This window comes from Brassica napus, chromosome C6 (genome assembly GCF_020379485.1).
Source record: "Brassica napus cultivar Da-Ae chromosome C6, Da-Ae, whole genome shotgun sequence".
Taxonomy (NCBI): Eukaryota; Viridiplantae; Streptophyta; class Magnoliopsida; order Brassicales; family Brassicaceae; genus Brassica; species Brassica napus.
In genome coordinates this window covers 20,770,894-20,842,982 of record NC_063449.1, presented here as the reverse complement: position 1 = coordinate 20,842,982, position 72,089 = coordinate 20,770,894, and the positions used below count along the sequence as shown (strand labels likewise).

Below are 72,089 nucleotides of genomic sequence, written 5' to 3'. Positions count from 1 at the left end.
AATTATTTACAAAAATTATAAATACATTTATAAAATTGTTTATCTTGGCTTATTATATGTTTTAAATTATGATAAGAGGTTTAAATTATTTATACAAGCTCATAAATTAATTTATAAAATCTATTTTTAAATTTCATTTTATATTAAATGATAAATCACTTAATTGATTTTTTCGTAGGTGTCGATCATATATAGAATTTGAGAAAAAATATTATAATTTGATTTGTTAATGGATTTTTAATTTTTATTTATTTTATGAGTACGAAAATTAGTTCTAGAAATAGTTTTATCAGAGTATCGAAATGGCCTAAATATATTGCAAAAAATAATTTATGGTAACTAAATATGTGATTTAATATATATAATGCTTCATAAAATCATTTTTAGCAATCAAGTATTTCTAAACTATATAAAATATTCCAAAAGTTTCAGTATTATATACCTTCAAAAATTATGTAATTTTATTAAAAACTGAATCATGAATATTATACATAACTAATTTTAGTACAATTATCAATACAAAATATTTTTTAAAAAAATTAAAATAGTCATATTTTTTTTTTAAACAATTATTCTCAGAAAAATATTTAACAAAAACACATAATGATAAAAATGTATTTTAGTTTGAAAACTTATAAAAAATATATTGTTACAAAACATTCAAACCCGCGAAACCGCGGGCATCCACCTAGTAATTTGTTAAAAAGTGTTATCGAAAATATTCATACACTTTACAATAACTCTCAAATAAATACAAATAAAACACATAAATGGATTCTTTGCATTAAATTTGATAATATTGGTAAGGAAAAAGAGAAATTTTTTTTTTCAAAAGAAGAAGAAGAAGAAGAGTAACGTGAGGAGGAGGCACCAAAGAGAAAAATGTAACTTATTCGCATCTAAAATATTTTGTGTATATTACTAATATGCATTAATGTTTATAATATTAATATGCAATAGGTAAGTTAAAGATTTATACTGAATGTGTTGTGAAATTAATTTAAGAAATGCTTATTAATTTGGAAAATACATGGAAAGCATAATGTTTGGAGTAGTTATTACTTCAGTGGCATTCTGATGTAAATAAACCGTAATTTTTAGGGTGAATTTATATTTGTACTTCTATTTTAATAATATAGATTGTCATTATATCATGCAATACTTTTTTCTAGGAACATGGTGATCTTTATTGTAAAATATATATTCTTGTACTTTAATTTTTAATTTGTAATATATTGTTCAATATTATATAATTGTTGTGTAAAATAAATTTTTTATTTTAAATAATATTAATTTATATTATTTTTATTTTCATTTTAAGATATTTATATATTTTCGTATTAGTAATAGAGTAATTCTCTCAAATATACATTTTTAAGTTTTTGTCACAAAATAGATCTCAAAAACTAAAATGACCAAACTAGCAATTTTTATTTTGAAAATTTTAAATTTTTTGTACTTTTTAAAATTTGAAATCCTATCCCCAAAACCCTACTCCTCAACTCTAAACCATAAATCCTAAACTATAAACCCGAAACCCTAAGCCTTATATCCTAAACCCCACTTCTCGACTCTAAACCCTAATGTCTAGATTAATTAACCCTAAAAGTATACGTGTATATTTACTTTTTTTGATAAAACATTTAAATATATTTTGATCACTTTTATTTTTAAAATCTATATTTGTTACAAAAATTTTTTAGGTCTATTCTAAAGAATTTATCTCAGTAATATATATAAAATATAGGGCAATTGCACTACATATCTACGTTTGAAACATTATTTAGTTAATTGGTAAGTGCACTGTTGACAGAAACATAATCTCCCACCTTTACCCCTATCCCCAGTATAATTCAGACATTTGCAGAACTTTTTAAAATTATTTATTTTTCCTGCTTATTCTCTCTCCCCTCTAAATAAAAACTTCTTTCTTATATTAATATGAGTCAGATATTTCATTTTCATGCTTATTCTTAACTAGTTTTGATTACTCTATAAGAGATTCACATTTATATAGTAACAACAATGATTTATATTGTACAATGATCAGTTTGTTTCATTATGATTCTTAAGAAAAAGCAAAGCTTTAACCAATAAAAGATTACCAAGTCATATTATGTTTTAGAAAATAAAAAAAAAGATACAAAATAGTAATAATTATAAGAAAAAAATTATTAGCATTGTTAATATTGTCAGTAAAATCCTAAACTCTAAATCCTAAACACTAAACCCTAAACGCCGTTAGAGTTTATAATATACCCAAAGGTTTAGGGTTTACCCAATAATTTAGGGTTTAGGGTTTAGTATTTGGTTTAGAGTTTAGGGATTAGAATTTTGTTTTAGGGTTTAGAGCCTAGTGGTCAAGAGTTTTAGGGTTTAGAGTTTAAAGTTTGGTTGACGGCGTTTAGGGTTTAGGATTTTGTTTCCGATGTTAAAGAAAAAAAAAAAAATTTCCGGCACTTAATATTATTTTTTGATTATCTATTAATTTTTTATATAAATGGAATATAACATAACAAATTTTTATTGACTGTAATTTTAGCGGTAAACACAAAAAAACTCATTTATTAGGGCATGACTAGTTTCTCGCTAGCACCCACAAATGCAGGTTTTGCGGTTGGTAGCGGTTGTTGGCGTTTTACAACATTCATAGAAAACACAATAATAGAAAACACAATAAATTATTTCAAACATCTCTAAACCTCTGAAATTCAAAAATTGCTTTCATCTAGCGTCTGCGGTTGCGAGAGGGTAAAATATATATTTTTCGAAAAACTATATAAATATAATAATAAAAATATTCAGTTTTATAATATTTTGATTTATATTATAAAATTTTAAAACAAAAAATATATTATATATTTTTTAAAAAATTAAGAGTAGAATTTTATAAATATTAATTTTATATTTGTTATAATAATATAATTTTTAATATTTTTAAAATTTATATAAAATGTAAATATTTTTGATTTGTGTTTTAACCACTCAAAGGGTGGAATGTAAATAAGATAAAATGTATCTTCATATGAATAGCACTGCAGCCTATCTCTACACTACTCGGATATGGCAATGGGTCAAGTGCGTAATTTCACTTATCGTCCTCTGTCCGACTAGCTAATTATATTATTTTTTGCATCGTTTCCTAATTAACTTTTGTTTTATTGTTTTCCAGCCAAATTGGCCTAAAATATATTTGAAATTAATATTAGTATAAGTTATATGTAAGTTACAAAATTATGAAGACTAAACTGAAAAGTGTTTTGAAGTTTCGAATACTAAAGTTTCGTTATTCAGTCCCTCAAAATCCGAAGGTTTCTTGGATTGCAAAAAACTTTAAAATTTGAGGGCTTCTTAAGGGAGAATCAAACACGACCAAAATATTGCTATAACGGTCAAATAAATGGTGCAAGTTTGCAACTGAAACCATTAGAAAGGTTTCTAAGCCCAACCTTATAAAAAAGAAGGGACGTCTTCAAACCAGATAAAGCTATAATATGATAAGTTTTAAAAATGTAACATAAACACATCAACTCCCATGAACATAAAAACATGAAACTTGTCAAACGCATCGGAGAAGATAGATTATCTCATACAAGCAAATGAAAAACAAGAAGAAGCATAAAGATGGGTCTCTGAGTTTTAGGAAGGCGGAATGGATTTCTTCTTTCCATTACTGTTCCTCAAACTCATGCATGTGATCTAGAAGGTAGTTAGCTGCAAGTTCTTCGTTCTTGTTACACGCAAAGAACACCTCTAAGACCATCGCACGATCAAACCCCATCGCTTCAAGCTGTGAACCCAAATTTCAATACAAGACATGTCTATAGTTCGAGTTCAAGTACAAATGAAAAGAAAACGAGGGAACAAACCCGTTCAATGGCTTCACGCTCTTCAGGTGTGACGGTAACAGCTTGTGGCATTGCTGCTTCCAACTGTTCCATGACATTCCTGCAGGTTGTATTGGTGAGTTAAACGAAAATTCAGTTTGGATTGGATGAATTGTTGGACAACCAAATAAATGAAAAATGTATAGGAGAATGAATGAATGATGATATAAAACTCACTCTTCTCCCTCGACAGGTTCATTTATCAAGCGTAGGAAGTCAGCCTGGTGCTCTTGGATGAGTCGCACAAGCTGCGGGTTTTGTTTACCGAGCTCTTGAAGCATAGGCTGCAGAACAAAACATTATAAGCGAAAAACATTTATGTGATGTCAAAACAGAATTAAACAGAGGTGGGGATATACGTACCTGTAGAATTTGCGGGTTTGCTTGTACCATAGCTCTCAAGGCTTGGAACTGAAGAATTGGCAAAAAAAATTGCAATTACCATAAGGGGAACAGGTTGAAGATTTCTTTACTCAAATGGAGAAGAATATGAAGATACCTGTTGACTGTTACGTAGGAAATCAAGATTACCAGCTCCAGCACCAGCATCTGCAGCGGGCATGCCCTGAGTGAAGACAGACAAGAGTGGATGTCAACAAACGAATCCAAACGCATGGAAAATAAAATGATAATGAGTCAATTATATGCTACTTTGAGATTCAAAATAAAAAAAACTACCTGGGGAAACAGGTTTAACGGATTAGCGTTAGGACCACCAGTTGCAGGCACTGGAGCAGCTTCTTGTTGGGTCTGTGCTAGAGGGTTTGCTGCCTGTCCACCAGTAGCTGGGGCTTGAGGGGCTGGTGGGATTTCAGCTTGAGCAGGGATTCCCTGAAATGTATCAAACAGATGTTTAATAGACAGATCAAAGCATACTAGAGTTGTGGCAAACCAAAGGTAAGTAATATAACGAAGATGTAACACAGAATCAAGAAGTGGAATGGGACATACTGAGTACAGATATTCGACAGCTCTTTCAGGGTTGTTAAAGGCGGCTCTAAGGGCACGGATAACAGTGTCACGGTCCCAACTACCTCCACCCATGTCAAGAATTTGCTGAACAGTGGACTCTAGATTGTTTCCAGCAACAAGGTTTGACGCTGCTTGTCCATAAACATCTGTCTGAGTCCTGTTTTGCAGCAGAAAAAAAAACAGAAGCTATATGATGATCAAACAAGGAAAGACAGATTCGAAAATATATAGTAGTTCTGATAAATAATGAATATATTGCAGTTCTGACAGTACTTACGAAGCAGCGGCTGCAGAAGGTGCTGCACCGGTTGCAGCTCCACTTGAAGGCTCTGGACTGTAAAACGCACGAAAAAGTACAACAAATTAGCAAAGCGGTATATAGAGGGATTCACCAACAGAAGAACCTGACAATTCCTCTTCCAAACTGAGGTAACTTAATGAGAGAGAAGGCTTGGAACTCACACTGAGGCAGTTGGAGTAGCAACCTGAGGTGTAGCTACCGTCTGTGCAGGTTGAGCCTAAAAAACCAAAGCAGTTCAGTAGTGTGATCTAAGATACACTTCTTTCACTTGCAGGAGAGAAATAAATAAAACTTTATTCACCTGAGTAGCACTAGGTGCTGGAGCAGGTGCAGATGCAGTTGATGCCCCACTTGAAGAAACCTTGGCCTTTATTTCATCAAGTTAAAAAGAGTTAGGAACCAGAAACTAGTAAGAATCCCTGCTAAACTAATCGTATTAGTGTTTGAGAAAGGGTGGACCCAAAAAGAAAGAAGATGACACCTTGGACAACATGATAACAATGAAACTGTTCTCAACGACGTTGTTCTCTTCCAACGTAGTCTCATCCTTGAGAACTTTTCCTTGGTGGATCAGCATCTGCTGAGCAGCTGGGTATTGCGCACCATGAAGAGTTTCTATACGCTTTTTAGTATCAGAGATCTGCAACAAACTAAAGGTTTAATACCCATCTCAATGGTATTGTGATCTATGAAAACCCAACCTAAGTAAGTATGATTAACTTTTAACATAATAATCTAAGATCACCAAGTTAAACCCAAAGCACTAAACTTTCAAACCCTAATTCAGTTTCCAATCGATGGGCACAAACGAAACGCAGAATTTCAAATCAGAGTGACGCCTAGATTCACTATCTCAAACCCACAAGGTGGAATCAAGACTTAATGAAAGTAATTAGAACACTGATATTCTCGAATTCAGGAATTAGGGTTACCGTCTCCGCCGGATTCACTTCGATCTCGAAGTTTGTCCCTTTGAGAGTCTTCACGAAAATCTTCATCCTTCTTTAGAGAGAGAGAAAGAGAGATAAGCAAAGTATAGAGAGAGGGGTCTTGAGTCTGGCTTATATATCAACACTAATTATCAAATAATCGGCTACACGCAAGCCTATTCTCCTTTCGTGTATAAACGATAGGATGCATGGAAGAAGACACAACTGTTGATTTAATCCGTTGGATTAAGAAGGGAGCATATGATGAAATGGAGATGTGTATAGCTGATTGTAGCCTCCCCTAGAATCAACTGAATTACCACTGCTTGGGTTTGGAACTTTCTTTTTAGATATTGGCATGTGCGATATTTACTCAAAGGTTAACTTTTACTTCTTTTTTTTTGTTTTTGTTTTTTGCAAGTTCAAAATAAAATGACTAAAATATATTTATATTTGCAAAGATAAGCATGTGCCATATATTTAGCTTAGGAAATATTAAACCTGCAGTTGCTATGATATATTTCTTATGATGTTTTTCTTTAAATAAATATAATTAAATGTTCTTTTGCTTAGATATATTTTTTAGATATTGCAATCCATATATACTCAAAAAGTTATTTTTTACTTTTTCCTTTTGTTTTGGTTGCAAGTTAAAAACAAAATAAAAATCTCTAAAATGATTTATTTGTTTGCAAATATAAGCATTAAAAAGTATTAATGGGTGGATATAAAGAGGGGCAAATCTCCAAAATAGCACTTTTCTAAGTTTATATCACAAAAATAGCACTCAAAGATTAAAATGACCAAAATAGCACATTTCTAAGTTTATCCTATGAAAATTTTAAATTTTTTTATTTTTCAAAATTTGAAATCTTATCCCCAAAACCTCATTTCTCAACTCTAAACCCTAAACCCTAAACTCTAAACCCTAAACCCTAAACCATAAACCATAAACCCTAAACCCTAAACTCTAAACCCTAAACCCTAAAATCTAAACCTTAAACCCTAAACTCTAAACCCTAAACCCTAAACCCTAAATCCTAAACCCCACCCTTTAACTCTAAACCCTAAGTTTGTGACTTTTGATAAAACATTAAGTGCTATTTTTGTGACTTTTAACCTTGAGTGCTAGTTTGGGAACATAAACTTGATTTAGTGCTATTTTTGTCTTTTTCTCTATAAAGAGTAGTGAGTAGTTTTTGTTTTTCCCAAGTTAAAAATAAAATAACCAAAATATATTTGTATTTTGCAAAGACAAGCATGTGCCATCATATAAATTAAGATATACTAGATGATTCTTCCGTGCTTGAGCACGGAAATAAACATTCAAATTTCAAATGGAATTTAGTCTAGGGTTTGTGAGGAGAATATATTCTGAGAGAATTGGGTCTCAGGTTAGATACATAAAGAGAATTAGGTCTCGATTCAAATCGGGTCGGGTGGGAGTCGGGCAGAACCCATGTATAAGTGGTAAATATCTCAGCTTCTCTAGGGTCTTATGTAATTTACATAATTTCTGAACTAGAAGTACATATATTTAGTGTCTGTTTTATTTCGGATCCTTCGAAGTATACTTCATGAGCCATGGGGGCAATGAAGATGATCTCTCGAAGAAGAGACTGATACTCAATTAATCATCCGTAGAGAGATAACTATTACTTTGCCATCTTAAGATTCATTATGCTTTGGTATTTCTTTTGTAGCCCGGTGCAAATATTTGTTTTTTTGTTTTTTTTTGTCACAGAATTGTTGTTGTTTTCTCTAAGTTAGGAGAAAATAATATGTGTTCGGTCATAAAACCCTACATCCTAAATTTCCTCTTATTCTAATATAGCAGGATGTCAAAGGATTTGTTGAGCAAAGTAAATTCAGAAGCTTTTGAAAACTATTCTCAATTTGTTTCATTCCCTATATGAACATGGCATGGAAAAGAATAACAAAAGAGGTATCTATAATAATAAAGCTGTGTTTTGTCCTTTCTCATGCGCCACTTTGCAAATGTAGTTTCTCTTTTGGACACATGTGATATCCCCTTCTCCCTACTCTGAGAGATTTGATCGCCCATTAGATCTAATTAGTTCGATTTAGTCTAGGTTATTTTCTTGTTTAAAAATTTCTCATATCTTTTTTTTTGATATTTTCAGGTGCATGCCCAGCAGTACCAGAAGCAACAAGGAAATATTGTTGTTATTCTCAGACCTTGCAATTTTGAAACGTACAATCCGCAAAGAGAGACGCGTCAGATCGATCTACAACAACTCAACTCCGTCGACCGATTTCAGTGAGCTACCGCCGGTCGACACTTCTACCCAAACATCGGTCGACACTAATTCGTGAGTAGACATGGTTGCGACTCTAGTTCTGATTCATGATGTGAATGGAGACCTGCATGACCAGGACGGTCATCTGCGTAATGCAGCATGTCAGAGGTTGGATGATCTGGGGGCTGTAATCCCTGATCCTGAAGCATCAAATCTACCAACTGCTAATGCTGAAAATGTTGCAGCTAATGCTCGCGCTATAGCTGAGGAGAATGTTCAGGCCGCTCGACCCAGATCTTTGGTTGACTTCAACCGTCTAAACCAATACTAATATATCTGCAATTCGTCCTTCTACGGTCCCGAGGAACGATTTTGTGCTGAAACTTGCATATTTCACACTAGTGGGATAGACACCTTTCCATGGTCACCCGCATGAGCACCCTATGGACCATCTGGAGTGGTTCGAGGATTTGGTTTCTACCATTAAAGCCAATGGAGTCCCTGAGGATTATCTTCTCTACAAGCTCTTCAAGTACTCACTTGCTGGAGATGCTTCGCACTAGCTTAAGCAGTTACCACCATGATCTCTTACATCATGGACTAACAACAAGAACACATTCTTGCGTAGCTTTTTTGATGATGCACGCGCTGAGGACTTGAGGAGCAGAATTGCTACATTCACACATGAGCCTACATAATCTTTCGGAAGTTCAATGGATCAGATTCAAGTCTTATCAGAGAGAATGTTCACACCATGGATTCAATGAGGTACAACTGCTTAGTACCTTCTTCAGAGGCATCACTTTGGCATACCAGATGGCTCTAGACACTGCTAGTGAAGGAAACTTCAACACTACGAATCCAAAATAGGCTATGAGACTTATTGAGAATTTGTCATCCAACAATAACACCAAGAACACTGATTTTGAGAGGAGGAAATTGGCTATTGTCTTTGGAAAAGAGTAGATAGATGATGTTAAAGCCAAGTTGGACAGTGTTTTCTTGAGAAGCATATTAGCTTTGCAGAGGATGTAAAGGCTGTAGATGTCAACGATTGTAACAAGGAGGATGTGAACTCCATCAGTGGTACCAGTTTTCAGAATAATAGATATGGGAACCAAAGTGGAAACATGAACTCCTATGGCAAAAATCAGAGAGGTAACTACAACCAGACTTTACAGTACCACAAACCCTACAACAACACCTACAATGACAGCAACAGAGCCTATAAAAGTTCATCTTACCAGAATCCACCACCACATACCCAAGAAAGCAGGATCGAGAAGATGCTTGATCAGGTTCTGGAGGGCCATCAGAAGCTAACATTGGATTTCAATGGGAAGATAGATGCTGATCTACACCAACCTGAACACAAAGTTTAAAGCTTTAAGCACACATGTGAAGAAGTTGGAGGCTCAAGTGGTTCAGACATGAGAAGCTGTTAAGAGGCATGAAGCCTTAATAAAGGGCAAAGGAGAGGACGCACTGAAACACCACGTGAGTGCCATCATAGATGATGATTTCTGGCAAGTGGTTAAGAAGGAGAAGCTTCAAGAGGGCAATTTCAAAGTTGAAAGCTCTATGAGTTTCGGTAGTTCACACTAGTGTCGATCGACACCAAGAGAGGTGCACCGACATACAAAGTCAGACGAGCACTGACTGACACATCCTGTCAAGCATCGATCCACACCACACCATCTATGGAGTCAGTTGAATCGTGCGAGACAGTGAGGATCATGACTCACGAAGAGTTCGAGGCGTAACACCCTTCTCCACCACAGCCTTATAGTGTGACCACGGACGACATCAATCGGCAACAACAATCAGTCACCGATCGACATAAAGAGTCAGGCGAGGATCGATAGGAGTTCTCCAGCAGCGATTGACACCCGCCTTTCACCTATCGAGTGCAGCTACCAAGCATTGATGTAGCAAGACTGAATGCACTCAGACACCCATCTAAACCTTCAAAGATATCAACAAACATCAACAACCAGCAATCTGAACATGATTTGTTGTCGTAGACCTTGTCTTTTGCTAGCAACCAGGAAAGCCTTGGATAATCTTGGATTTGGATATTTATCAAGTGGTGATTAGCTGTGTCAACGGGTTTGCCGTGGATGTTTTCCACGCTGAGGTGAGAACAATAACATCATTTACCTTTCACTTTAAGCAGTTGGGATTCTTATGAGAGTTTTGTAGTTACATGTTTTCTTTGTTTGTGTATATCAGCAATACCAAGAAGGACATAAGATATTGCTTGATCAAATCAAAGCAGGCTAGGCTGGTATGATCTGAGCTATTCTTGAGTCTAGGTCCTTAAGCATATGATGAAGCCGAGCTATAATTAAGAGCTTTTTTTTTGGACAACTCCGAGCTATAAGCCTTGAATCTGCTAAGCATGTTAGAACCAAGCCATGACTTTTAAACATTTCACCAATGATAAATTCATTATGTTTCATGTCCTCAAGCTATGATTCATAAATTTTAATAAATATTTATAAGATTTCTTTTGTGAGTAATCTTCTCAAAAGAGGAGCAAAAGACGATTCGAAGGTATTAGTTAAGCTAGCTTTTTCACATATACGGTCTCTGAGAATCTAATGTGAGTATAACAGACAAAACAATCTGAGGTTTACAAGGAGATAGTTTCAGCTAGCATATGAAGAAGATTTTGGAGTTTTTTTTCAGTAATGAAGAAGATTTTGGAGTTTTTTCGGTAATAAAAGATTAGGGACTAGGCTAAAATTTCGAATACGAAAAACCCAATAGTTTTAAACTGGACCAGATAATTATTGGTTCACAGTTCAATATTTTTCTACTGGGTCATGCCTGGTTCAATTTTTTTTAACTATTGAAATTTAAAAGCAAGGTTAGTAACTATTATACATGATTAAAGTATAAATTATATCAAATACAAAACATTATACATATAAACTATTTTTTCATATGGTTAGTTTATATATTTTGATAGTTTTAATGATTTTCATAAAGTTTAATAACTTTATACTTTAATCTGATTACATAACCGGCTCATGGTAGAACCAACTATACCCCACCCGGCTGCGTGACAGGTTCATGGTCGGACTTGGTGCAACAACCTGGTCGGTCCGGTTTTAAAATGCTGAAAAAACCGAACTGAATACGATCCAAAAAATTAATACTGAATCTAAACTGAAATTGGTTAGATATCTGAACGGGTTCAAAATTGTGGTATCTAGAAACTAGAACCAAACCGGACCGAACCGAAATATGTCTGGTATCCAAATATATCCCCATCAGATTTATATAATTAAATATATTAATTATTTTTAGATTTAATATCCAAAACATCTAAAATATGTAAGATATTTTAAAGTTTTCCAAAATACTTGAAAATATATATAAATAGTCAAAAGTAAATGTCTAAAATAGCTAAACGATACTCAAAATACCAAAAATACTTGAATTATCTATTGATTTTCTATCCAAATATCTAAGACAAACCATTTTTTATCTTAAGTTTAGGTATTTTGGCATATATTATTCAAATTTATATGTTATATATTATTTTATTATTATATTTTGAGAAATTTAAAACATATATTAATTTTAGTTTTTTAAAAATAATTTAAACGGATAATCCAAATCCACGAGGATCCGAACCAAAATTTATATATTTCCGAATGGAGCAAAAACTTTAACGCCAAAAACTCGAAACCCAAATAGATCCAAACCAAACCCGAATAGATACCGAACGTCCATCCATACTAAAGATGTTAGAAAAAGTACTCATTGAGATCTGAAGAATGAACATAGGAAAAAACAACAAAAATTGTGGGCACATCTTATATATTAAAACAGAAGTCACAACCTTGATTTATTGTGATTTTTTTTTAAAATGGACCTAATGGACCTATTCCTATAAAGTCATGTTACATTTAATCTCTAATCTTATCATTTAAATTTTGGGCATACCAGAAATTTTTATTGGGCTATAAATAATTAGATTTAAACAATAGATGATCTATTAGATTTATAAGTAGTATAAATTAAATAGATATAATTTAATATTGTAATACTATACCTCCATATGTTAATTATTTAAATATTTGTCGTTGTTAACTTTTAAAATTATAAATTTTTTTTTTTAAATAACAAAAATTATATTATCTAACAATGATTAATCTTTACTATCTTAAACCAATGAAAACAAACTTTAAACTATATAGTTTTATTTTAAACATTAAACAAAACTAAATGTTTAATTATTTACTCGATAATATAAATCTATGAAGGGAAAATTTTAATTTTTTAAAAACTTTCTAAATTTTTGAAATGTTACAATATCTTTGAATATAACAATAAAATAATATTTTACTAATCTTTATATATATAGTTACGATTTTAATAATGAAATAATAATCCAAAAATATGTATATAGAAGAAGATACAAATATATGTGAAAGTTTTAACAATCTATTCAATGAAAATAATATACAGTAAACTTATTATGTTTTAAAAATTGATAGACACATATATATTATAATATATACCAATTTAGAATTGAAAATAAAATGTTTACATAAAAATAAATGAAAACAAAAATCCGCGTAATTGCGGGGGTCAAGATCTAATTTAACAAATTAAAGTTATAATTTATAACATAAAACAAAACAAAAAAATCAAAATAAAATTACACGGATTTACATAAAATTCCTGCGCACGCAAACCACTGGTAATATAGAAAAAAAATAGTAAAAAAGTGTCAATAGGCACTGAATTTAAAAGTATGGCTTCGAAGAGTCACTGTGATGATCAGGGAAAGACATCAACCGATAAGAAAGCAAAAAAAGCCATAAGAACAGGCCCTCAAAATCGGTAATGGTGTCCAGACATCATCAAAGATGCAACTTAATAAAGTAATTGGGATCAAATAAACTCTCAAATAAAAACCCTTCCCCACTAGTAGGCATGGGCGTTCGGGTACCCGTTGGCATTCGGGTCGGGTTTTTCGGGTTTTCGGATTTTCGGGTTTACCCTTCTAGGTCCCATACTAAAATTTTATTAGTACGGGCCGGGTTCGGATAATAACACTTCGGGTTCGGTTCAAAATTGTATTGCATCGGAAAACCCATAAAGTAATCATATATCGTACGGATTTGGGTTATATCGGTTCGGTTCGGATATAACGAAAGTAAAAAACAAATTTTTTGAAGTAAAACATAAAGAAAAACATCTAAATTAAATAAAAATTAATCTATCACATATAAAATTGATAAAATAACAATAAAATGTTAAATCAAGCATGAAAACAAACATCATTTGTAAACAATATGTATTGTCTTATAGAGAGTAGACTTTTTATTTCAATGAGCAAATTATAAAATACTTATTTATAACTAATTGTGTACTTAAAGCATTTATTAGAATTTTAATATTTATTATTATATATAATATTACCACAAATATTGAATTTAATAATTGGAATACTTGTATATATTTCAAAATATTTATATTGACTATTAATTTCGGATTTTTCGGGTTACCCGTTCGGGTTCGGTTAATAACACTTCGGGTTCGGATATTTTTTTGTACCACCCTACAAGATCCGTTCGGGTTTTTTTACGTTTCGGATCGGATAACAGGTCGGATTTTTCAGTTCGGGTTCGGTTCGGATTTCGGATTTTATGCCAGGCCTATCCACTACACTTGAGCTTTCACAGTGGAAATAGAAAATTAACAATTGGCTAACAATTCTGATGAACATCTTCATCTAAAGACTTACTATAAAATGTAAAACCATTTTTTTTCCTGGAAAATTCCCTATATATTAATTGAAGATCATTAAGAAGTTATAACTTTCAGTTTGTATTAATTAAAATGAGACTATACATAGGTGGCAATCGTTTAAGCTTTCTTAATGATGATGTGGCAGAATTTGAAAGAGTTTAGTCATAGCATAGTCTAAAAATAATTGTCACTAGCGTAATACAAGTCTTCGACGCATATAGGACCGCATATATGTATTATAATGTCATCGGTAAAGTTTGTAATGAAGACTTAATTGAACCAAAATTCAAAACAGAATAGTGTACGATAATTAAATTCAGTTATTTACTTTGGGTACACAAGTGTTTCGGTTTGAATTTTTGATGTAATATTATAAGCCTCATTTTTTCGGAACCAGCCATGATCCACTGACTTATTTTCAATTGTATCATTTATATATATATATTTGGTTTATCCATCTTTTATAATCGAAACTAGAGTTACAAAAAGTTTTTCAAACCATAAAAATGATCTTTTTTTTTTAATTTTGAAAAATTCTTAATTTGAATGTTATTTATTTCCATCTTGATTTTCAGAAACTATTTGTTATAGTATGCTTAAACATCGAATTCATCATCTAAAGACTTACGTGATGTGCCTAACTTATATATCGTGGGGCTCAATTTTTCAAAACTAACTGAAGTCACTATCCTGGACCAATGTTTTTAAATCCGACCCAAACATTGGCTAAATTATTCTTTTTGCCATCAGATCACTTGGTCGACCGTGGTTGAATCGCGAATCAATAAATTAATACATTATAATATATAGTTATATATGAACAGAAATTATTAATTTTTTAAAAAATATAAGATGATATTAAGTTTTATTTACAAAATAAAATTAATTATTTTAAATTTTAGTTAATTTCAAATTTTCATCTGCCATAAAAATAAATTATTTTATTAATTTTAGTAGCAAATAAGAACAATGACTAAAAATAAGATAATAAATAATCAAAGGAAAAAAATATTATAAAATTAAATTTTAAATCTAAAAATAATAAAAATATAAAATTATAAATGATTATCAATAACAAAAAAATAAAGTCTTAGTCTAATAATGTCATATCAATAAATTTTGGTTTCTCTGTTATCATTTTCTTTGACTGACATAGTACAAATTTCATAAGAATCTAAAGAATCACAAATCTTTTAGTTTATTTAAAAGTGTATGAAAAGTTTAATGAAATCTTTTAGAAATATTATCGTTTTTTCTGAATTTTTACCGAGTAACCGATGTTGGATAAATTGGTTAATGTTGATTTTTGGGGTTTATCGGATTTTTAATTAACGGTTATTAAATCCGAACCGGATTATTTACGGGTCACTAAATTTTCGCTTCGACGGCGGATCTGGATTGGATTACCCAAAACATAAAAAAAATTAATATTAATGTTAGTCACATAATAGTGACTGTAGTCACGGTAACCAAAAAATATATACTATATAATATTTATAATATTTTATAACCCAAAAAAAATAATAATATGTTAAAACTAAAATTTTGTAAATATGTTTACCCTGCCCAAAGCGCATGTTTTAATCTAGTGTAAAACTATTTCATAAAAAACGAATTCCATCGCCTACTACATATATATTTGTTGAAATTACAACGAATGAGGAGGATAAGACATTGACGGTTTGAGAAGTGACGATCTATTATATTTTCTAACCTTCTTAGATTGGATAGATTGAGAATATCTTAGATGGTGGAGATTGGAGAGGGTTTTTAAATCATAAAAATATTTTCATTTATATAACAACACTGGTAGTAATCCGTGTTGTGCGCAGTGTAAAATAGTTTATTAGATTATTTATTGAACGTTATACTAAAGAATTTATTGTATAGCTTTTTCTCGGGAATTCATATATACATCTGGATTCAGTTAATCTATTTGGATTTTGGATTTTTAGAGTTTGAAATTTAAATCGGTTTCAGATATTTACAAATTTTGGCTTGGATTTGGTTTGAATCATTGCAGGTTCAGTTTGAATTCAAGTTCGGGTATCCATTTTAATTATGTATTTTTACAGAAATCCAAATATACTTAAATCCTCAATATCTGAAAATAAATATTTAAATTTACATAAAAAATAATTCAATTTAAGTATTTGGATGGAGAACGTATAAATATTTTTAGTATTTTGAATATTTTCTGTTATTTTTAGATATTTACTTGTCACTATGTTGATAATTTTTAGATATTTCATATTTTTGAATATCTAATAGATATAAAATTTAAAATAATTAATGTATTTAAGTATATAATTGTGATACAAATATTTTTGGTATCCAAAATATTTTAGTTTGAATCATATTCGGGTATGGTTATCTGGATATTAAACTTTTGAATCCATTTGAGTACTTAATCAGCTTTAGTTTGTGTTTAATATTACTTTCAAATCTAGTTTGGTTCGAATCTTCGGATCAAGATATTTTAACTAGACTTACTTTTTTTACTAATATAAAACAAAATAAAATAAATGTAAAATATATTGTGAAACTAGAGAATATAATCTTTGTTTCTGTATTATTCATAAACATAAGGAGCCCTTTATATATAGGGAATTACACCGTCATAGAATAATGGAAAGAATAAAGAAAGAAAATACAAATATGGAAAGAGTACAAATCATAATCTAATAAGGAAAATGCAAGATTCTGATTCTCTCTCTCTCTCCTCACGACCGAATCTCTCTCTAGCATTGGGCCAGTTATGAACCGGGCCGGTTATGGACATCCACAATATAATTTATAACACTCCCCCTTGGATGCCATAACAATACAGGGATTGTAATACATACGCTTTAGATGTTGCCTCATTAAAACCTTACTAGGAAAACCCATTGGGACAAAACCATTGTGAAGGAAAAAGAATACAACACGTATTACTCCCCCTGCTCTGAATAACTCGCGTCTGGCCTCATGAACAGCCAAGATCTCCGAATGGTTTGAAGATGTGGCCACGATCGTCTGCTTCATGGAACGCCATGATATGGCCGTTCCACCATGTGTGAAAACATAGTCTGTCTGTGATGGAGCATTGTGTGGATCCGAAAGATAACCTGCACCAGCAAAATCAATTAAACCTTCTTTGTTTTGGTTAGTATAAAATAAACCCAAGTCTTTCGTTCCTTGCAAGTAACGAATAACATGTTTAATCCCGTTCCAGTGCCTTTGGGTTGGACAAGAGCTTAATCTAGACAAGAGATTCACGGCAAAACATATATCTGGTCGTCTGACTAGCCAGATACATCAAAGCTCCTATGGCACTGAGATATGACACTTCGGGACCAAGGACATCTTTATCGTCCATCTTATGACGGAACTGATCAGTGTCCAGGCCGAGGGACCTCACGACCATGGGGCTAGATAATGGGTGAGACTCGACCATGTTGAATCTCTTGAGTACTTTTTCTGTATATGCCATTTGATGCACAAGGATTTCATCTCTTATGTACTCAAGCTGTAATCCCAAACAAAACTTTGTTTTTCCAAGATCTTTCATCTCGAATTCTTTCTTAAGATATTCAACTGTTTGGGAGATTTCTTCAGAGGTTCCTAGGATATTTAAATCATCAACATACACTGCTGTGATCACAAAGCCCTGGCCGAATTTCTTTATAAAGATAGAAGGGCTGATCGGATCATTCTTGTATCCTTCTTTCACTAAGTACTCACTTAGTCTATTGCACCACATTCGGCCTGATTGTTTCAATCCATAAAGTGACTTATTCAACTTTATACAGTGTTGTTCTCGAGTACTCGATTTGTTTTTCAACTCTATACCCTCTGGTACTTTCATATAAATCTCATTATCCTGCGGCCCATATAAGTATGCAGTTGTAACATCCATTAACCGCAAGTCTAATTTTTTTCTCTTATAGCCAGACTTATCAGGAATCTAAAAGTAGTAGCATCCACCACAGGGGAGTATGTCTCCCCATAATCTATTACTGGTCTCTGTGAGAATCCTTGTGCAACAAGCCGTGTTTTATATCTAACGACCTCGCCGTGTTCATTTCTTTTTCTCACAAAGACCCATTTATAGCCGACTGGTTTAACATCATATGGTGTCCGGACTATTGGTCCAAAGACATCTCTCTTCTTTAAAGAGTTTAACTCCACGTTTATACCTTCTTTCCATCTGATCCAATCTGATCGTTGAGTGCACTCATAAATAGACGTGGGTTCATGATCCTCATTCAAATCCATAAGTTCAAGTGCTACCTTGTATGCAAATATGTCATCAATGTCGACATTCTTTCTGTTCCATTGTATCCCAGACAAGACATAATTTATTGAGATCTCATTATTATCAGGACCTTCAGTACCTTGAATCTTGGCTTCCCAAGAATCAGGATTAGATACATAAGGGCCGGCCGCATCTAAGCATTTATGATCGGCCGCGATCGCTATTAGGGTTTTGGGATCGGCCGCGGCTAAGTCCCGGGATTTAGGAACGGTTGCGGTCGTGTCTAGGGTTTTAACAACCTCGGTTTCAATCTTTGTACCTTTCTTAGTTTTCCGAGGGTTCTTATCTTTGGAACCTATTGGTCTACCACGTTTCAAACGTTGTCTTGACTCTGTAGCAACTTGATTGTGTCCCTCTTGATCATCAATTCTTATTGGTGCATTAGCAGCTGGTATATATGACTTAGTCACTCTTTTCAGGTCAGCAAAGGATTCTGGCAATTGATTAGCTAGCTTTTGTAAATGTATAATCTTTTGGACTTCTAAATCACAATCTTTGAGTCCGAGGATCTTGCCAAGATAAGGATGTTTGATTCCATGTAATTTCTTTTACCAATTTACTGCTATCTCCCCCTAATGTTGGATGTTCAGATTCATCAAAGTGACAATCCGCATACCTGGCCTTAAATAAATCACCCGTAGTTGGCTCAAGGTATTTTATAATCGTGGGAGAATCACATCCAACATATATTCCCATCTTCCATTGAGGTCTCATCTTTGTTCTCTGTGGTGGTGCAATTGGCACATAGACGGCACAACCAAATGTCTTAAGATGGGATATGTCTGGCTCATAACCCGTAAGCAATTGTGATGGAGAATATTTATGTTCACTAGACGGTCTGATACGAATCAGTTCGGCCGCGTGCAAGACCGCGTGTTCCCAAGCTGTGGCCGGAAGCTTAGACCTCATAAGCAATAGTCTAGCTATCAGCTGAATTAGTTTTATGAATGATTCGGCCAAGCCGTTCTGTGTATGTACATGTGCCATGGAGTGTTTCACACTTACCCCCATGATCATACAGTAATCATTAAACGCTTGGGACATGAACTCACCAGCTTCATCAAGACGTATAGTCTTTAAAAGGATTGCCATTTGTATTCAAAAACCGGTCGTGCCAGAGAGTAAAATTCTCGGTGGCCACTTTATTAAATGCGGCATTGCCCTCCATCATACTGACCTTTGCGTAATAAAGGCCAGTAGAGAGCGTAGGTATAAACTCTAGGACTTTCTTATGTCCTTGGCCGATTTCTATGATCTGAAGGAACTCTTTGATTCCTTTGCCCTTAGTTTCAATATGAAAACCATTCATTCGAATGTCTTTAAAGCTCAATAGGCTTCTCTTAGAGCTGGGTGAATACAATGCATTAGATATCTCTAGATGCGTACCCTTTGGCAATAGGATGTTAGCCTGGCCGTAGCCCTCTATGAGACTGGCTATACCCAGAATGATACTTTAGAGACTTCATATAAAAATAAGTTCAAAGCAATCAAAACATGGAAAACACAAAGCAAAGAACATAAAACATAGATGTCGAATTCAACTTCATTCTTTTAAACAATCTGAAGTTTCATAATCCATAAGATCGTCTTGGTCATGATTGAAATCATCTTCACCATCTTGATAAGTCATATGAGCTTCAGGATTCTTCCCTTTCAGACTCTCTTGGTAGAGGTCAACGAGATGTTTGAGATTCCTACATGTCTTAGCCCAATGATTATCCATACCACATCTATGGCACACGGATTTGGTCGAGTTTTGTGGTTTAAATGATGAACCACGGCCTCGGCCATGACCACGGCCTCCATAAGAGTTTCCTTGGCCACAGCCATAAGAGTTGCCTCGGCCTCGACCAAACGAGTTTCGGCCTCGACCACCACGTCCATGCCATTTTCCACGACCACGGTCGTGTTGGCTATCACTCTGGACATGGTTCGACTCTTTCTTATCTTCTACGGCCGCATGTGCCTCAGGTAATGGGTTTGTTCCAGGAGGTCTCAATTCACTGTTTCTCATCAACAGTTCATTGTTCTGCTCAGCAAGCAAGAGACAAGAGATCAGATTAGAATAAGTTGTGAAGCCCTTCTCTCGGTACTATTGTTGTAACAACACATTGCTTGTGTGGAAGGTGGAAAAGGTTTTCTCCAGCATATCCTTATCCGTTATATCCTCACCACACAATTTCAATTTAAAAACTATCTTAAACAGGGCCGAGTTATACTCGTCCACGGACTTGAAGTCCTGGATTCTGAGATTCCTCCAATCATACATAGCCTTTGGTAATAACACCATTCTCTGGTGATCATATCTTGTTTTCAACTATGTCCAAAGGTCTAGAGGATTCTCAATAGTCAAATACTGATCTTTGAGACTCTCAATAAGTTGATGGCATATAATTATATAGCTCCATATCTATCTTTCTCACTTGCATTATTGCCCTCGGTGATACATTCACCGAGTCCCTTGGATTTTAGGATGATCTTAGCATCAAGTACCCATTGCAAGTAATTATTTCCAGAGAGATTTAGGGCAGCAAAATCCAAGTTGTTGATTTTCGACATCTGAAATCATATGTTTCATAATTTAGATTTAAAAGTGTTCAAGCGAATGTAATCAATATGCTCAAGCAATCCGGATTCTAGGTATGATGCAAATAGGTCATTCGTATATGATGCATATGTGTTCAATCTTAGCATTCAGATTCTATATGCAATCAATTCATACTATTATGCATGCATGATGCAAACAAGCCGCACGGCTACAATCTTAGTAAACGGTTTCAATGCAATCAATAAAATGGTCATTCATTTTTTAGCAAACGGTTTTCTAAGAGTTCAATGTGTAATTGCAATCAAACAGTCGAGCAAAGCATCAATTAGGGTTCATTCGAGAATGTATGAAAACTATCAATACTAGCCGGATCATTATCAAGACGAGAATGCATAAATCATTTAACCTAGCTAGCGATTTCTATTTCAATTCAAGCATTCGGTTTTAATCAATCAAACAAGATAGTATTCGATTTTAATTTCAAGACATTAGGGTTTCGATCAAACAATCAATACGACTTCAATTTGAAATCATTCAATCGGTTTTATCAATTCAAACAACCAAATTCAAGAATGAGATTATCAATCCTAGCAATTGATTTCTATGTGATCAAATTCAATACGGTTTTAATTAATCAAGGCTAGCATACTATATCCAAACATACACTCATTCAAACAATCAATTTCGATCTCAAAGATTAATTAGGGTTTGGATAAAATCAATTATGCATTAGCTTTAGGGTTTTAATCGGTTTCATGCATAGCATGCATTATGCATGTATGCGGCTAAAGGTATTAGGAAAACGATTTTGATCATTAGATCAATTGGGGTTTAGGGAATCGAACTTATGATTATGAGCTTCGATTTACTCATTGGGGTTTTGATCTATTACCCTAGGGTTTCGATTTCAACATTAGATCATACTATTAGGGTTTGTAGTTTTTATGGTTTTGATTCTTATCAAACAATCAAATTCGATTATGGGTTCTCTTTAAGGTTTCGAATTACCTTAACCTCAAGTAGGGTTGAATGGACCACCAAAGAGATGAACTGCGAGCTGGAACTGATCGGAACGCGAGCTGATGTTGTCGCGAGCTGTCTGATTGCTGAGATCGGGAACGCGAGCTGTCCAACGTGCTGATCGGGTCGCAAGCTGTCTGAGATCGTCTTGTTTGCGAGCTGAGGTTGAACAAGCCGAGATCGTCTGAGCTAGGATCAGGAACGCCTTGAGTTAAAGCTGATCGGAACAGGTTTCTAACAAGGATCGGGATGTAAGGTTTCGCGATCGGGATTAGGATGGTTCGCCGGTAAGGATGTTCGCCGATTAGGGTTAGGGTTTTAGGCGGTTTGTTTTAGCTTAGGGATTTAGATTCTATCGTGCTGATAATGTGTTGTGAAACTAGAGAATAGAATCTATGTTTCTGTATTATTCATAAACATAAGGAGCCATTTATATATAGGGAATTACACCGTCATAGAATAATGGAAAGACTAAAGAAAAGGAAATACAAATATGGAAAGAGTACAAATCATAATCTAATAAGGAAAATGCAAGATGTTGATTCTCTCTCTCTCTCTCTCTCTCTCTCTCTCTCTCTCTCTCTCTCTCTCTCTCTCTCTCCTCACGGCCGAGTCTCTCTCTCTCTAGCATTGAGCCGGTTATGAACCGGGCCGGTTATGGACATCCACAATATGATTTATAACAAAATAAATATTCTGGTCTTATTTAACATACATAATTATTGGAACATACTTTAAGAATACCAATAAAAATGGTTGGGCTCCGTGTCAATATTGTTGGGCATGTTGCAAAATTGATGTAGTTTATAACCATTAACATGTATTTTCTTGTAAAACAATATTGGTAAATATAATAAAAAACATTATACAATCGAGTGAAAAGAATTAGAGTTGCGTGAAAAATAATGTGATTTCTTCACTCGGCACCTGAATTCTCTATTTTCAATCGATTTCACGAATTTTCTTTTCTTTTAACCCTTAAATGGTTTATTTTTTTTTCTAACAATCTGATTATGTTTCTAATTCTTGGTATGATATGAAAACTCCGTAAAGAAAATTCATATTTGGCTAAACTAAAAATCTGACTTTGTATGTGGTGTATTTTTATCTCAGTTTTCTTAATTCATAACAAATCACAATTATTTATTGTCTTCCAGTAAAGAAGCCTCAACAATGGCAAAGTTCGGCAAGATACGTAACTTTTAGTTTCTAAAAACATTCTCATTACAACATTTCAGTTGATGCCAATCTTAATGATTTTGTAATTTTTTCTTTTAAAATGATATTATTCATTAGTTACAGAGAGAATTTCAGTTCACTAATACAAAAGTTAAAAATGCAGGAACTTAAAATGAATTGATTACAAAAACTTAGTTTGAACACATTAAATTGTATGCGGTGAAGTTTAAAAAATTAGTATGTAAACGCATTAATTGTTAAATGACTCCGAGGTCAATACGTCAGCGTACTAAAATTGAAATCGACGTGAAGCTGACACGTAACAAATATAGTACGAACGAATTAATGACAAATGCTTCTTTTTAATAGATAGGAGTACGTAAATATTACTAACGTGCCTTTGATAATTTATAACAAAGGTATTCTTTCACAATACACAAGAAAAAAATTACTTTTGGTAAACTTAAAAGAAAAGTGAGCTAATAATTATTCCCAATTATACTCTAACTTGGGCGTTTTTTGGCCATGTGTGAAGTAAATTCCATCTTCTCTAGCATCCCAAAAGTTTTGTTTACCATAATGAACGATGAGACCACCACCTTCATATCCCGTGAACCCTGCATGGAACTTGAAATTAGGCCCTTGCCATAGGTCACAGAAAAATTCTGTTTTAAAAACACTATCATGAAAACTGAATTCGTAGGTTTCTCCAGGCCGCAAAAAGTGGAAGCCTAGATTGTCGTTGTTTGATAAACAATTGATCTTCAAGATATTGTTACGACCAAGAGAGTTCTTGAAGTGTACAGAGTTTTTCTCATATGCGTTACTCAACCCAACGCACAATCCAATGACGAGCAGAAAACAAGAGAGGCGATTCATTGTGTTGGCTGTTCGAAATGACCGTCTTCTAAAATTATTTGTAGATTATTTGTAGATAATTATATATGAGGCATCATGTCTTTATATACAATACCATTACTTAGATAGTCATTCCGTTTTTTTGACTATTTTAAACATCTTTGTTTTGACTAATATTATGAATCCGTTTAAAGTTTTTGCTATTTTCCGTGTCCTTATCGCTTTTACAGTTTTGCATCTAATTAAAGGCTTAAAGCCTAATACGTTTGATAAAAAAAATTACAACGTTCAGAGTTAGTGATATGCATCAATAACGGTAATTGTGTATAATATGTTAGTTACTGTCTCAATTAAATACATTGAATCTCATTATAGCGTCGGTTGATACGTAAAACATCTACACTGAATGGTAAACTCATAAAAATTTGGCAAGTTCCGTGCTGTCCTACTCAGTTCTTCTCAAAGATTTCATCTCATACTTCAATAAGTTTCAAGACGTTTGACAAGCATGTCCGGTCTGGAATATAATTTCATTGGTTTTCTTCAACTTATCCCAAGCTGTTATAGCAGACGAACGAGTTTGAACTTATTGTGATTAACAGCATTGTAGATGGCAGATAAGAACAAAACTTGCGTTCACCCTTTTGGTGAGCTGCCAAATTCACTTCACCTGTTATCACCAATGAACGTGTCATATATGGTTAATAAAAACTATTAAAATTGTTAAAAAAACAAAATAGCTGGAAAAAGGGACACATCGACGTTAAGGATGATATTAACAATGTTATCGCTATCAGCAAAATCTAAATCTTAAATCTTAAATCCTAAAATCCTAAATCCTAAAACCTAAAACCCTAAGCCCTATAAACCTTACACCCTAAACCCTAATGGAACGATGTCGGCGTTAATGTTGACGTTAAAGTTTATGGTTTAGGATTTAAGGTGTAGTGTTTAATGTTTAGGATTTGGCTAACGATGTTAACGTCGTTAACATCGATATTACAATGCTAACGCCGGCGTTGTTCCTTTTTTCAAGCTATTTTGGTTTTTCTTTTTAATTTAAACTAGGATAAGACCTGCGCCTTGCGCACGGTGAATTTATATGAAAATTATTTAACAAATATCGTATGAAAAAAATAAAATTTATATTCTTGATCGAATTTATATTTTTGGCCCTTAAACAATTTTTTTAAAAAATTGTTTGTTAATCACATAATTTGTTTAGTGATGAGGTGATCCCATTTTTAAAAATATTTTAGGTCAAAAAATCACTTATCGCATAAGAACCTAACGTTTAGGCAGAAGAATTTCAAGGCTACTATTTGGTTACAATGAAAGTTAATTATGGTTATATATCATGAATTAAAAATTTAAAACTTAATTATACTTATAAGAAGTTAATGTTCACGTGTCAATCCTATCTATCTTTAATATTTTTTTTTTTCATTTTTCTGTCGTTTTTTTCATTTTGGTTATTGCTCGATATAAATATTGATTTTTGAGTTTATTCTCATTTTGTTATTTTGTTTTGGCATGAGATTAGGAAAATATTTAAGATTTAAAATTATTAAAGAGATACATACTTAGGTTAAGAGATCTGCGTCTTGTGATGAATAAATATTTTATATTTTTCTACATATTATGAAATAATAAAATAATCTATATATATAAAGTTGGCTTTCTCCCTTCTTATGACATGTGGAATGATGGTTTGTTGACATGTGTCTTCATGTTTTCTTTTTTGTATTTTAAATCCTTCTTCTTTTAAATTATTACAATTTACTCCATAAATTTCTAATTTTGTACTATCTAATCCTTCTCGCACTTATTGGTCCGAAATAAAAAAAATAATATAAATATATTTTAAATTTTAAATTTATTAATAACTAAAAATACACAAACTTTCACCATTTTATTATTTTTTTACTAATTTTTCTTATTTTATTTACAAATTATATATTTATTTCACTATTAATATCATAAGATAATCAAACTAAGAATAAGATATTAGAGCACCAACACAAGATATCATAGCTCGAGGGCGGCTCCATAGTTTGCTGATTTCGTTTCGTCTCTCTTTCCCTCTCTATTCTCGCATCTCTTTGCAGCTTTCATCGCATCTCTGGTGGCTCTCCCTTTCACCATGTTTGCCACTCGAGGTTTAGATAATGTTTTCGTTCGTGTATGCTATGTGGGCTTGGAAAGTAATTTTGGTCTCAAGTTTAGTTTCTGATTTTTTGGTGGTTGTCTTCCATTCTCCCTTCCTCAAGTTGTTTCTTTTCTTTCCACGTTTCCTTTGGTATAGGTGTGCGGAGTTAGTCTCTTGGAGCTTTGGTCTTTTCTATCCAGAGCTTTGTGTTTTTTCACTTGCATGGTCGTCTTGTATGTTCGTGTTTAGTTTATGAGATGTTTCTTACCTTTTAGCTACTGGTTGTGATTCCGGTGCTTTAAGCATATATCTTCCTGCTTCTTGGTGGCTTTGGCCTTTCGATTATTATTCTCCAACTGGCTCGCTTTCTTGGTTATTTGTGTTAGTGCTCTAATATCTTATTCTTAGTTTGATTATCTTATGATATTAATAGTGAAATAAATATATAATTTGTAAATAAAATAAGAAAAATTAGTAAAAAAATAATAAAATGGTGAAAGTTTGTGTATTTTTAGTTATTAATAAATTTAAAATTTAAAATATATTTATATTATTTTATTTATTTCGGACAAATAAGTGCGAGAAGGATTAGATAGTACACAATTAGAAATTTATGGAGTAAATTGTATTAATTTAAAAGAAGAAGGATTTAAAATACAAAAAAGAAAACATGAAGACACATGTCAACAAACCCTCATTCCACATGTCATAAGAAGGGAAAAAACCAACTTTATATATATAGATAACTAAGAAATCAATTACTATTATGTAATAAATTAGCGTGTGCATATAAATCAAAAGACCGCTCTTGTTTATTCAAAATCATTTTAAGGTAAATAAATCAAAACAATCAATTTTATCTATCATATATGATATACAATTAATTTTAAATGATATTAACATAGATATATAGTATACTTTTAATATATATATTTATTAAATGAGGTTCTACTCATATGATTTTATGATTATTTGCATATTTGTATAGCAAAATTTTGCACACACGATTTGTTTTTTTTTAATGTGGAATGTTTAGTGGTTTCAATAATTTATAATCATTAAAAAAAATAAAGATTTCGAAATTAAAATATTAAATTTTCAATATATGTTCAACGCATATATGAAAATATAAGTATGTATTTTAATATGATGTATAGTTTAATTTAAAAAATATGAAATATATATATATATATATATATATATATATTATGTTAACCTAAACACCTATTAAAATAAAATAATTTATTCATATGATTTTATAATCATTGTATCTTATTATAGAAAAAAATTAAACCTTGATCACAAAAGTCTATGTGAGACTTTAAAAGTTTTAGTAATTTATACTCGTTTTGAAAAATTCAAAAATACAACATATACAAAAAAATCTAAAATTTTATTACATGATTAATGTAATTGTGTAATTTATTTTAATAATAAATAATTAAACAAAAATGATAGAAAGTATACATATTGTTAGAAAATCTTTATTATTTAAAATCATTAATTGCCGTATATATCTTAATCAAATTAGGTAATTCCGTAGGTTTTATTTAAGAAAAAAATATATAATAATTTCAATTTGATAAATGAATGGTCCATAGTCGACATGCTATATAATATAACATTTCCTAGCAATTTAATTTTGGACTAACAAAATTCTCAATTGATTCTCAAGCCGCCACGTAAGCAAAATTAGCATTTTAATTACGTGACAACTCAGCAGGACATTTTTTTAATTAGTACAAACTACATGTTATAACTTTTTAAATATTTCTCTATTAATATATAGGGGATATCATTCTTTATTAATCGTACATGTCACTTTGGTTGGTGATAAGGGATGATGTGAATTTGAAAGTTCACCACAAGAGGTGAACGCAATTATTTTTCGACATATAACCTTTTGCATTGTAAAGAGACTTTCCTTAGCCACATATGTACCATATTCACCCTTGACTATAAGTGATTTCCAACCATTTTAGAATGTAGTCCAAATATCCTCGTTAATCTCCTATATATTGATTGAGGAGCATTATTTAATTTGTAACTTTGAGTTTAATGATGAGGTGTCATCACCATAACTCTTCTCACCTACTATATTAAAAGAGACATAACATACTAGAAAATAACAGAAATGCCATTGTGGACCATTCATTTATATCCATATGAAATATAATAATTGTTCCTCTCAACGGTTTGAATCTGGTTTTGAACTAAACCAGTTAATTAATAAGAGAAACTTAGACTCTTATGAGACCAAGCTACTGAATTTTGTTGTGGCTAAGATCGACGACTTCAAGAGAGGTTCATTTCCTGAATCTCTTTGGGATCGTTCATTTGAGATTGTTCGCACTGAGATTTGGAGTACTGAACCGGGCAACGAGGGTGGGACCGACCGGAGATCCCTCTATCGCTCGCGTCAAGGTAATTCAAGTTCTTGAGAGAACTAAGATCGAGGAAATCACCGGAGATGTTGTTGAGCTGAATTTCTAGTCGTTTAAGGCTCAAAAAACCGTTAGAACTCTCTGCTAAGAGCTATAGAGGCGATTGTTGTCGAGGAGGACCTCCTAGAAAACCGACATGAACCTGAGATAAACGTGTGTGGATCCTGAGATGAAGTTCTCAGAAAGATATATGTATGTGAGTTTAGAGAGCAAGTCTGGAAGAGGACCGGATAAGTAGTTTCCGGAGATATCGAGAGCCCGAAGATAAGGAAAGTTTAACGAGACGGAGGACAGTGAGCCGGAACCGGCTTGGTCAAGGTTGAGCTATGTGACCAACCCGATCTGAGTCGCCGTTGAAACCATAAGTGAATGTCTCGCCAGATAAAATGCCGCAGGGATCGACCGAGAAGTCTCAGAAACTGTGGCAAGAGCCATGGCTCATCGGTATAGCATCCACCAAGTTCTTGAGCTCTTTAAGAGTTGCCACCTCAGCCCAAAAAGTCTTGGAATCTACTCAAAAAAACTAAGCAGAAAAATAAAAAGAGATATAAGAGAAGTTATGTTTGGCTTTTGAGACAGACTGAGGAAAGAACAAGACAAAGTTTAGAGTGAAAAAGAACCGTTTGATGAGAAATTGAGAGGATCAAGGTGTGTGATGAAAGTTCACGGATAGAAATCTTTTAAACAATCTTCATGTATATGTTTAATCCAAATTACTATTAGTCACACACGACTAGAGACAGACCAATTTCTAATCTCTCAACAACAAAGGTCGAACTACACTCTCAAAGTCACTCACCTTTTTCTCAGTCAATATGAGAAGAACATACCTCTTCCTCAGGCTTTTTCTTTTCTAAACGTCTAACATAAATCTACCCACTGTGATTCATCTATATAAACTTCCCACACAATGTTTTGTTTCATAATAGTGTGCTAAAACCAAATTTATTGTTTGTTGAGGTCACAATCGGTTACGACGGAATCAATGCCTAAAAGTTCCCGAGAAATATATTTTTTTCTAAAAGGGGAATAAAAATACAGAAAACTAAAAATTCGTAAAAAGTATTACACAACAAGCTCCTCAGAAAGGATAATGATTCTCGAGCATCGAAACAACCAAACCAGCATCGTCCAACCCGCTATCGGGCAAGTTGGATAAACCGCATCCAACTCGCCCGATGGAAAGTTGGATCTACCAATTCAACTCACCCTTGGGCGAGTTGGACGAACCTCATCCGACTCACCCAATGGCGAGTTGGAAACCACATCCAACTTGCCCAATGACGAGTTGGATGAACCACATCCTACTCGCCCATTGGCAAGTCGGATCGACTAGGTCCAGTTTAGGATCAGCACTCACGCTTCACCCTCCAGAACTGTCTCTTGTTTGATCTCGATCGGAGTTACCGTTAAAACTTTACGATAAAAATGACACTGATTTTCTCATATAAGTTTGAATCAATCGTTTTAAATGATAACGGTTAACCTAAAACCACAGTTATCTCGACTGTACGATTGGTTTGCATTATCTCATAAAACCGACGTCGTTCCAAGGATGATTTCTCAAAGAAATCGTAAAAACACTTAAATCAGAAAACAGCCTGAAAAGACCTAAAACGGGGCAAAAGCCCACTTTCGATTTTGGACGAGAATAAGCCCAAGTTACTATGACGGTTTATCAAATATTCGCGAAAGAAGATAAATGTCAAGTTTCGAAGGATAATCATGAAGATAGAGAAAAATGGAGTATATCTGCGAATAGATAAACTCAAACCAGGGGCAGAAAAAGAAAGACGACCGACCTTGAAGGTATATATAAGGGTAGCCAAGGCGAGGAACGTAATGACAATTTTTTAGACTCTTAGAACTTTCTGCACTTGGGAATTTAGACATTATAATCGACATGCTCAGTTCCTATGTCATGCACTCAATTACTAGACGAACTCGCACATGCAGTTCAATCTCTTGTTCCACTCTTTTAATTGTACTACATTTGGCTTGATCCTCGAAATGGGTACGTAGGCAGCCTTTCATAAGGTTCAGTCCGAAAATCAACAAAACCTTTTTCGTATCTTTTTCGTTTGTTGTTATCGAGCTGTGACTCAACTAGGTTTAAGGTTTTTGGTGGCTAGAACTAGGGAACTCGCTGACAGCTTTTACGGCTGAAGCTTTCATAATCTTTTATAACAATCGCAACGCTCTTACGCGGATTCTTCGGAGAAAATTGATCTTTTTAGTCGACAAGACTCTTCTTTTATAGCCGCAGGATGGTCCGAATGAGACAAGATAACACCTTGTCATCATTTCTGATGAGGTCACATATTCAATCATGTTAATTGAAGTCACATATTCCCTGCGATGCGAATGTAGCTTGCTTCGTCCCAATGTATTAAATACGAATCATACTGTATTGTTCATACTTGATGACAAAGTCAACATACTTTTCCCAAAGCATGGGTGTGAGCTTGTCACGTCGATCTCATTTTTGTCTTTTGTCATATGGTAAACTGGGCTACCTTTATATTTGAGTTTTTGAATTTGTTAGGCTCTTTATAGAATCGGATCGGGCATTGATGAGGGTGTGAAGTCCACCTCCAACAAAAATTCTTGAACTATAACTAATGATGTCCTTGTATTATTAGTGATAACTTTTCTAAGTAATGTATTGTGGAAAATTACATGTTTGATTCAAATCATTTTCTTATTAATAATTAAATATTGATTGAGAACTAACTAACCGAATCGATGTACATGCCAAACTGAATCTTACACAATTGAGCGTAAGGTCCAAACCATTAAAAAGTAGGCCAGGCTTCTGATTTTCTTTTTCCAATTGGAAGGAGACAAAAGCATCTACTCAACTGGACACCAGTAACCATACGCATTCACTCATTCCCTCACAAGAAATTAACGATAAGATAATGGAATTTTCTGCCACGTGGCCTTATCATAGTGGTCTGTATTGATAAGGGTGTCAACACCTTTCCTTAATCCTGTGGCAGGCAACGACGTTATCATGAATCTTGGACCCATTTATCACTAGGGCTTTTTGTCTCTTGCCGTTCTCACTATATAAAGATGACCAAAGCAATAGACAAGCAAGTAAGAGAAAAGAGAAAAAGAAGAAGAAGAAGAGAAGAACTAGTACGTAATGGCTTCCTCTATGCTCTCCTCTGCCACCGTGGTTAGCTCACCGGCTCAAGCGGCCATGGTTGCTCCATTCACAGGCTTGAAGTCATCCGCTGCATTCCCAGTCACTCGCAAGACCGACACTGACATTACTTCCATGGCAAGCAATGGAGGAAGAGTTAACTGCATGAAGGTAAATATCACTCGAATCCATTGTAGGCCGTTTTTCTTTGTGATATGAAACTGGTACATTCCAACATGAATCCAATTAAACAATAGCTATGTAACGTAGCTTGAGTTGGTAAGATGTGTGTAATCAGTATGTATAAAATGTAACTAATATTTATTAATTGGAAATGTGATTTATAGGTGTGGCCACCAGTCGGGAAGAAGAAGTTTGAGACTCTCTCTTACCTTCCTGATCTTACTGACGTCGAATTGTCTAAGGAAGTTGACTATCTTCTTCGCAACAAGTGGATTCCTTGTGTTGAATTCGAATTGGAAGTAATAAAAATAAAAGCTTTCAATATCCTTTATTACGAAAGATAAATTCTAATTTTGAATTATATTTTCATGTGTGTATAGCATGGATTTGTATACCGTGAACACGGAAACACACCCGGATACTATGACGGACGTTACTGGACAATGTGGAAACTTCCTTTGTTCGGATGCACTGACTCTGCTCAAGTATTGAAGGAAGTGCAAGAGTGCAAGAAGGAATATCCTAACGCTTTCATTAGAATCATCGGATTCGACAACAACCGTCAAGTCCAGTGCATCAGTTTCATCGCCTACAAGCCACCAAGCTTCACCGGTGCTTAATTTCGTTGTCTAAAACATTCATATAATAATCTTCACTCATTTCGTTTCCAATTATCTGTCCTTTTTGCTTTTTGAATTTTTGTTGCTGAGACATTCTCTATCGGATTGTCACAATGTCTGATTTATGAATATGTAACTTCTATATCACTTCTTCTTCTTGGTTAATTTCCAATGTTAAATTTCTCCAAATTCTAAAACTAAAATATATCTTAAAGTTCTCCAAATTCAATAATAAAAATAACAAATGACATAAATTTTATAATACAGGACGAAATACCTAAATTTAACATATTTGAGTGAAAAAACAATAAATATTTTGAATATCTCCAGTATTTTAAGCATTTTAAATTATCATTGCAGCTTTTACTGGTTATTCTCTAAAACCTACAAAGTATTTGTAGTCGTAAATGTGTTTTGAATTATGATTATAGTTTTTACGGCTTATATCGAAAAATAATTTGAGTAGATAATTTAAATAAATACAAACATAAACTATATATAAATATAACGCATAAAATCATACATAACATTCTAATTATTATTAAATACATATGTAAAACAAAAAATATACTCAGAATCTAGTATTATTATAAACGAAAAACGAATAACACGAGACTTTAACATACTTTTGAAAAGTTGTTGTCAAAAAAACATACTTTTGAAAAATGGAGTCAAACTAGTGACCAAGAAATAAAAGAGAATAATGCATTTTTTCTATTCCTAATTTTTTTACCATTTATAAAGAATATTTTTTTCTTTTCATTCCTTTACATTTCTTTTTAGGAATATATAACAAATTTGTTACTCACTAAAATTAATAAGGAATAATCTTCATTTTCATTCCTACAATTTTATTTCTCTTTATTTTTTCCCTATTCATTTCTAATGTTTCTATAATTAACCATTAATTTAATAACACTAGATTTATTACAAATTCATACTCTAATAACAACCCATAAAAAAGATAATGAGTACCACTGCAGCGAGTCAATTCGACTACATTATAATATCTTTGATTTGAATTCCAAATCATTTCAAAATTTTATAAAGGTGCTGACAGACAAAAAAAAAACTATTTCCTTCCCCAACAATCTTATATATCTAATCTATCAATTTAAGATACTATTTTTTATCTACCATATAAAAAGTCTATGTTAGACCATTCATTTGAAACTTAACTAAACATCTTAAATTTACGCATATATGATATTTTCTTAACAATTTACTCATATATGATATTTTTCTAACAAAAACAATATACATCTAAATAATAACATTTCTAAGACAAGAAAGATATAAATCTATTAGGTAATTATCGTTTGATTGTTTATCATGTTTAGTCTACACCATATTTTATATATATATTTCAGTAATTAATTTTGAAATTAAATGGTGTAGCCCAATTATTTTTAAATTATCATATTAACTTTTTATATAAAACAAAAGAAATAATATTTTATTGGCTGTAACATTTTATGTTTGATTTTTTGTAGTATAAATAAAAAACCAAACTGAAATATAATATATTTAATAAAATAATATTTTAAAATATAATATTAAATAATATTATTTAGTCACACACAAACATTTCGAAAATAAAAATTTCTGAACCAAAAAAATCTAATAAAATTTGTATTATTTCATATAAAACTAATATTTCAATAAATAAACAAAAATATTATGTACAATTTCAACAAAAACAAATTTCAACAAATATAAAATTTTCAAAATAATATTATGGGGATTTGCCAAAAAATGACCCAAAACTTGATTTTAAATACAAAACTATTCCCAAACTTGAATCAAATGCAAAACTAACCTAAAAGCCCTATGAAATTACAGTCGGCCCCTTGTGACCAAACAAAAAAACAGAACTCATTTTTACGAATATAGCCCCGGAAAGTCGTCTGAGTCTTCTAAGATACTGTAAGTCGTCTAGACGACTTCTAGGGAAATCTTCTGGTGTAGTTGATTTTAAAAATAATTGTTAAATTTTAAAAAAATATTTTGACAAGTAAAAAATTAAATAGTTTTCAACGTAGATGAGTGAAAATAATTAATCATGATATCTATAACTTATTTTATATTTTAAATATTATTAAAAAAAAAAATATATCTGCACAGATGTGCGGGTTTAAATCTAGTTATATATTAAAACAGAAGTCACGACCTTGTTTCATGTGTGATTTTTAGAAAAATAGTTCTAATGGACCTATTACTAGAAAGTCATGTTACATTTAATCTATAATCTTATCGTTATTATAGATCTAAATAACTCACGTTCTATATTATATGAAAAAATAATATGTCTATAACACAATATTGCTACACTATAGGAACTAAATAACTATCAATCCTTTTGAAGCAAAAAAAAAACGTGATCTGGAAACTCTGTTATCAATTTTTACTTTCATATCATGTACCATCGTGTTTGAAAGAGATTGCAAGGAGCATAAATATTTCTCGAGACTTCTACACCTAATCAGGTACATTTTTAAAACTAAACTGATTTCACATTGATTTGTGTTTTGTATATAGTTCATTTACAAAATATAATTAAACGTTAATTTATATTCTTTATAAAATTTATACACGAAGCTTTAAGTTTAGTTTTTGTTAACTTTCTTATTTTGTGAAATGTTTGATTAGCTTTGGATATGATAATATTTTAATATTTTCCAAATTCTATTTCTATTTATTTATTCAATAATGAAATACTAATCCAACAAACAAAAAAATATATAAGAAAAAATAAACACATGTGAAAGTTTGAAACAATCTATTTGATGGAGAACAAGTATACTCTAATATTATTATGTTTGAACAACCTTAATATACTCGATAATATAAATTTATAAAGCTAAAAGATTAATTTTTTAATAACTTGCAAAAGTTTGAAACAGCCAATTTAATAAAAAAATATGGTAAAATTATTATGTTTTAAAAAGCGATAGACACACCTCATATATATTATAATACTAGTGGTTTATCAAGGCTACGCGCCAGATTTTTACAATAATTTAAATATATATTTTAGATATTAAAATGTATTTTAGTGAATTTATCAAAATTTATTATCATTTTATAAACTATTTGTCAAAATTATAACCTATTTTTATTTTATTTTTAATTCCTACGCCATTTATTATGAGGTTTAAAGAAATGAAATAGTTAGTAAAATTTAAATATATGCATGAAAGTCGTATTAATCTTCACATAAAATATTTTACAACTTCAGGTATTAGTTTCTGTTGTTTTGCTATGGCTTTGTAATAATTGATCATATATTCTGGAAGTGGTCAATCAAAACAAAAAATATTTTTTCAAATCACCAATACTTTAAAATTGTATATTATAAAATATTTTATATTTTAAAAGGATGTATTAACCCTTTTTATTATAAAGCATCTAAAATTTTAAAATCAATGTGATACATATTTAGTAGATGAATTATCCTATTTTGACTATTATATAATTATATATAAAACTTTCTGATTGTAATTATATAATTATGAAAACCAAATTAGTTCCATATTTGAGTATTTGTTGTTTCATTAAGATAATTAATTTAAATCAATGGAAAACTTGATTCCCATAAATTACTTAATTTTTACTTAACGAATGATTTCATAAAAATATATTTTTTAAATTAAAATAATATATTAAACTATTGAAAAAACTAATAAACTCATGAATGAACATTAATAGTGTGTATCCAAATATAATTATATTTGATATCGTAAGTAAAATTTGAACTTCTATTCAAAATAAATTAAATTGGATTGACAAACATATTAATAAATTTAAATTTCATTTAGTTTGATTAATATTTTTGCTTGGCTGTAAAATATAAATCTATTGAAATGGTTAAGCTTATATTAATATTTACAACCTAATTATATAATTTTTTATGCATTGATATTTTATTTTTATATACATGTAATTTTAATAGATCTATTGATGGCCAAACAATTTGGAATATTTTCAAGTCCTGTGTATCTGTTATTTATATAAACAAATATTACACTGAATATATTTTTAATTAATTTTATACTAAACCTAAGTATAATTCTCATATATTTAATGTGATTTGAAACTGTATGGGTCATATATATATATATATATATATTGATATGATGGATTTTTTGGTTTCAGCCACGGAAGTTTCATCAGACGTCTAATTTCCGCTTCGGAATCGGAACGTCATGGAGGTTTATGGAATTTCCCTTCTAAAACACTTCTAAAATATTCTTTCTAAAAGCACGTTAGAAGCCTAACATTCCGTTTTAGAATCATGCTTCCGTTTAAAAAAAAACACATATGTCATAAGTAAATAAAAAATAAAAAATCATGTTTTTTTTTGTTTTTATGTAAAATCTAAAATTTAATAGTAATACAAATATTAAATCTAATACTATAAATCTAATAGTAATATACAAATATTAAATCATGTTTTTTTTTGTTTTTATGTAAAATCTAAAATTTAATAGTAATATACAAATATTAAATCTAATATTATATATTATGTCAATTATTTATGAAATAATTAATATAATAGTTTCTTATAAACTTCATTTATGTGTATTTTCACATTTTTAATATAAAATTATTATAAATGAATAAATGCTTTTTTAATTTGAATCATATAATTTTTAGTCACCCATATATATATTATGTCAATTCTTTATGAAATAATTAATATAATAGTTTCTTATAAACTTAATTTATGTGTATTTTCACAGTTTTAATATAAAATTATTTAAAATTATTATAAATAAATGCTTTATTTTAATTTGAATCATATAATTTTTAGTCACCCAGAAAAAGTTAACTGTTGAATGTGCGTCTGCGCCCGTCTCAAGACTTGTTCTTCATGGATAGAGAATTGGCTCCATAATGATTTAATGAAGGCAATAGTAGTTCTCGAAGCTTTCATCATTTGGAAAAGTGGCCTATGTTTTTTTTTGTTACTTGAAAAAGTCAAAGCATTCACTCAATATATCTTCTTAGTAAGATGAAAATTGTATTAATATCTTCTTAGTAAGATGAAATTTGTAGTTATATCGAACACCTCAGAAACGATTAGAGTTGTCTCTGTTTTTTTTCTATTTATAAATGGTTTGATGCTTTATAAGACTGAGTAGATGACTCTTTTTGTTTGTTTCAGTTCGAATAATAAAAGGATTTAATAACACCAAAAGAGTAAAGTTCTCTACATAACTAAACAAATATACTTGATGTCAAGAACTCATGCATATGAGGTGATGGCTAACAACGAACACAAACAAAGAGGCAGCAGAACAAACTTTGTGATATTTTATTAAAACAACACGGCATGTTGTTTTCCAGAGTAGATCATCTTACAAAAATTATGCAACCTAAAGGTCTCTTCGGTCCACCAGCAGTGTTGATTTCTTACTTTCCTCCCACATTTGTCCAATGGCCGCGTTACACTCTTCGGTCCACCAGCAGTGTTGCTTTCTTACTTTCCTCCCACATTTTTCCAAAGGCCGCGTTTGTAACCTACACTCTCATAGATTAATTTAATTCATGCACATGTTCAATACTTCTATAACAATGGACCAAAGTAAGTTACAGCTTGGAGATAGTATATATATTACTAACAGAAGGGGAGAACATATGACATATCAATCACAGACTTGTCCATATCCTTCAAGAGGATCGCATGAGTGAAAATATTAGACACACCAAAAAAAGGAAAGATGGTTATTGCATGGTTTTGTTAGGTTGCTGATTCATTTAATATCAAAGGTGTAAGTTAGAGACGGCACAATGTAACATATACCTCAGAAGGGCCTCCCATGAATACAATAGAAGACTCACTGAGACGATGGTAACCTTCCTTAGGAGCAATCAAGCGAGGATGGCAACCATTAGCTTTAGTGACCAGCTAGGGGATGGTTAAATCAAATCTGGATTCGTAGCACCCCAACGTTTCTTAATTTCTATATCCATGACAAACATCCTCACATAGATTGCAGCAGTCATGCTCTTCCAGCAAGGGAAAAAACACATGTCACATGAAAGCTAGAAAAGTAAGATTGAAAACACACCATCAAATATAACATTAAGGACATTCCATAAGAAATTACATGGTTTAAGGAAGAGAATAAGAAAAGGACGCACTCATGGTTCAACAGAAGAGTGTGTCCAACACGTTGAAATTCTATGTAAGGTCCCGTAAACATTTGCTTTAGAATATAAACTGACACAATGACGTTTACCTTATTCTCGAGTCCACTAAACCCGAGACTGAAAGTACTTCGCTTTTCTTGTTAAGGTTTGTAGCAATAACATAAGCAAGGTAAAAAAACAACACTTTAAGGAAAGTAGATCTAAAACACTCTTAAGATAAATGGTCATTCTCTATTCAATATTCATAGAGTGTTCATCAAATATTAAGATAAACTGAGAGTTTAGAGATTTGGGTAATGGAAAAAAAACCTCTGGTGATCGTAGACTTTATGGCGGAGAGCGCTAAAACTTTCTAAGAAATCAGTCAACAGAGGAGACCGATTAAGATCTGCTCTAATATAATCATCTGGTACCACGGAGCACCCAGTCTGCAACAACCCTAAATACAAAAAGAAAACATCATGAGAAGTGAAAGCCGAAGAAGTTTTCAAAGAAAAAGTGGGAGATCAAACTATTGGTTTGGGGCGTGACGATGCCATCGTTCTGACTTATTACAATTCTCTCGAACTCTGGATGGTGCTCGAAGATAAGGTAACATTAACTGCGGAGGTTTCCAGGGAACCGATTTCTCCAGGCGTCCTGAATTCTAATCGGTAAGATGAGTGTCCGAATTCGCCGTGGTAGGAGTTGATGCTTGACATAGTTTGACTTTTTGGATTTCATAGTAGTGAGGATGTTCATCGCTTGCAAGGAACCCATTTATAGAAGGAGCTCCGAACGGTTACGTTTGAGGATGATGAGGGAGTTTAAATGCGAGAGAGTGGGAGGAGTGGTGGAATGACATTGAAGCTTGGATTAATGGAAATGATAGCCAAAAATGGGAGACGTTACATAGGCTTTGCTCGGAGGAATGGAGATCCAAAGAGACACGTCGCTTGAGCTTGAATCAGAACCTCTGTATGCGTAAGCGAACGAAACCCTAATAAGCGATGGGCCTGGTTTGTAAATTTAATTAGCGCCCAACAAATACAGCGACATATACGGAGAGTTAAAATATGAGGACATGTGGCACAATTTGCCCCATGGTGAATGCTGATGTGGACGCCTGAGAAAGTAGATATGTCAATTTTATTTATAAAGATATACCAATTTAGAATTGAAAACAAAATGTTTATATAAAAATAAATGAAAACAAAGATCAACTAGTAATTCTCTTAAACAAAACTCATTTCTAAGTTTTTTATATGTTTCGATCTCTCTGATGTCTGCGTCTGCACCAGTGGTGTGATAGGGTCTCTCCTCTTTTTAGGTGTTTATCGTAGATTAGTTTTCTTGGTGAGAGACGGAGCTGCGGTGATAAAGGACGCTCGCTCTCCTCCGTTATGGCTGTGCGGTGGAGTGGGTCTTCTAAGGTATCACGGCAGAGATGTTACTGATTCTTCGGAGGCGGATTTTAGTTCTTCTCCCCGAATGAGAAACCGTGTAGGCTCTCTTTAAGTGAAGCTTCTTTGGCTACCTATGGTTCTAGTAATTGTCGATGTTTAGGGTTGTGTTGTTACCCTTGCTAGGACGAAATCGCTTATGGATGTTCATGGGTGCCGGTTCTTGTGCTATTATTGATTCCTCCTCCGTTTTAGTAGTGTTATTGGAGCTTACATCTGCTTAGCGGTCCAGCCTTCTTCGCGCTTTGGTGTATTGGGTTCTTCTTGGTTTCTCTCTCGAGCATCGCCTTGGATAGATGATTGGTGCGGTGGCGTTTACTAGCTCGTTTCTACAGTCTTCTCGGTTGTGGAAGTGAGTTCAAGACGTCGCATTGATTTGGTCTATCCATTCTTCTCTGGCGAGGAGACTGAGGTGGTCTTTGGGGTGTTGATTGTAGGTGGCTATTCCTGGATCGATGTGTCCACATTCCTGAATGACGTCTCTCCTTGGCTAGTGCTCTAGTCGGAGTGCAGCGCTCCTCCATATAGCTTTGCGGTCTTGTTACCCTTTGTGCTCTAGTTTGCTGGTGCAGCTGGTTTCGTGCTCGTTTCTTGTTAAGTTCTACACCATCTCAGCAGCTGCGGGCTTTCGTTAAGTTCTTTGGTTGGTGTGCTTCAGTTCTTTTTAGGTGGAGCGTTTTAGTTTCTGCGGGTTGTAGTTCTGTTTGTAGTTTCGTTGTTAGAATTAGATTTTTTGCTTATTTGGTTCCATTGGTTGGGATAGCATTTCTCTCTCTTGTGGGATTAGTCTCCGTATAACTCTCGATACTTTCGGGTTCGGATACAACCCGAACCGGATCGAAATCCAAACTAGGATCTTAAAATATACAAATTTAGTTAAATATGTTAATATATATATATATATATATGTAGGTAATTTAGATATTTTAAAGTATTTTAAAGATTTTTGTACTTTGTTTTATTTGTTGTTTTGAATACTTTTTAGTTAGTTTAAGTAATTTAACAATATTTTATTTAGATGTTTGAATAGTTTATATGCTTTGAGTATTTTTTTGTTAAATTTATAAAATTTTAAAAAATATTTTTAGACGATTTCAAACATTGGTTATAATATGATCTGAACCGAATCCGGAATGAACAGATGCGAATCCGACCTGAAAAATTAGTAAAGCCCGAATAAAACTTAAGAGTATAGTACCGAAAATCCAAAACAACTAAACCGAATCCGACTGATCCCCAGCCGCAAGGCCTAGACGGATTAGTTTAGTTATCGGATGGAAACGTAAATAATACTAGTCTCTTGATCTTAAACCAAGAAAAGAAAAACTCTTCATCTCCTTTGTCTGGCTCTGCATCAGAGAGAACATTGGTGAATCAGACAATTTCATTGATGTAGACAGTAGATGAAAATTGCGTAACACTTCAACAAGAATGTTTCTCTTCCGCAAAAGTGTGATGATCATTAGAAACTTGGTTATCTTTTCAAATTTTAAAATACTTAGACAAAAAAACTTTATGCAAAAAATGTTGTTTTTATGATAATTAGACAAAACCGGTTCATATTTAGACATGGTTTTCAGTTGGCTGCAAATATAAAAAAAAACGATGAGGGTAAAACAGTAAAATTTCAGATAGAAAAGTTCGGTGAAGAGATAGTTCTTGAGACTCAGCTCTCTCTCTCTTTCTCTGAGAAAGCTGGAGCTTCACGCACGAGAATGGCTACTTCTTCTCTTGTCTCTTTCCTATGCCTCTCCTCTCCCAAAACGAAATTCAGGCCAATGGCAGCTCTCAACAAATCCTCCAGAACATATGAGCTGAAGAAGGGGCAGACCCGTCTTTACCATAAGCTTCCCTCTGGTCTAAAAATGGAGGTCATCGAGCAAAGAAAAGAGAAAGACGAAAGAAGAAGAAGAAGCGAGAAAGAGAACCCACCATTGGTTTTTGTTCATGGAAGCTACCACGCAGCTTGGTGCTGGGCTGAGCATTGGTTACCTTTCTTCTCTTCTTCTGGGTTTGATTCTTATGCCATCAGCTTATTAGGTCAGGTATAAACTCCTTTCTCATTTACAAATCTCATATTCTTGAAATTGTCAGGAACATCAATCTGAAAATGTTCGGCTAAGACAAAGTAATCTGATCTGTGTGTGATATTGTCATCTTTAAATACTTCAGGGTGAAAGTGATGAGCCTTTGGGAACAGTTGCTGGAACACTTGAGGTACTTGAAACTTTGATTATTCATTACAAATGTGCATTGTCTTTCAGCAAGATTCGTAAAGTCTTTTTTACTTGTTTGTGGAATAGACGCACGCAAGTGATATTGCGAACTTCATCGAGTCAAACCTTAGCTCTTCGCCTCCTCCTGTTGTTATCGGTCATTCTTTTGGAGGGCTCATTGTTCAATATTACTTGGCAAATATCTCAAATAAACAGCCGTTAGGTAAGGCTAATTCATAGAAATGCTTGTTGTTTTCTTGGAGCAGCTGTAATAATGGGGCCTACGCAATAACTGGTTCCAGTTACTGAAGCTACAAATGCATATCCAGACATTTCAGGGGCTGTACTAGTTTGTTCCGTGCCACCTTCGGGTAATAGGTACCTCCTCAGAGAACTTATTCTTTTTGTTTAGCTCATATATGTAACTTATAAAGACTATCTTTCTTGTTCAGCGGGTTAGTGTTGCGCTATCTCTTTACTAAACCCGTAGCAGCCTTTAAGGTAAACTCTTTCTCCGCTCTTTCATCTTTTAAGGATGGTTAATGTGCCATGTTCTTGTTACAAAAAAGTTGGTTCTTGGTTGTGGTTTTGAGCAGGTAACTCTCAGTTTAGCCGCTAAGCGTTTTCAGACATCTATTCCTCTTTGTCGGGAAACATTCTTCTCTTCAGCCATGGATGATCACCTAGTGCAGCGGTATATACTCATAAGTACCCTTGAATCTTAAGCAAAATCTCAATCATCTTCGTGAGTTCTTTGTCCTGTTATTACGATTCAGTTACCAGGATCTGATGAAAGAGAGTTCAAGGATGCCATTGTTTGATCTCAAAAAGCTAAACGCATCACTTCCGGTACCAAAACCAAAGGAAAATTCGACAAACGTTCTGGTTTTAGGTGCCAAAGATGATTTCATAGTGGTACGAGACTACAAAACGCACCCCTCTTTGCTACCTGAACCAGAAAGTTTTAAAATCTTGGTATGTGTATTAAACCAGAGTGGGTTATGATTTTACAGGACGACGAAGGACTGAAGGAAACCGGGCGGTTTTATGATGCCGAGCCGGTTTGTATTGAAGGTGTTGCTCATGATATGATGCTTGACTGTTCATGGGAGGAAGGTGCCGAGGTTCTTTTGTATTGGCTATCTAAGCCGAGAAATCTACCTGCTTAAACTAACCGAACTGAATTGAAATTTTCGGTTTACAATATTGGTCAGCTACTTTTGGTCCTCCTTGTCCGCTTGTTGGTCCTCTTGATCAGAATTTGAAAATGATCTTCAGTTTACAATATAACCTACCTCTAAGATAAAAGACTAATGATACTAACAGTATAATGTTGGACTATGTTGTTACATGCTACTGTGGCATGTATGGTCCAAGACGAAGCAAAAGTGAAGATAATCAAATTGTGTGGAACTTGTATTTCTGCCCCAAATTGAATCGAGATATTGCATCGTTGAATCCATATTCAACGAGCGTCTTCACGGCATCAACACCTTGTTCCATCCCCGCATCAATCTAAAATGATTCAGTTCAACATAACCATTTAGGTTCGATGAACAAAACAGCCGTAGAATGTCATTAGTCCAAAAACGTGTCAGACTTTCAGAGACCATCAATTGACTGGCGAGACATAGGTTAAAAGCTAGTGTTTTTACTTGTTTACGCTCCGAGCGGCTGAATTTCTGGAGAAGAAACGCTTTCATGTCCATGCTCCCCGGTGGATTCCCAATTCCTGCAGTTTACCATACAGTTTTACTATGATTGTAAAGGGCTGCTTTGGCGGAAGAGAACATTCACAAGGTGGAAATGGAACACAAACCAATTGATAAGCGGGGGAAGCTACGACATCCATTTAGATGTTCTGTCACATTCTTCAACCTGACACAGCAAAAAAAAAAAAAAAAGCAGTCATAAACCTTTTCAGTCAAAGCACAAGAAATGCTGACTTTCATCATAGTGTGATTCACTCCCTAACAATAAAAATGCTTTAGACTCTTTTGATTTAGATGCTATTCTCCATCATCCAAGGATATGAGATCTTCAACTTTTGTGTCTGTTCAATATAAAGATCTCCCTTCCTCAGCATAAGTATAGAAATTAAAAAAAAAGAAAAACATTTCTAATTCCAATAACGGGAGATTTGAAAACTCTTAACTTCATCTATAGTTCATTGCCTTGTATCTTTATAAGCAAAGACACAGTTCTTGTCCATTCTGTAAGAACAGAAGAGTCCACAACTGATCACTTTTCTCCAAAAACATAAGACATCGCTTACCCGTTGTGGTGGCTATGTCCTCCTTTTGGTTGAAGCCTCAAGACACCATTAGGCAAACCCATGTCATCATATATCTACACCAGAGAGGCAAATACAAATCTTTCAAGCATCATTACGCAGCAAAACAATAAGATTTCATTCTTACCATCAGAATGTGGTGTAAGGGTACTTGATAATAAGCAGCTAATGGCCCAACCTTCGGAACACATTAGAAAAAGACGAAATCAAACATACAATGCCAAGGACTTTGGGTTATCGAATCTTATGTGAGCAAATCAATTATAAGCTATATCACTCAAGACTAACCGATTCACCACTAAAATTCATGTAAGTTTGAGGTTTAACCAACAGAATCGGTACTTCTCCAACCGCACCTATTCCGACCAAACCCTTGGACTGAATTGTGTTCATGGAAATGTCTGCCGTTCGAGCTATATGATCAATCATCTCAAAACCAATCTGTACAAATGAAAGAAGATGCCTTTGATCTATAAATCATCTAAATGAAAAAGGAAAGATTGAAACTTTACATTGTGTCTTGTTCCGTAGTACTTTGTTCCAGGGTTACCAAGTCCCACGATAAGCCATGGTGTGTACTCAACTTTAAGCTTGGTATCATAAACAGGCAACGAGGAAGCACGAAGAGAGAATATTCTTTTGGATTTCGATTTTGATTGGCCAAATTTAAAAGCTTTTGGGTAGAGAAGAGATGTAATCGGAGGAGATGACGCAGAAAGCATCGCTGAAACAGAAAAAGGCGACGAGTTTGCAGTGTAAGTGGATAAGGTCATAAGGACATGGGACGATGTCTCTAATCACTGATGTTCGCAGTGCGTTCGGATCTTCGGGTCAGGTTTTGGGCCGTTCCTCTTGGTTCAAAGTCCTTTGGAATCTAGAAATTAGGATTTAACAAGTATTTGTAAATATTTTATTCGGATGCGGGTTGATTTTTATCGGATCATAGTCCGTTTAGGTCTATAATTAAAATATTTATAAAATATTCATAATTTTCAGATCCGTTTCGGATCCGAGTCCGGGAAGATTCAAGCATTTAGAATCTGAAAAGACACGAAAATTCTATCAAATTTAGTCGAAATATGTCATGTTTATCTAAAATTTTAAAAAATAACTTAAAATAAACTATTAATAATTAAAATATAACATTTTTAAACTCTAAATTTTTATTTAAAACATCATATTACTCGAAAATTCTACAAAAAATAACAAATAGTGTTAACAAAAAATATTTCAACTAAACCATAAAATAAAATATAGAAAATAGAACAAAAAATCATAATTTTGAATATTCATATATTTTAGTCGGGTATTAATCGGTTCTTATCGGATCAAGTCAATTTGGGTATGTTTTTTGGATTTGGATCTATTTGGGCCCATTCTTTTCGGTTATGTTTATTACGGTGGACTATATTGATACCTTTAATTTTTTAGTTCAGTTTCAGATCAGGTATTTTTGGATTGGTTCCAGTTTGGATTTTCGGTTCCAGGTAAATGTCCTTGCCTAATATAGATCCAGCCGAACGGTTTTAAGCTGTAATATTGGGTTCGACTGGTGACCATTCTCGAAACAAGAGGAACAAATAGAAAATGAACGTAAAGGAATAAAATTACAGGAATGAAAAGGAATTGTTGTTCTTTCTCAAATTTAACAAAGAATACTTTTGTTCTTTATTTCTCTACAAAAAAAAAATAGTAGGGAATGAGAAGAAAAAATTATTCCTCGTGAATGGTCATATTTTTTAGGAACTTTAAGAAATGCATTATTTCTCGTCGTTCTCTGGTCACCATTCATACCCATTGTTTTTGTAAATCAGCCGGTACGACCAGTGTTTAATTTTTTTTTTCTTTGAGCAACAAAGTCTTAATAGTCTTTGTTGTTTGGAACTACGTATAACATATCCTTATCTATGTTGGTCAAGTTTTATCATATGTACTTGTTGATTCGTGAAGCACGCTTCTTCTGCGAGTGGTCCCTCGATCATGGGGTTGGTTCAAAATGTTACTTTCTTCCTCAAGTTTTGTTTTCAAACGGATTGACCCCTTTAGTCTGTGTCGGCTCTTTATTCTCAATTTCCTATTTAAAACTAGGTTAGGTATTGACAGAGTGCAAAGCTCACTTTTAACATCAGATGTCCGATGACGACTCTACGAGGGCTGCCACCAGCGCCGGCTGAAACTCAGATTATGGTTTTTCTTTTATGAATTCAGAGAAGGGAATGAGGAAACATGCAGCGACCCGCTCCCGCGTCGCCGGACCGGGTTCGGAGCGAGTATTATGATAACGCTTCTACTCATTTTAGAAAACCCAACGTGTCCCATAACTGGTCCCAGGAGTCACAAATGCACTACCTTATGTGAAATACCAACCCGCCCATACCCATATACGTACTTCTTCTTATACTCCTGTGCACATGGAAATGGAACAGACGACATGAGTAAATGAGTTATTTAATGAAGCGATTCTAGACCAGTCTCCCGCATGACACTCTATACTACTCAATGAGGGAAAGAAGACTGACTAGCCACTTACAATCAAGCATGCATTCAATACAATATCGACATTACAATGCAGCCTAAAATGCTACACCAAACATTGCAAGAGATTAGTCATTGCTACAAATGGACTCAACTCAACTGTAAGTAACATAGACGCAAGGACCTATGTCTCGCTCACGGTCATCCCACCTCGTGTTGGCTTGCCCTGTGTACATTATATAACCGTCCCGAAGCTTCATATGTGACCACCCACTCGCAGACCGTTGGTCCTGTACGACACTGTCTGCCCCGGTCTTGATGATCACTTATGCCCCCACTCGGCATGACTCGATCCTATGCGCCCATTAACTTCATCCCTTTCGCGGTCTCATCACATATCTCTTTTTAGCCGCCACCCATTCTCTTTGTTTTAACATCACACATTCTCATTATCAATCTAATTCTCATGAACTCATTCATTAGACGTCACCCATTCTCGGTATCATATACAATACACTTCACATTCCGTAAAATCATCCATAACATTCATCTTTCATTTCAATCATTCATTCTCGTCTGATACCAATTGTAACTACAACTCTTCGTTCAATTCTTTTATCAACCTAGCGTTCACCAAACTAGCATCTCATGCAATCCCATCAACCATCCACACAAGTAATCAAGGAATAAGTCATTCACATCAACACAATGCAGTCCATTAATGTCCTTTAAATAATGTGAAAGTTCTTATGCAATAGTGAAAAGAGATTGATCTGGAGACAGATCTGGAGATCTGGAACAAGAGAACAAGAGATTGAGCAACGAACAATAACACACGACCAACACCACCACTCGTGGCACCAGCGAGGAGAGAGAGAGAGAGAGAGAGAGAGAGAGAGAGAGAGAGAGAGAGAGAGAGAGAGAGAGAGAGAGAGAGAGAGAGAGTAAGAGAGAAAAGGAAAAGATAAGCTTGACGGCTGAGGTTTCCTGGTCACTCTAGATCTTTGCAGGGCTTCGCTCTAGTTTCAAAATAGGAGAAAAGAAGAAGGAAGGCTCTCTATTTAAAAGTAAGGGAAAATTAGAAGATTGGGCAACTTTTAAGTTTGAATTAGAAATTTGGGCAAGCCCATGTTTTAATTAGGTTGTTGGGCAACCTAGTAGGAGAGAGAAGAAAAAGTGGACAGTTTAAACCTTTTTGCCCCACAATCTTGAGCTGAAATTCGAGGGACCAGGCTGTCTTTTGCCCAGAAAAACTTGCCTCAGGAATACCGACACACGCGCACCGGATGTGCGTGTAAGAGACGAATTGAATATTATATTATTTTAATTTCAGAAGGAAACATGGTATTGGGTTTCGTTTTTGGGCTATTTGACCCCAAAACTTGAAGGCCTTATATGTGATGATTTCTCGCGGGAAACAACGGCTCCAAGGTGGACGAATGGCCATTAATGACTGGTGACTTTGGAAAACATGTGTTTTACTTTAATTTATTAATTAAAAACAGGGCAACTATTAATTATTTAATACAAAAACGTACGAACCATATCTCTTTGCCTGTCTCCTTGTTGAGGAGTAAAAAAGGCTACCGAACAAGGGAACTTGAGGCAGCGAATTTTACACACAGAGGCATGAGCTGCATACGATATGGTGAGGGAGGAAAGGGTATGGCGGATGGTGGGTGTTCTGTATCTAGCATCGAAGGTAAATCATATATAAGCCGTACACCATTGCATTTATGACATTATAGTTATTGCTGAAATCATTTATTACAGATTTGAGGGTGTTCGGAATTCAGGTGTTTTTTGTGCTTTTGATTAGCACATTGAATTTTTAAATAAATTTATGTTTTATTTTTCGTAGGTGTTCACGATTCATACATCGTTGTAATCTCTGGACGGTGGATTATGTACGACACTGGTGACTGGGATTTTAAACTTGATAGCGACCGTATGGGGAGGGCTGTCTATGCGAAGTTGATAACTTCTGTTGAAGACTTGAAGCGGGCCATTATTGAGTCATACGGTCTAGTTGGAATGTCTGTTGCCGTTGAGATGTCATATTGGCTTGGTGAACACGGATCTTGTGCTGTTGGTGAAAGAGAAGCTTCTGTTCAAATTTCCAAAGATAAGAATTTCGACTTGTTTACTTCGGCACGTAAGGTGGACAAGTACATCAACGTATTTGTCACATTCAAAGAGGAAATAGATGGGAAAATCCATTTTCTGAGGCCAATGGGGAATCTTTTGAAGTCCAAAGAAGTTGCCAGCAGCAACGAAATGCAAGTTGGGAGTACGTCTGCTGATGTGCACACCCGGAATGAAGTTAATGACGGTGAGACTGATTTGACCGAAGATGAAATAATTCTGATGGGAGTTGCGGAAATTGAAGCAGTTTATGCCTCAAATGGTTTTGGGATGCGTGAAGTGGATGGAACTGCATGTGAAGTTCAGAATAAAGTGGAGACGACTGAAGATGCTGCGTTAGGGGAAGGCGAAGATGCCGACGATGAGGATTATGATTACAATTTATGGCATGATTTTGTTGGACGAAATTGCGAATGGGACGATGATAAGGATGAGGATGGAGGGGTAGGTGGTGGTGGTCGAACGAACGTAACATATGGAGGTGTACGTGGTGAGGTGGTGACTAAAACGAGGAGTGGACGAACTAATCCTTCTTCAAACAAAGGCAGTGGTTCATCTACAAACAAACAGCGTACCGCAAACCCACCATCAACTTTTGAAGATTACGTAGATGAGGGTAGAGATTACATAGGCTCATCTAGGATTTCGATGGAGAATATTGAAGAAGCAAGTAACAATTTAGGTGTCAAGTCAAGTGATCAAGTGGCCGACACTGAGAATCATTCAGATCCAAATCAAGAAGAGGACCCAAGTTTGGACAACAGCTCCCAAATGTTGGTTCTCCAGACTCCTCCAAAGCCGTTCAACATGCATACTCGGGAAGTTGACGACAGTGATGATTTCGTTGGGCAGGTCCCTCAATGTGTTTCGTCTAGACCGACACATGATACATCTGATGGAGAAGACGAGGATGACGACTTTGTCGAACCGGTACCTCAGTGTGTTTCGGGTGGTCAGACACATGAAACCCTGGTTGGAGAAGACGAGGATGACGACTTTATCGAACCGGTACCTCAGTCTCGAAGCCGTGAGGAAGACGCAAGAAGACGTCGTGAAAAGGATAAGGCTGATGACGAATCACTCATGAAATCCGTTAGAGCCGTTGAGCTATATGGATTTGAGGATGTAGAAGCTTCGTCTAACAACGAAGCAGTTAACGATTATATCGTCGATGATATTGACTTCACTCTAGCAGATGCTGATATGTACACTGGGAAGCTATTCAGTAGCAAGCAAGAATTCAAGATCAGTTTGCACATTTATGCCTTAAAGCAGGTGTTCAGGTTCGAGTTCCACAAACATGCGTTTAACTACGTCGCAGCGAAATGCATTGATAAAAACTGCAAATTTTATGTTATGGCTAAGCAATTGGGGGAATCTTCGACATATCAGGTGAGGAAGGCGCAACTGAAGCATGTCTGCACATCTGATGCTAAAGTGCAATATAAGAAACATGCGACGTCGAAAGTAATAGCTGCACTAATGAGATCGAAGTATGAAAGGCTCCAAGCTGGACCGCATCTGAATTACCCGAGATGCTCCGGAGTGAGTTCTTGTTTACGGCCACATATTGGAAATGTTGGAAAGCAAAAGAGTTAGCAACTGTGGCTGCACAAGGAACAGAAGAGAGCTCTTACAAGCTCCTGCCGAAATATTTTTATGTTGTAAAGTATGCAAATACTGGGTCCATTACTAATATCAAAACTGAAAAAGATGATAAGGGTCAGACAAGGTTTAAGTACGCGTTCATGGCGCTGAAAGCTTGCATTGACGGGTGGAAGCATCTACGGAAGGTTATTGTGGTGGATGGTACTCATATGTTTGGGAAGTACAAAGGGTGTTTACTAACTGCAAGTGGGCAAGATGCCAATTTTCAGGTATTCCCTATAGCGTTTGCTGTTGTAGACAATGAAACAAACGAGTCTTGGAGTTGGTTTTTTGAGAAGCTGACAGAGATCGTAGAAGATGGCTCCGATTTATCTATTGTGTCTGATAGAGCAAATCAAATATGTGTTGCTAAAGATAAGTGGTATCCTCTTTCACACCATGGGTGCTGCCTCGTACACCTACAGAGAAACGTCGACGCAAAATTCAAGAAAAGGAATCAGAAGCAAATGGTTGGCAGGGCAGCCGAGGTATTCAAGGTATCCCACTTTAAGAGACTTTACGCGGAGATCAAACTTACAGATAAGCGCTGTTGGGATTATCTTGAGAAGATCGATCCTAGACATTGGACAAGGTCACACTTTGAGGGCGAGCGGTACAATCTAATGAGCTCGAATATAGCTGAGTCTCTCAACAAAGCACTAGTTCCTGCGCGCGATTCCCCGATAATGGCGCTATTTGAGTTCATCAGACGCATGATTAGTCGTTGGTTTGTGAGTAGACAGCGAAAGATATCGAAAATGAGTGGTGAGATCCCCCCGGCTGTTGACGAGTTGATGGAGAACAATCTAGAAGACGCAAGAGCGTACGCTGTGATGCCTCTGTCTGCTTTTGAATTTGAGGTAAATCTAAAAACAACCGGCTTCGGGAGTTCTGTTAATTTGGAAACAAGGTCTTGCACATGTCTTGAATTCCAGAAAGTTGGAATACCATGTCGACCAGAAAGTTGGAATACCATGTCGACATGCCATTGCTGCGGCTATGTTTCGGGACTTGCAGCACTCAGAGTTCGTTGCAGACGCCTATCTAAAAAAGACATGGAATGAAACAACAAAGGGTGTTACACTCCCGGTTCCATATCCGCAAGATCTTTTCATACCTTCGGAGGTTAGTGACCTTATCATGTTACCACCAAAGACGAAGAGACCACCAGGACGTCCACCGACCAAGCGTAAACGTTTTGCAGGAGAAATACCGGTACGACCTAATCTCATCTGACTGTAGTCATGGATATTTTCTGAATAAAGGCTGTTATGTTTTTTTCAGGAGGGGCCGAAGAAGAAGAAACTAAACACATGTAGTCGATGTCATATCTCAGGTCACAACAAAAAGTCTTGTAAAGAACCGCTACAATGATGGGTTATGGATGGAGGAGATTTTATGTATTGTTGACAAGGGAGTTATTGTTTAGGTGTTTCCTAATAACACATCTATAATGCTATTTTGCGAACTGATGAGATATGGATTACGCAGTGCTTCTTCTTGAATTTATTAGATATGTATGGTTTTATTGTCATTCCTAAATATGGTGTTCATGTTTATGATTTGATGTAACTTGTTTATAACTTGAGGTGTACGATATCTGTGTAGCCAATCTAGCCGTTAGAAAGACATTTAAATACAATGTAGCCGTTGTATTGTGGTCCAATAATAATATAGCCGTTACAATCTCAATCTATTTAAGTATGACTGCTTGTGTCGTCTATATTTCAGATTTTTAGCGATTCTCTCTTTACTCTATTTTTATACTAAAGATGGGACTTGATTATAGCTATAGCCAGCCTTCCGAATCAGAGGACTATGGTGGGAATGACTCCAGCCACACAGAAGACCGTGAGGTTGAAGATCTTATTCGTCGGGACCAAGCTGAGCTAAATTACAATTATGCTGCGACGGTTCAGTACCCTCCGCAACCCGAGGTCGAATTTGGATTCCCGCAGACATGCTACTGTGGTGGTCGGCCTAAGCTAGCAACATCTCGCACTGTAAATGATCCAGGTAGAAGATACTACACGTGTGATTATGTTAATGATGGAGACTGTCATGTTCATAAATGGTGGGATGAGGCGGTTATGGAGGAGATGAGAGCCAGGGATACGCACACACTTCAATTGTCTGAAAAGGTAGATTATCTTACCTTTTGGAATGACTATGACCCACAACTTAACAAGTTTAAGGATCTCCAGAATGAGACTGAGCAGAAGCTGGTTAGGCTAGAGAAGATAGTGTCTGAGTTAGCTGAAAACAGAACAAGGTTAACCAATGGCTTCGAATACTTTGTTGGTGGAATGGTTATTATATTAGTTTTACTTGGGTTGGTGATCATATTCAAGTAACTCTTTATTTTGTAATGTAATAAATCGGATGAGTAATGAACTCTTGATGTGGTTTTTTGTAATGTGTCATTTTTTTATGATTCTACTAAAATTCTATGAACCAATAAACACGTTTGAAAAAAAAAATGGTGAATATATCCCTCTCAATATTATATTCTACTATTTAAGTAGAAATGCTTTTGAAGCAACTTACCGTTAGAAATGCTTTTGAAGTAAAATATAGCCGTTACAATCTTGCACTATTTAAGTAGAATTCAGAACACCCAACAATCTCTCTTCACAACACTCAACAATCTCTCTTCACCACACTCACCAGTACCACAAAATGACGGATCCTTACTATAAAGAGATGAAGCATCACAAAAGGGAGTATGACTGGGTGAGCAATTGTGTCTATGCCAATTACAAAATTCCAACGAAGTGTATCTGCGGTGGAGCTATCACCGTGGAAGCTGATGACAGAGGAAGAAACTATTACGTATGCAAAGATTTTAAGGTAATATTGGAGTTCACAATACTTAAATTTGCCTCCATTGTTAACGGAAATGGTATTGTTTTTAGCTAACAAATCTAATATATTTTCTTGTAGAACGATGGTTTGCACATCCGTCATGACTGCCTTACCGCCCTCGAGGAAGAGCTGGATTGCTTGAGAAGTCAGTATGCTGAGGAGGTGTCGCTCCGCCGTGAGCTGCAATTTGAACTTGCGCAAATGCGTGAGGAGATCAAAGAGCTTAAGCAATTAATTATGGTGGATCGCTGATCTTAGCATTTGTCGGATCTATTATGTAATTTTCGTACTCTTCTATCAAATTTGTACTCTTTATGTTAAGGTTAAGGGATTCTAAGGTTAATTTGTACTCTGTTATGTAATTTTATATTAAGGTTAATTTGTACTCTTCTATCAAATTTTAACTGTTTATCTCATAATGGGCCTATCCATATCCAATTAAGAAGCAAACCCATTTGAATTAATGTAGTTTCATAATGTGTACAAAAGTCATCATTATACACCCTCGGTTAGGGTGTACGAAGTCATCATTATACCCCTCGGTTACGTAAGCTTCATAACGTAGTTTGAAATTAGGGCAACCTTCTGACACGGAAAAGACATCTTCTTTATACATATTTGTACTAATGAATGTATGAACTTAAGGTATTCTCATCTCTCTCTTCGTTGGTGTACGAACACGCGTACACTTATGGTTTTAACACGCCAATAAATTTAAGTGAACTCTGTCTACGACAAGAAAGTTTCCTACTTCATTTCATATGGTCTAATCAGTCGGAGATTTAATTCTACCGAGGAGTCGCAACGATTTAATTCGCATGGTTTAAACCGAGGAGTAGTAATGGAACGCCGCGTCTGTTACCAAAAAATTAATTAATTATTTTCGTAATATATATACTACTCTGTTGTCATTTAATATCTTTTTCATCTTTCTAAACACATTCTCTGCAAACCTCTTTCTCTGCAAAACTCTTTCATTCCAAAAATGGTGTCTGATATCAGCCAGGGCAAAATGACCGTCGCAAAATACAAACGATTCTTTTACAGTTTGCCTATAGTCGGCGAACGCACCGAGCAGCAGTTGATCCTGTTGGCCAAGGCCGGTTTGAAGGAAGAGATCCGCGACGGTCTGGAAACTGAGGAGTTCGCCACACTCGAGGCCCTGTTCGAGGAGGCGGAGGAAGTCGAGGAGGGGTTAAAGGAAACACCTCCATCCAGCCCTCGCAAACGCCGCCGCACAAGCCCCGATCACCGCAGTAGCAAACGTGCTCGCAAGGCGGAGAGAAAAGGTGACCCGGAGGATGAGGGTTATGGATACCCCGGCGAAGAAGAGACGGGGTTAAAGGACGATGAAGAAGGTGACTACTGGGAGTGGATGCAGATGGACACGGACGTGGATGACGACGCTTCCGACTGGACCGACGACACATTGGGTTCTGGGCAGTTCAGGATGGACAACTACCCAGACAGCTCCGGCACCGACTCCAGCACCTCCGACTCCGACTAGGAACCTCCTCCTCTTTTAATATTATTAAATATTTTGAATTTTATTGTTTTTTGTAATTATGTTGATCTCTTTTTTTTTTGAACTCTTTATTATATTATATAATAAAATTTATGATTTCTGTTTATTATTGCTGTCTTTTTATGCATGTTTAATATTAGTAAAATTAGGAATTGCTAATTATACGAATACTGACGGTATACGAATACTAACGGTATTCGAATACTGACGGTATACGAATACTGACGGTATACGAATACTGACGGTGTACAAATACTGACGGTATTCGAATATTGACGGTATACGAATACTAACGGTATTCAAATACTGACGGTATACGAATACTCACGGTCTACGTATACTGACGGTATTCGAATACTTAAGGTCTACGTACACTGACGGTATTCGAATACTTAAGGTCTACGAATAATTCCATTAATTACTCACTTTTATTACTTAACATTCATAACTAGGGATGTCAAATGGACTGAAACCTATTAAGTCCAAATTAGATGGGCTAAAACCATGTGGACATGGACGTCCAATTTGGAATGGTTTATGGTTCTATTTGGAAGGGTCTGTTTTGGAATGGTCTTTTTTTGTGTTTGGACAATTTGGACTAGGTACAATTTGGACTTAAGATTAATGTCCAATAAACTGCTTTGTCCAAAGGACATACCCATTGGACATGGACAGCCCAATTGACATCTCTATTCATAATTCCATTAATATTTATCTTTACTCACTTTTCATTGATTAAACGGTATACAGATACTGAAGGTATACTAATACTGAAGGTATACGAGAGAAAACATATAACATTGACGAATACTTTAGGTCTACGAGAGAAAACAGATAACATTGACGAATACTTAAGGTATACGAATACTTAAGGTCTACGAATACTTAAGCTATACGATAGAAAACAGATAACATCGAGGATAACATAAATAAAGTCCTAGAGGATGTGAGAAATGTTGCAGCATATCCAAAATAGCCTGCAGTTTTTACAAGAACCTTCAAAATCGACTGTGTAATCATGGCCATAAAGGCAGCTTGGTGACTTGATTACCTCATCATCCGGAAATTTGAAAGATGCACCATATCTGTTCATGTATGGCGCTCCAAATGATATCAATCGCCACTCTAGATCAGCTCCCAGTCCAACTATCGCATCCGAGCGAAGGTCATAGTGATTAGCTTCGAACTGCTGAAACAGTTTACTGGCTTCCTTGTCATTGCCAATACACACGTTGAAAATGCCGACTGCTAAAGTTGATAAATCATGATTTGGGACATTTGGTTGCAATATTCTAATACATTTCTCAGGACCTACGATCAGTGCTGCATAGAGCCCTTCATAGTAGATAGCGTTTGTGTTGCCAGCTGTTACGCACTTGATGAAAAACTCTCGAAACTGACCACCAGTGCAGATTTGACATGTTGCAAAGGTGACCATTGGCTGAACATTACACTTCCTTAAGACGGAGGGTTCGTGGACAAGTGCATAACCGCGTTTCCCAGCCCGCAAAATACCACCAAGATAGTAGAATGAATCCGCTCCCACCATCTCTATTATTTTACACAAAATTTCTTCTGGAAGATTGGGGATGTTTAGAGATGCCATACTATTGAGTTCTGTTGGAGATGTTTATCAGAAGCATTGAATATGTATATATAGAATAAAGAAATAAACAAAGGAGTCTTATGAGTTACTAGGAAAGTTATTCTCCCCTCCCACATTTTGTACCTAACACACTCAGAGAGATAGTTATTGCAATCAATTTTTAAATTTTACACTAATACTTATTAAATGAAACAGTAAAAACACCAACTACTTCTGAAATTGTTTTCCTTTGAAACAAATAACTAACACACTATGGTGAGATCTTGCATGGATATTATACTCTAATAACCCTAAACCCTAAACATGCAACCCTAAACCCTAAACACTAAACCCTAAACCCTAAACCCTAAATATATAAGAAATACGATATAAAACCTTCAAAGATAAACTGATCTGTTTGAATTATAGTGTCTGGATGAATGAAAAGATACAATAACCGTTAACAATTCGGTTTAACAAACGAAATGAAGCAGGCAATATACACGTCTTCAACCATCGTTTTAAACTTTTGCGTTTCCAATAAATTCTTCATAGGTATCCATCGCGTATTTCTGACGGAATATGTCCACCTTTTTGTCATCGATCTGCCCCATATCCTCATAGGAGTATCCCGCTGCATGCATTTCCAGAAATTTGACCGCGCATGGTCCACAGTCGCCAGACCTTTCGTTGAAGTAAATATTGTCTGGACGCACCCATGAAAATGCTTGGTCTTCTTCAGGATGACTACTATCGGAAGGAGGCGAAAACGCAGCTAAGACATGAGGCAATGCGCGTAGAAGATAAGCCATGTGCTTGTTCACCTCATTATCGGACTCATTAAGGGGAATGTTGCAGTCCAAAATCTCCACTTGTCTGCATGTCAAGTTGATCACAAGACCAACCCAATGATCTTTTCCCCACATCATTGGGGCGTACACCCTGTCCACATCAACCAACAACACCTTCTTGTCATTCCGACGCGGCGTTTTTCCGGTGAAACTGAAACTGACAAGCCCTCCCCAGTTGAATCCCAATTTATCTGAGGCCTTCTCGAACTCTGCGAACTTTGATATGATGCCCGCAATACTGAAGTAGTCTACAAATCTGCACCTCCGACTCAGATAATTGCGTCCATGTCGCCTTACTAGCATACTAATTAGCACAGAAATGTGCTGAAAAATATGTACAAACCATTAGAAAAATATGTACAAACCACTTGAATAAAACGGATTAAGTTCTGATGAATGGAATACCTCGGTACTGACCCAATTTGTTGGCCGCGCCAACGACAGGAAGAACTTATTTGAGACATGGATCCCAATAACAATTTCGAATTCCCTGAAATTTGAGAACAAACCAAAAGTCAATATTAAACATTTGACAGTCCAAGAAATTTATACAGTATATCCAAACAACTTACTGTGCCGGTTTCTCGCGGAGAATTGACTGAAACTCTTGAAACTGCGCTTTCTCCAAGTCTGCTAAGGGCGTATATTTGGGTTTCTTGCAGCTTTGGAAAAGCTTCTTCAATCTCTTGTCTGGGGTGTACACTCCTCCAATCTTTGTTGAACGTCTCGGAATACGCTTCGTCTGGAGGTCATCTTTTTTGGTTGAGCTTATTGGAATACATTTCCCTTCTAGCTCTGCTTTTTTTAATGACCTAGTCAGATATCGACTCAGCTTCGAATTCCCAACGTCTGGTGTGCGACATTCAGTCATCGGATCATCCTCTGGCGGTGTCTTGTAATCTTCAGAATTTGTCGGTGACGCTTTACCACCTTGTTCCTCCGGCGGAAGGACGTAAGATTCAGGATGAGACCAAACGGTAAGCATCCTACAAGTGTTCTCCTGTGGATCTTTATAGACATTGTCACTCCGTGTCCCCTTTTCAACCTCTTCTGCTAACAAATTTAGCCCTGATATTGGAGACTCATCTCCCCCCTCGCCCTGACAACGTTCAGATATAGCTCATTCAAATACTTCGATTCAGATGTAGTTTAACATTAAAATACCTAATCAACATAATCTGTACACCTGGCAAAATTATCTGAACACTTGACTAACTAATATGAATACCTCTGATCTCTCACCTGAAAACTATCAAACAGATCAGTATACCTGACTACTTAAGCTGAACACCTCTTAAATTAACCTGAATACCAGACCAAACAAATGAGTATTCCTGTAAACCTCATAAATTAACATGAATACCTGAACTATTAACCAGAATACCAGACCAAACAAATCAGTATTCCTGTACACCTCAAAAATTAACCTGAATACCTTAACTAAATAACCTGAATACCTGACCAAACAAATCAGTATTCCTGTACACCTCACTAACTAAAACGAACAACTGATAATCTACGCTGAATACCTGGCCAAACCAAGCTGAACAGCAAAACATAATATATCTAGAGCCTATAAATTCATTGTTATAATCTATTTACCTCCAACGGTTCCGGGAGAGTCGGTTTTGCTGGCTTTGATACAATTTCTGGTCCAATCGGCGTTGAAACATCGACTTCTGGAATGTTTGCCGACTTCGAGAAAGAGGGGCCTTCGCCCGCCATTGAATCTACCTACACGTTGAATTTTCCTCAAAAAAGTTAGACCGGGATTCAGGCATTGTTTATCATTAAAAATTGTAGGAGCAGTTTGATTACCTTTTCCCAGAAGCGAGCATTTGGCGTACGGCCATCACAATGATTATCATGCATTCTCATCGTCTCATCGTCGCTAAACCCATCGCCGTTGTTCTTCTTGTGTTTCTTACTATCAGACCAAAATATTTCAGCTTCATCATTACCATCACCACTGAACGGACGTCGCTTCTTTGGACCTTCCATGCCGGTAGGGTCAGCGTGACTGTTGTCTCTGTTTGTTTTACCGGCTGCTGTGTTTTGCGGAACCGTGAACGAGCCTCCCCTATCATGATGCAACCAGTCAAAAATCTCGTTCCGCAATTTACCCAACTGCGTTTTCAGTTCAACTCGTATCCACTCTTTCAGCTCTTGCTCCTTATCTGATAAGTTTCCTGGTTCAGCCTGTTTACATATCCCACGACGAGGTCGAATAGGACGCTGAGGCGCCTGAGTCGAACTTCCAGGTTCATCACATGCTTTCCCAAACCGCCCAGACGGCTTTTGACACTTCTTTTTGACACCAACACCTTCAGCCTTTTCGGCTGGCTTCAGAGGTGGAAGGGATGAATCACCTCCTCTAAAGTCTGTTGCTTTGAACTCGTGCCCTTCCCGCATTCGACGAACTAAGTTATCTATTTGGGGATCGATTACTTCTTTCTTCCACTTTGGATCCCCACCTTCATCTGGGATTGAATACGTAACAATAACCTCAAACAAAGAACACAAACATTCATAAGTACACAAAGTTTGAGCGTCTTAACTTCTGTTTTGCAAATAAGATAGACAACAGCATTGTACCTCAGTTTGGGTTTCCACCAGAAGTATGTCTTCAAAATTCAGAAGTGCATTTGTTGAGTCGCATCCTTCTGGTTCTTGCAAGAAAGAAGTGGTTTTATTAGGTTCGGGAATTTTCTCAAGCAATGAGGGGATAGCTTTAAAAGCAAAAAGTTGCAGCGCCAGAGGGAACCCATAACACGCTGTTGACTGCTGTTTCAAACGAAGGCGCATGACCGAAAGGGATTTATCCATTTTAGAAGGATCAGAAGGTTGAGGTGGTCTCAATCTAGACAGAGTGCTGACGAATGCCTCTCTCCCCCATGGATATTGAAGAAATGATCTGGTGTCTTCCAGCATCTCGACGTAAGCAGGCGTCACACGAAGAAGTTTGTGACCACAAACCAGGAGCCCATCTACAAGCGCAATGAGAGCTAGTGGCAACCGCTTCCACTCAGGAAGACTAGGCTGTTCAAGCATACGAAGAACATCTGGTACAGTCACGTCTTCATCTTCAGTTTCAAACAACTCTTTCCACATACGTCCAGGTGTGGCATCGATAGATTCTGACCCGTTTCCAACTTTTTCCCTTTCAGGCTCGCATTTCAGCCCCGTGATGTCTCCGAACTCACGCAGAGAAAAGCGTAGTGGCTTGTCTGCAAACAAGAACCAGAGCTCATATAGGCGCATCGTAACCAGCTGACGGCTGAGGAGAGAATGTACAAGTTTCGCAGAGTTTGAGCAGCGCGATACAGGTAAGTGGAACAGAGCTCCAAACTGACTTCCTAGCAGACAATTCATTTCAGGGGAGCCTCTTAGCAACTTCACTAACGATCCAATGATACTCGCCTTTGAATAGATGTTCAGTCGAGGTTTGCCAGGATAGCAATTACGTGCGAACAGTCTTTCCGGGAAAGTCGGCGTGGTGACAATAAATTCCGGCTCGGTGGATGCAGCTTCTTCTTGGTCGGTGGATGCAGGTTCCTCTAGTTCGGACTCCGTGCTAGATACTGAAATACAATGACCAAATCCAGACATTTACCCAACGCTTTATTTTTAAAAACTTTTTCCAAAGAATTTCACAGCGAAGCTTAGCGAAAGGAGATACCTGCATAACGAGACGCAGTTTTGCCTAGTCGGGGAATTTTCTTGGGATTTGCTTCTCTATCACTGGCGCATTGACTACGAGTCACCCTCCTCGAGGGCGTTACGCTGGAGGGGGATACCATGTCGATCTGGGTACAGTCGAGAGTGGTTCTTATGTGGGATTCTTCTTATGTTTGGTTCTCAATTGCAGCTGTTTAGAGGTGGTTCTGGTATATTTTGATATAAGGGATGTTTTGGTTTTTCTAATTTCCTTCTTTTTCATTCTTTTATTAGGTCTTTTTTTGATTTTTAAATAAAAAATCAAGAGGTGGCACGGTCGTAATATCAAGAACCGCGCGCGCCCTCTGTCGACATTTCACAAGTCTGGAAAAGGCGATTCGTCCAATCTTCTAATTTAAACTCGAGGTCGCCCAACTCCCTAATATCAAACTTGCAATTTGCCCAATTTGCCAATTTTTCCTAAAATTAATTGAGGACGAGTATAAAACGGAGCATAGAGCCGAGCATGATGGATGATGGGTAGTTTGTTCCAAGAGTAGACCTCAACTTTAAAATCGTCAGACTATTCATGGCCGTGTAATAGCGGTTTATATTTTTGGTGTTGTGAAGTTTGTGGGGAAATTTCTGTTGTCCTTCTCATTTCCAGTGAAGAAGTCTTTTATGTAATCAATATATTTTTACACTTGTGACTTTTATTTTGTTTAATTTAATATTTTAAAAAGAGACAACCAGCCATCTTTAACTTGTGAAACACGGTTCCTCTTAGTTTAGTTAGTAAAAGAGCAAATACAGTACTAGGAAACACATGATCAATCTTTCTCTGTCTCTGATAAGATATTTGACCTATATCTAAAGGATTTACTGCTGGATAGATATCTTTAGCAGCAATCATATAGATGCCCTTTGTGATTCATATTTGTATTGTCCGATGAATCAGCACCATATATGGTAGTCATCCTTTCTGGACACCTGAGAGAAGAGTGTCAGTGTGGTAACCCCCAGATTTCGAGGTCAACTGCAATGACCCGTGTTGCAGAGCTTAACAACTCCTCTGTTAAGTTCAGACTCCTTGAAACTTACTATGACAGCAAAATCTCTCTCCAAACAAAACAATGATTGTGTCGCCTCCGCCTAACAAAAGATCTTCTTTTTGCTTATGAGATCAAGAACTTGTTACTACTAGCTCTTAAGGAATTTCCCAAGATAGGTTTTCAAAATATATTTTAGTAGCATGTTCTGTGACTGCAACAGATTTTTATGGAATACTGATCAATGTTGTTAGAACGAGAGAATTAGTGAGAGTTTATTTATGGAGAATAAAAAACATAAAGAACATAGAGAGAGAGAAAGTAGATCTCAAGATATGAGAGAGAGAATGAGAGAATAGTTTCCTTAATTTAATTGTGGATCTGGGTACAAGTATTTAAAGACAAGTGACCTTAGTACACAATATAATAAAATATCTTCTTCTCTCTTCTTCTTCTCTTCAATAAAATCGAGCTTATAAAACCCGTATAAAGCCTTATAAAACTTTTATAAAACCTTATAAGTCTGGCAGTTTAATTCTCAAGTCTGGCAGCTTAATTCTCAAGTATGGCAGCTTAATTCTCAAGTATGGCTGCTTAATTCTCAAGTCTGGCAGCTTACTTCTGCTTCATGTCAACACTCTCCCTCAAGCTTGACCATATGGAACAAGTCAAGCTTGGAAGCCATGAAGTGTTCCCTCATTAAAACCTCAACTAGGTAAAACCCTTTGGGAGAAAACCCAAGTCAAGGAAAAAGAGTAGAACACTTCATGAAGGAGATATCAGTGACATGAGAGGTCTATGAGTCCCAATTTTGGATGGATAAACTCACAGACTTTAGTGCTTGCTGGCTTGGTGAAGATATCAGCTAACTGATCTTCACTTTTAGTATAGCAGGGTAAAATGATCTTCTGCTCCACAGCTTGTCTCACCTTGTGACAGTCAACTTCAATGTGCTTTGTCCTCTCATGAAACACTGAGTTTGATGCTATATGTATGGCCGCCTGATTGTCACAGTGCATTGTGATTGGTGTTGTTGTCTCTATGCCCAAATCCTTTAGTAAGTTTCTGATCCAAATGAGCTCACTAGTAAGCTTCCTCATTGCTCTATACTCTGCTTCAACACTTGAACAAGACACCACCTTCTGCTTCTTGCTCTTCCATGTGACCAGGTTTCCTCCAATGAGGGTGCAATAGCCTGTAGTTGATCTCCTATCAACTTTGTCTCAAGCCCAATCAGCATCACAATACCCAACAACTTCAGTACTCTTGTTACATGCCATCCATACTCCTTGGCCAGGCGCCTCTCTCAGGTACCTTAAGATCCTCTCCACCATATTCCAATGATGCACCTTAGGAGCTCCCATGTGTTGACTCACTTGATTCACAGCAAAACACACATCGGGTCTGGTGATGGTTAGATAGATGAGCTTGCCCACCATTCTTCTATACTTCTTGATATCTCCAAATGGTGTAGACCCATACTCCCCCTCTCTCAGCACCTTGTATCCTTCTTCTAATGGAGTCTTGGCCTTTTTACTCCCAAGGTTTCCTGCCTCCTTTAAAATATCAAGTGTGTACTTCCTTTGAGATAAGAATAACCCCTCTTTAGAGCGGAAGATCTCAATCCCAAGAAAATACTTCAACTCTCCCAAATCCTTGATATCAAAGGCACTTTTAAGAAATGTTTTAGTTGAGAGAATACCTTCCTTGTTGCTACCAGTGATGATAATGTCATCCACATAGACTAAGATGACCACAATACCTTGCTTACTAGTTAATGTGAAGAGGGTGTGATCAGCTTCTGACTTTACTAAGCCTCTTCCATTGAGGGTGGTGCTCAACTTATGGTACCAAGCCCTTGGAGATTGCTTCAAGCCATAAATTGCCTTCTTTAATCTAAGAACATTTCCTAGCTTCACCATGTTCTCAAGACCAGGAGGTGGTCTCATGTAAACTTCATCCTCCAATTCTCCTTGAAGAAAGGCATTCTTCACATCCATCTGCCATAAATCCCACTCAAGATTGACAGCAAGAGATAAGAGAATCCTTATAGTGTGAAGCTTGGCCACTGGTGCAAAAGTGTCTAGATAATCTTCACCATACACTTGAGTATATCCCTTTGCAACCAGTCTTGTCTTCTTTCTTTCTGGTTTTCCATTGGCTCCATACTTGATAGTGTAGAGAAGCCGGCTTGTCACTGCCTTCTTTCCTTTTGGAAGTTCACTCTCAAACCATCTATCATTCTTGATCATGGCTCCCATCTCATCTCCAACAGATTCTCTCCACTCCTTGTGTTACATAGCTTCTTCATATGTTCTTGGAATGTATTCCTGATCCAATTCACTGATGAAGACTTGATGATCTTCTAGATATTGAGCAAGGGAGCATACTGCACTTATTGGGTGAGCTACAGCTTCAGCATTGAAGTAAACTTCTGTGTTGATCCACTGTGAGGGTTTCCTGATCCTTGTACTCCTTCTCAAAAGTTGTATCTGCTCAGGTTCTGGTTCATTTCCTTCACTTGGCGCCTCTACTTGAGTCTCAACATCTGATTTTGATGGCATATCATCTTGATCATGAGCTACAGAGCTCTCTTCAGGTTGAGCTTGTGTAGACTGCTCAACATTTCTACTGTCCCCCTCATGATTAGGATGAGTGCTCTCAACACTATCAGCTGCAGTAGATGATAAATTTTCAGGGACAGGTTCCACACTTGGTAAAGAGGGCATACTGATTCCCAGGCTCTCCATTACTCCCCTAAGGTTATTTGCTCTATCTGAGGCTGATTGAGAAAGATCTTTGAGCTCATCCCAACTCTTTCCATCATAATAGCCTCTAGATTCTGCAAACTTTACATCCCTCAAGACAAGAACCCTTCTTGACTCTGGATCATAGCACTTATACCCCTTATGAGTTGGAGAGTAACCAATGAACATAGCTTTTGAGCTTTTAGCATCAAGCTTGTTCCTCAGCTCCCCAGGTATCATCACAAAACAGAGGCATCCAAACACACGCAAATGGTCCAAAGATGGTTTGGTCTTATTTAGAACCTCAAAAGGAGACATGTCGTTGAGGACTTTAGTTGGAGTTCTATTGATCAGATAAGTAGCAGACATCACATCATCACTCCAGAATCTTTTTGGAACATTGGTGTGGAACATCATTGATCTTGCTACCTCCATCAAATGTCTGTTCTTTCTCTCAGCAGCTCCATTCTGTTGAGGAGTGTAAGGACAGCTTGTCTAGTGAGTAATCCCATGTTGAGCAAGATATTGCTTAAATGCATGACTTGTATACTCTCCACCATTATCTGACCTTAGAATTTTCATCTTGGCATTGAAATGGTTGCAGATATGGGTCTGGAAATTCTTGAAAGCATCCAACACCCTGTCCTTAGACGGAATCAGTGTCACCCAACTGTATTTGGATTTCTCATCAATGAAGGTGACAAAGTATTTGTGGTTCTCTCTGGAGACACATGGAGCAGTCCATACATCAGAGTGAACTAGGTCAAAACATCTTTCATAGATGGTGCTAGACTGTGAGAAGACTGTTCTACAATGCTTCCCCAATATGCAAGCTTCACAATCATCATTCTTGAAGACCACACCTAAAAGCATCAAGTTTAGGGCTCTTGTATGAGGATGTCCCAACCTAGCATGCCATAGTGTGCTATCGACCCCGCTGGATGTACTAGCCAAACACTAAGAAGTGGATGGTCTAGACATCTCTGTCTTCTGAAGATGATATAGTTCATTGTGAACGTGCCCCTTTCCAATCACTAGGCCTGTCTTTAAGTCTTGAAATTCAACCTCATCTGGTCTGAAGACAACCTGACAACTCAGATCAACAGTAGTCTTTCTCACAGATAGCAAGTTTGATGTAAACTGAGGCATATACAAGGCAGTAGATTCCCTATCAAACAACCTCAGGTTCCCTATCCCTTCTATCTTAATCTTATCACCATTTTCTATTTGAACATTCCCTGAGGCAGGCTGGACATCACTCATCAAGTTTCTATCACAAATCATGTGATGGCTTGCTCCTGAATCTATAATGATAGGTTTAGAGTCAAGAGAGTGAGTACCAGCCTTCTTGGATGAGATAAAGCCTTGGATAAGGGAATGTAGGTCACTCATGGTTGTTGGACCATCAGTGTTGGCTGCACTATCAGTACTTCTCCATGTTCCTTCTTCATTTGAACCACTAATGACAGATTAATACATGGTTCGACCTTGAATCGATGGATGCTCAAACTCTTTGATTACATTCCTGGCTTGACTCAAGTCACTTCTTCTTGGCATATTGTGGTTCTTATGTTGTTCCTTAGCCTTCTTGTACTCTGGAAACAACACCATGTTGGAGTTCTCCCTCATGGAGAGATATGGACCAGTGGACAATAGATTGTTCCTACTGATTTTGAGATACACTGGACTTTGAAGAAGCTTTTCCTGATATGGTTGAAGCTTTCTTGAGTTCCAGAGAATAGGGTACTCCTCTATCTTGAGTTCTGGTGAGGTTCTTCCCTTTTGAAAGACCTTTGGACCAGTGGATAAAAGAATGTATCCAACAGATTTTGAAGATAATCTGAGAAAGAAAGAAAGAAATTTGCGGAAGCTTTTGTGAGTTTCAGGAGCTTAATGCTCTGATACCATGTTAGAATGAGAGAATTATTGAGAGTTTATTTATGGAGAATGAATAACATAGAGAGAGAGAAAGTAGATCTCAAGATGTAAGAGAGAGAAGGAGAGAATAGTTTCCTTAATTTAATTGTGGATCTGGGTACAAGTATTTAAAGACAAGTGTACTCAGTACACAATATAATAAAATATCTTCTTTTCTTTTCTCTTATTCTTCTCTTCAATAAAATCGAGCTTATAAAACCCTTATAAAACTTTATAAAACCTTATAAAACCTTTATAAAACCTTATAAGTCTGGCAGCTTAATTTTCAAGTCTGGCAGCTTACTTCTGCTTCATGTAAACAAATGTGGCATTCCATCTTCACAAAGTAATGTGATGGCGCTTTGTAAAGTTATATGTAAAGTATCCGCAGCTCTGAGCAATGGTAGAGACTCTTGATTTGCAGAAAATTGACATATTTACTGGAAGCTTGCCATCAAATTTCTTTGCGAAATAGGGAGATCGGAAGTTTGAAGAGGCCTCGCTTGCTACTCAAACCATTTAAAGACGGAAAGCATATCAATCTGTTTTCACTACTCTGTTTTTTCTTTTATTTCTAAACTTCAAAGGAAGTTGAAGCATTTTTATTGTATAAACAGACGATTTTGGTTTGAATATAAACTAGATTCTGAATCGAGCTTTTAAAAGCAAGATTTTTTTAAAAATTTTTATAATGATAAAAACGCTGGATTTTTCATTTTAAAATATCATTTTATAAAATGATAAATAATTCTTAACATTTGATCAAAACACGTTGAGGTGTTTATATTTTTCGAAAACCTTGCAGCATACTCGGAATTGTATCTCACCAAATTTTGCAAAATTAAAATTAGTTACTATTCCTAATGATTAGGAAAATTCGGTTACCATATTTTGCATAATCGTATTATCTATATTTCTATTAACCGTGGTTGCTTTAAATTCCAATGATTGTTGCCTAATTTAATAATTAAAGAACCACTAATAGTGTGAAGAATAATAAACAAAAGAGAATGTGATGACCAAGTTTTAAAAATCACATATTTTCAATATTCAGCGATTAGAAAAATATAATTTTTAAAGAATATCCAGCATATTATGAATGCTAAAAAACGGAATTTTGTTAAAGAATAAACTGGGAATATAGTTGGAAGGAAAACGATATTCATATTAAGCCTTGCTAAAAAATTTAAGGGAAATTTGCCAAAACAGAATAAGAAAACAGTATAGTTGTTTTTTTGGTATAAAATTTTTTTTGTCTATTTTTTTGTCCCATTTACCATTTTCATTTCTATATTAATGAAATAAATAGTTCTATGAATCAAAAAATTATAAAAATAGAAACAATTGATAAAACACTCATATACACAAAGTGGTATTTTTTGTTGAAAAACTTGATAAATTAAAATTTTAAATGACGTTATAATGACAGTAAATTTCGTCTTCTACGAAAAATGAGTTAGTAGAAATTGAATTCCAGATTAAACAAGTTCATCTACTTGTTTAAGAACGAACAATCTACTTTTAATTAAACTTCTAAATATGGAGAATGTGAATTCTACTAATTGTAAAGTTAGCTATTTTTTCTATGAATGCATTTTCTACTTTTATGAGGTATTCTAAAATACTAGGACTGTGAAATCTAGACACTATTCAAACAGATACATGAGATAGAATCTGGTTATGCGATTTTTGTCTTGGTTCCACAGTGTAGAAAGTGTCTTCTACGAATAAGAAAATTTGATTTTAGCAAAAAAAATATGGAAGTTTCAGTTAAGAAAATATTTGTAATATTCTAACTTACCTAAAACTATAGGTCGATTTTCCTTGTCAAAAATATCAAAAATAAATATTTGTAATATTCTAACTTCCCTAAAACGTGTATTCATTTTTCCTTCTTATTTAAATTGCATACACATTTTAAGGAAGTGAGAATATTATAAATATTTTTTGATATTTTTGGCAAGGTAAATTGACCTATATACGTTTTAGGGAAGTTAGAATATTAAAAATACTTTTAGAATATTTTCTTAACTGAAACTTCCATAATTTTTGTCAAAATCAAGTTTTCTTATCCGTAGAATGCACTTTCTACACTAGATAGAACCAAGACAAAAATCCCATAAGCAGATTTTACCTTACGTAACCGTTTGAGTTTTGTCTAGATTTCGCATTCTGAGAATTTTAAAATACCTCATAAAAGTAAAAATTGCATTCTGAGAAAAAATAGATAAATTTACAATTAGTAGAATTCACATTCCCATTTTTTAGAAGTTTAATTAAAAGTAGATTGTTCGTTCTAAAATAGTAGACGAACTTGTTTAATCTGGAATTTAATTTCTACTAACCCATTTTCCGTAGAAGACGAAATCTACTTTTAGTAGAACGTAATTTAAAATTTTGATTTATCAAGTTTTTCAACAACAAAAATATATCAGTTTGTGTATATGAGTGTTTTATCAATTGTTTCTATTTTTTTATAATTTTTTGATTCATAAAACTATTTATTTCATTAAGTTTTAGAAATGGAAAAAGTAAAAGGGGCAAAAAAAAATGTACAAAAAAAGTTTTATACTAAAGGAACAACAATGCTATTTTTTTTTTCGTTTTGACATTTTTCCCAAAACAATACCTGTACATTTGTATAGGTTTTTGCAATGCAGTTCCTATTTTTGTTAATTTTTTTTGGTTTATTAAACTATTTATTTATTCTGTGCACGGAAGCGTTCGTTAGTCTTTTCAATCATGCAGAGAACTAAGGGAAGATAACGGGGATGCGCGTCACACGCGCATGTCCTTCGGTATCTCACCTTCTCTTTGCTGATGATAACCTTTTCTTTTGTAAGGCGGAGCCCCGTGAATGTGAAGAAGTAATGAAAGGAGTCAGGACATATGGTAAAGCATCTGGCCAATGTATTAACTTTGACAAATCTTCCTTACTCTTTGGTAAGATGATTAATGCAGTTATTAGGCAAGAGATTAAAGATACACATGGAATACATAATGATGAGGGATGGGAAAGTACTTGGGGATCCCAGAGGATATTAGTGGCTCTAAATGCAAACTCTTTGCATTTCTAAAAGACAACCTGATGCATAGAGAAAATGGATGAACTGGTAGATGGCTCTCAAAAGGGGGAAAAGAGGTAATGATCAAATCCATTTTACTCGCTCTTTCTGCTCCCATTGGAGATTTGTGAAAACTTCGCTAGTGCCATTGCACAATTTTGGTGGAGCTCGAATCCACCAAAAAGAGGAATACACTGGGCGAAATGGGAAAATGTTTGTCTACCAAAAGAAGAGGGCAGGATTGGTTTCCGTTTAATTCATGAGTTCAATCTAGCACTTCTGGCAAAGCAATTATGGAGATTGGTTTAGTACCCCCGATTCACTGGTTGCCCGAGTCTTGAGGGGAAGATATTATAGGATGACCTCTCCATTAAGAGCAATCTCTGCAAGTAGCCCATCATATGTGTGGACAAGCATCTCCGCCGCAAGGAAGGTCTTACTTCTGGGGATCAGATAGAAGATTCATTCTAGTTATGAAGTCAAGGTGTGGGAGGATCCGTGGATTCCAACGACACCTGCTAGACCAGCTATACTTGTAGCGCCTGTGATGCACCCAAATTTGAGAGTTAGTGACCTCATTAATCAGGAATCGAAGGAATGAGACGTAGGGCTACTAGAGGATTATGTCCATCCTGATGACATACCACTCATTCGCAGTATGGCCATAAGCTGTACTCATCGCCGTGATACTTTCTGCTGGAACTACACGAGGAATGGCCAATACACAGTTAAATCTGGATACTCGGTTGCTCAAAATCTGTTGAAGCCAGAAGAGGAAAAGGAAATACTGGAACCAAGTATCACTAAACTTCAAGCCTTTGCTTAGAAGTTGAAAACGCCAAGGAAGATGTGCCATCTTATATGGCAATTGATAACGGGTCAGGTGGCAGTAACGAGGAATCTAGTAAGGCAGAATATGAGAGGCGATAAATATTGCCCACGGTGTGGGGAAACAGAGGAATCTGTAACTCATGCAATATTCGAATGCCCTCCAGCTCTGCAAGTATGGTCCTTATCGGCAACTCCTATAAGCCCAGGTACATTTCCAGTGGCAAGCGTCTACACAAACATGGACTATCTATTCTGGAGGAAGAATAATATCCTAGAACCAGACCAAGATAAAGATCCTTATCCCTGGATAATATGGTATATTTGGAAGGCTCGCAATGATAAACTTTTCAGGGGAATAGACAGAGACCCTTTGGAGCTAGCTCGCAATGTCAAGCCTGGTTTAATGCAAATGAGATGATACCACTAGTAGTACATGCCATCAATAATGATGAAAACCAAGTCTTAAGCTTTGGTAATATTTGCCTATTAGATGGATCTTGGACAGCTTATGATCGCTTTAGTGGATGTGGATGAGTCTGGATGGATAGTGGGGAGAACATACAACTTATGGAAACACGGAACTTCACTCGATGTGAATCAGCGTTGCATTCGGAGGTAGAAGCACTGCGATGGAAGATGGAGAATATGCTTCAACACTCGCGATGCCAGAGCTTTGGAACAGACTGTAAGGAGCTGATTGCAATGATAAATGAACCTCAGGAGTGGCCAAGCTTCGCGACAGAATTGGAGAAGATAGAGACGCTGCTGATTTGTTTCCTGGACTTCAAAATCACCCATGTGCCACGAGTGCGCAATCAGTTTTCTGATTTTTTATCTAAGACTGCTAGGACATTTCGTAGGGAGTTACTTTTCATTGGTTGTTCTATTCCGTTCTGGTTACCCAGACCACCTCAAGCTTGAGTAATAGAATGACCGTTTGACGTTAAAAAAAAAAAAAAACTATTTTTTAGTTTATTTTTATATATATGAAATGACATTAAAGACAAAACTAGTACAAATTTGAGATTAGTCTAATGGTAAAATGTACCTGT

The 72,089-nt window shown here is 35.4% G+C and overlaps 6 protein-coding genes across 6 annotated transcripts; 2 read left to right on the top strand and 4 right to left on the bottom strand.

The window, feature by feature from the left end:
* Nucleotides 1-3,469: 3,469 nt before the first annotated feature.
* On the bottom strand, nt 3,470-6,319 carry LOC106352651 (ubiquitin receptor RAD23d). The gene is made up of 12 exons (XM_048760596.1): nt 6,093-6,319; nt 5,642-5,800; nt 5,462-5,527; nt 5,322-5,377; nt 5,137-5,193; nt 4,839-5,016; nt 4,566-4,718; nt 4,387-4,452; nt 4,251-4,298; nt 4,065-4,171; nt 3,870-3,948; nt 3,470-3,790 (listed from the first exon to the last, which is right to left on the bottom strand). The coding sequence occupies exons 1-12, from the start codon at nt 6,156-6,158 to the stop codon at nt 3,671-3,673; spliced, it is 1,155 nt and encodes a 384-aa protein (XP_048616553.1). The 5' UTR covers nt 6,159-6,319; the 3' UTR covers nt 3,470-3,670.
* A 17,041-nt stretch (nt 6,320-23,360) lies between these two features.
* LOC106356644 (S-protein homolog 9-like) lies at nt 23,361-24,064 on the bottom strand. The gene has a single exon (XM_048760595.1). The coding sequence runs from the start codon at nt 24,043-24,045 to the stop codon at nt 23,653-23,655; it is 393 nt and encodes a 130-aa protein (XP_048616552.1). The 5' UTR covers nt 24,046-24,064; the 3' UTR covers nt 23,361-23,652.
* Nucleotides 24,065-31,640: 7,576 nt separating this feature from the next.
* LOC106352647 (ribulose bisphosphate carboxylase small subunit, chloroplastic 2-like) lies at nt 31,641-32,736 on the top strand. The gene is made up of 3 exons (XM_013792274.3): nt 31,641-31,939; nt 32,116-32,250; nt 32,332-32,736. The coding sequence occupies exons 1-3, from the start codon at nt 31,769-31,771 to the stop codon at nt 32,569-32,571; spliced, it is 546 nt and encodes a 181-aa protein (XP_013647728.2). The 5' UTR covers nt 31,641-31,768; the 3' UTR covers nt 32,572-32,736.
* A 9,059-nt stretch (nt 32,737-41,795) lies between these two features.
* Nucleotides 41,796-43,675, top strand: LOC111207227. The gene is made up of 8 exons (XM_022705058.2): nt 41,796-42,214; nt 42,342-42,386; nt 42,473-42,608; nt 42,688-42,763; nt 42,838-42,886; nt 42,982-43,079; nt 43,162-43,300; nt 43,399-43,675. The coding sequence occupies exons 1-8, from the start codon at nt 41,885-41,887 to the stop codon at nt 43,552-43,554; spliced, it is 1,029 nt and encodes a 342-aa protein (XP_022560779.2). The 5' UTR covers nt 41,796-41,884; the 3' UTR covers nt 43,555-43,675.
* Nucleotides 43,548-45,576, bottom strand: LOC111207228 (chloroplastic group IIB intron splicing facilitator CRS2-A, chloroplastic-like). The gene is made up of 7 exons (XM_022705060.2): nt 45,191-45,576; nt 44,967-45,119; nt 44,806-44,856; nt 44,661-44,734; nt 44,205-44,263; nt 44,041-44,117; nt 43,548-43,900 (listed from the first exon to the last, which is right to left on the bottom strand). The coding sequence occupies exons 1-7, from the start codon at nt 45,449-45,451 to the stop codon at nt 43,784-43,786; spliced, it is 792 nt and encodes a 263-aa protein (XP_022560781.2). The 5' UTR covers nt 45,452-45,576; the 3' UTR covers nt 43,548-43,783.
* A 7,604-nt stretch (nt 45,577-53,180) lies between these two features.
* LOC125588786 lies at nt 53,181-60,192 on the bottom strand. Its single transcript, XM_048760593.1, has 5 exons — nt 59,590-60,192; nt 59,374-59,505; nt 58,344-58,870; nt 58,177-58,261; nt 53,181-58,095 (listed from the first exon to the last, which is right to left on the bottom strand). The coding sequence occupies exons 1-5, from the start codon at nt 60,181-60,183 to the stop codon at nt 57,442-57,444; spliced, it is 1,992 nt and encodes a 663-aa protein (XP_048616550.1). The 5' UTR covers nt 60,184-60,192; the 3' UTR covers nt 53,181-57,441.
* Between the last annotated feature and the right edge of the window lie 11,897 nt (nt 60,193-72,089).

Excerpts from the sequence above, each read along its gene's own strand:
- LOC106352651 (XM_048760596.1), bottom strand. The coding sequence starts at position 6,158 with ATGAAGATTTTCGTGAAGACTCTCAAAGGGACAAACTTCGAGATCGAA. Across the intron at positions 3,949-4,064 it reads GAACCTGTCGAGGGAGAAGA|GAATGTCATGGAACAGTTGG; the intron begins GTGAGTTTTATA and ends TACAACCTGCAG. Across the intron at positions 3,791-3,869 it reads AGCGTGAAGCCATTGAACGG|CTTGAAGCGATGGGGTTTGA; the intron begins GTTTGTTCCCTC and ends TTGGGTTCACAG.
- LOC106356644 (XM_048760595.1), bottom strand. The coding sequence starts at position 24,045 with ATGAATCGCCTCTCTTGTTTTCTGCTCGTCATTGGATTGTGCGTTGGG.
- LOC106352647 (XM_013792274.3), top strand. The coding sequence starts at position 31,769 with ATGGCTTCCTCTATGCTCTCCTCTGCCACCGTGGTTAGCTCACCGGCT. Across the intron at positions 31,940-32,115 it reads GAAGAGTTAACTGCATGAAG|GTGTGGCCACCAGTCGGGAA; the intron begins GTAAATATCACT and ends TGTGATTTATAG. Across the intron at positions 32,251-32,331 it reads GTGTTGAATTCGAATTGGAA|CATGGATTTGTATACCGTGA; the intron begins GTAATAAAAATA and ends ATGTGTGTATAG.
- LOC111207227 (XM_022705058.2), top strand. The coding sequence starts at position 41,885 with ATGGCTACTTCTTCTCTTGTCTCTTTCCTATGCCTCTCCTCTCCCAAA. Across the intron at positions 42,215-42,341 it reads CCATCAGCTTATTAGGTCAG|GGTGAAAGTGATGAGCCTTT; the intron begins GTATAAACTCCT and ends TAAATACTTCAG. Across the intron at positions 42,887-42,981 it reads AACCCGTAGCAGCCTTTAAG|GTAACTCTCAGTTTAGCCGC; the intron begins GTAAACTCTTTC and ends GGTTTTGAGCAG.
- LOC111207228 (XM_022705060.2), bottom strand. The coding sequence starts at position 45,451 with ATGACCTTATCCACTTACACTGCAAACTCGTCGCCTTTTTCTGTTTCA. Across the intron at positions 44,264-44,660 it reads GGACATAGCCACCACAACGG|GTTGAAGAATGTGACAGAAC; the intron begins GTAAGCGATGTC and ends TTGCTGTGTCAG. Across the intron at positions 43,901-44,040 it reads GCCGCTCGGAGCGTAAACAA|ATTGATGCGGGGATGGAACA; the intron begins GTAAAAACACTA and ends GAATCATTTTAG.
- LOC125588786 (XM_048760593.1), bottom strand. The coding sequence starts at position 60,183 with ATGCGGGAAGGGCACGAGTTCAAAGCAACAGACTTTAGAGGAGGTGAT. Across the intron at positions 59,506-59,589 it reads ATGCTCGCTTCTGGGAAAAG|GTAGATTCAATGGCGGGCGA; the intron begins GTAATCAAACTG and ends TTCAACGTGTAG. Across the intron at positions 58,096-58,176 it reads CAAATTGGGTCAGTACCGAG|CACATTTCTGTGCTAATTAG; the intron begins GTATTCCATTCA and ends CATATTTTTCAG.